General features: G+C 55.6%; 1 protein-coding gene across 2 annotated transcripts; it reads left to right on the top strand.

Moving 5' to 3' along the window:
- The first annotated feature begins 8,956 nt into the window (after positions 1 to 8,956).
- MINAR1 (membrane integral NOTCH2 associated receptor 1) lies at positions 8,957 to 34,884 on the top strand. Of its 2 annotated transcripts, XM_039858353.1 has the most exons (5): positions 8,957 to 9,679; positions 10,370 to 10,510; positions 25,896 to 28,228; positions 31,873 to 32,124; positions 34,533 to 34,884. In XM_039858353.1, the coding sequence occupies exons 3-5, from the start codon at positions 25,946 to 25,948 to the stop codon at positions 34,728 to 34,730; spliced, it is 2,733 nt and encodes a 910-aa protein (XP_039714287.1). In that variant the 5' UTR covers positions 8,957 to 9,679; positions 10,370 to 10,510; positions 25,896 to 25,945; the 3' UTR covers positions 34,731 to 34,884. The 2 variants fall into 2 exon arrangements, with proteins under 2 accessions (XP_039714287.1, XP_039714286.1); XM_039858352.1 differs by lacking the exons at positions 8,957 to 9,679; positions 10,370 to 10,510 and adding an exon at positions 17,062 to 17,166.
- Positions 34,885 to 69,062: the final 34,178 nt, after the last annotated feature.

Below are 69,062 nucleotides of genomic sequence, written 5' to 3'. Positions count from 1 at the left end.
TCCAAGAAAAAGACCCCAGAAGCCCCAGAGACACCAGAAACCACAGTCCAGACAAGAAACAGACCTCAGAAGCCCCAAAAGCCCTGGAGACCCAAGAGACGCAGACTAGAGAAAGACCCCAGAGGCCTTAGAGGCCCTGGAAACCTCATCCGGCCAAGAGAGAGACTCCAGAGGCCCCAGAGAACCCAGCCTGGCCCAGAGACAGACCTCAGAGACACCAGAGAAGCCAGCATGGCCCAGAGAGAGACCCCAGATGTCCCAGAGACCCTAATACTTTTTTATAGAGACCCCAGGACACTAGAGAAGACCATGCCTTGTCCACAGAGAGACCCCAATGGTCCTAGAGACCCCAGTAGGTACTTATAGAGATGCCAGAGGCCCCAGAAACTTCGACCTGGCTCAGTAAGACCACAGAAAACCCAGGACCCCACTTCACCCCAGAGAGAGACCCCAGTGGTCCCAGAGACCCCAGCTTGGCCCAGAGAGTGAGCCGAGAGACTCCAGAGGCCCCGGAGACCTCAGCTTGGCCTAGAGACAAAACCCAGAGGTCGCAGAGACCCTGTCCAGCCCAGAGAGAGACCCCAGAGCCCCAAAGACCACACCCTGGCTGCGAGAGATACCCAAGGCCAGGTCAGAAAGACACCCCAGAGGACCCAGAGATCCCAGCCCGGCCTAGAGAGACTCCAGAGAACTGAGAGGACACAGACTCCCCAGGAGAGCTAACAGAAAAACTCTAGAGGACCCAGAGAACCCAGACCTGCCCAGAGAGTGACCCCAGAGGTCCCAGAGACCCCAGTCGTCCTTATAAAGACCCCAGAGGCCTCAGAAATCCTGGACTGGCACAAAAAGAGACGATAGAGGACCCAAAACCCCTAGTCTGCCCCAGAGAAAGACGCGAGAGGTCCCAGAGACCCCAGCAAGGCCCATAGAGAGACCCGAGAGACGCCAGAGGCCCCAGAGGCCACAGCCTGGCCTAGTAAGAAAGCCCAGAGGCCCCAGAGAAGCCAGCGCAGGTGAAGAGAGAGACCCCAATATGTCATTATAGAGACCTCAGATGCCCATAGACCCCGGCCTGGCCAAGAGACAGACCAAGAGAGGCACCAGAGACCCCACCCTGGTCTAGAGAGAGACCCTAGAAACACCAGAGAAGCCAGTGCAGCCCAGAGGATACCCAGAGGTCCCAGAGACCCAATCGGTCCTTGGAGACCCCAGGGACCAGAGACCACAGAAGTCTGGCTCCAGAGAGAGACCCCCAGAGGCCACAGAGATCCCAGCCTGTTCAAGAGAAGACCTAGAGGCCCCAGAGAAGCCAGGCCACAACCCAGACAAGAGACAGACCTCAGAAGCCCCAAAAGCCACAGAGACCCAAGAGACCCCAGACCAGAGAAAGACCCCAGAGGCCCTAGGGCCCCCAGAGACCCCTGTTCCAGCCCAGAGAGAGACCCCGAGGCCCTCCCATAGAGAAACCAGCCCGGGTCCAGAGAGAGACCAGAGAACCGAGAGCTACATTGCACATCCCAGGCCAGCTCACAGAGAAAGCCCAGAGGAACCAGAGACCCCAGTCTGGCCCAGAAAGAGACGCAAGAGACCCCAGAGGCCCTAGAAACCCCAGTGCAGCCCACAGAGTGACCACAGAGGCCCCAGAAACCCCAGGACAAACAAGAGAGACCCCAGAGTTCCCAGTGACGACTGGTCGTCCCAGAGCGAGACACCAGAGGTCCCAGAGACCCCAGCGTGTCCTAGAAAAAGATCCCAGAAGCCCTAGAGACACCAGTAACCACAGCCCAGACAAGAGATAGACCTCAGAAGCCCCAAAGAACCCAAGAGACCCCAGGACAGAGAAAGACCCCAGAGGCACTAGAGGCCCCAGAAACCTCATCCGGCCGAGAGAGAGACTCCAGAGGCCCCAGAGAAGCCAGCACGGCCCAGAGAGAGACCCAACACATCCCAGAGACCCGAATATTTTTTTATAGAGACCCAGAACACCAGAGACCATATCCTGGCTTAGAGATCCCAGAGGCTGTGGTCACAAAGAAACCCCAGAGGACCCAGAGGACCAGAGACCCCAGCCTGACCAGAGAGACCCCAGATGCACCACAGCTAGTGATCCTGTCTGCCCTAGAGAGTGACCCCAGAGGGCCCAGAGACCCCAGTCGTCCTTATAGAGACTCTACAGAGGCCCAAGAGACCCCAGCCTGGCACACAGAATGAGACCACAGGGGACTCAGAGAGACCCCAGTTCGCCAGAGATGCAATTCCCAGAGGTCACAGAGACCCCAGCCCGGCCCAGGGAAAGACCTGAGAGACTCCAAGAGGACCTAGAGACCCCAGTGCGCCCAGAGAGAGACCCCAGAAAACCAAAGAACACAGACACACGAGGCCAGCTCATAGAGCAACCCAAAGGAACCAGAAACCCAACACTGGCCCAGAGAGAGACCCCAGAGGTCCCTCGAGCACTGCCCACCCAGAGAGAGACCCCAGAGGCCCAAGAGACCCCAGTATGTCCCATAGAGACCCTCCAGAGAGACCTAGGGACCCAGGAGACCCAGTTCTGCCCAAAGGTCGAGACCCCAGCCCGCCTAGAGAGAGAGACCCAAGAGGCCCCAGAGTCCGGACCCCAGATCACCCACAGAGCTTGCACCCCATGCAAACCCTAGTCTGCTCCCCAGAGAAGATGCGAGGCCCCAGAGACCCCAGCAAGGCTCATAGAGAGACCCGAGAGACCCCAGAGGCACCAGAGGCCCCACCCTGGCCTAGAGAGAGACCAAGAGACACCAGAAAAGCCAGCGTGGCCCTGAGAGAGACCCCAGAGACCCAAGAAGACACAGACACCCCAGGCCATATCACAGAGAAACCCCAGAAACCCGGAGACGGATAAATGGATAAGAAAATCGATGATCCACGCACACGCACTCACACGACGGAACAGTAGCCATAAAAAGGATGAAATCTTGCCACATGTGGCAACATGGGTGGGCCCAGCGGGTCTTACGCTATGTGAAATAAGTCAGAGAAAGACAAATACCATATGATCTCTCTTCTGGGCAGAATTAAACCAAAAACAAAAGTCGTGGATACAGAGGACAGATCTGCTGTTGCTGGAGGAGGGGGTGGGTGGCAGGAGGAGGGGGGATCGCAGGTTAAAAAACGCAGTGGATGTAAAACAGGAATTCTGAATGAGGTTCGAAGTACTGACTACATACAAAATATGTATTTGTCCACTCACGTATATGACGTTGTATTGTACATATAAAAACGGTTACGTACCCACTTAACCACAAGTCTATAACAATATGACTTCTGAGTATTCTGCAATAATTAATCGCTACAGTTAAAATCTGTGAATCTGTGTTTTCTATCGTCCGCTTATAAATCTGTTATCACAATTTAATTAAGTGCCATGATAAACACTAAGGCAGAGCGGGAGAGAGAGAAATTGATGACGACTGCGGTGACGGGGAGACTAGAAAGTGACCGACCGATGACGTGATATTTGAGCGGGTAGCTGAACAAAAGGAAAGGACCCAGCCCATTCTGGAGAACGTTTTCCAAAGAGGGGGAAAGTTTGAACGGCTCAGGACAAAAAGGACTCCTTCCTCCTGCTGGTGGCGTTCCTTAGAAAAACTCAACGCCTGCCTATCGTCCCAGGAAGACGTCATTTACCAGAAAGCATGACACTTCGCATATCACCCAACAAAGACTTCCACCTCAGAGTTAACTTTTCAAAAGATGTTGTCTTATTTTGAGAGAGCAGTCGGCTAACTTCGAGAGATTTTACAGAAGGAACAAGGTACACTCTTTCGTCGAGATGGATTCTGTACTCACCGGAGGGGGCTGGCTCCGAATCCAGGCAGAGGCAGGTGTCCCGGGCTGCAGACTGCCTGTCGCCTCGGCTGGACATTCCCCTACGATGTGGGAGAGCAGAAGAAACGGCCAGTGTCACCTCGAGATTCGAGAGATTCCGGAATCCCTACACGAAAACACAACGAATGGGGTTATTCATACCGTCAGATCCTGCTGGTGGCAAAAAACCTTAAGACATTTTTGTGTGAGATGTGGTATTGCTGTCTCTCTCAACATTTTAAATGTTTCCTTTCTCTCCCGCTATTTTGACATGCGTATGTTCTCTAGAAACTTTACACCTTTCCGTGTGCCAAATTTTCAAGCATCATTCTGTTTAATGTTCATCGATAGAAGAACGACTGGGGTCTCTGGGTCCAAAACGTCAGTATAGAATTCATCACCCGGCCTTAAAAAGTCAGTGTTTCGTGCATTGACTTTTCAGGTAGTTATCAGTAAATTTTGGGTTATTTCAACCACCTTCTCATTTCCCTACGCTTTGTCCTAACTTCTTAACGGACATCTGCACTCTTTACTGAGCTGCCGTGGACCCCTCCCCTGAATTCTCCAGTGGTGTCCTGCTGAGCTTTTGTTGGGACACTTACTCTCCGACCTCCTAATTTCCTAACCCAGCCTCTAGCTGCACTCAATCTCATCTTAAGTTCTTATGTCCTTAATTTGAGTTCTCGACTTTAAAAACACAATGATCAGCTTTTAGAAAAATTTACCAGAGCAGCTTCCCAACTACTAGAAAACGTCGCCCCCCAAGAGACAGCAACACTCACAACAGGAGAAAATCACTCTGGCTCGTATCAAGATCTGTCAGCAGCTACTGTTTACCAAAATGCACCAGTGAGAGAGACAGGCCCGAAAACCAGAGAGGGCGATGAGATTTGCATTATACCCCTGGTAAAGGACATCGAGCTGGAAGACGTAAAGCACCTCGTCAAATAAAATGTATGTACTGAAAACCCATTAGAAAAACGGGTAAAAAACAACAAACAACAAAAAACAAAAAACCACCCTGAATAGACACTACGCAAAAAGGGATAAACACATGGTCGATGGGAATGTGAGAGAACGTTTAACCTCTTCGGCTTCAGGGAAACGCTGATAAAGTCACGAGACCAGAGCGACGCCAGCTGCCGCTGTGGCCGTGGGGCCATCGGACCATCCGGGGCCACAGCTGGGAGTGTCGATTACAGCGCCGGTGCGGTCACAGACTAGTCACCGGCTCACTGTGGGACGGCTTCGGCAGCAGGTACGATGCGCATGCTCTCAGCCCGTCATCTGACGCCAACCACCCTAACACGATGTGCGCCTCCACCACAGACGCGCCCCAGAGTGGCCACAGCACCTCGACTGGACAGAGCTCCACGCTAGAAACTGACCCAGTTCTCATCAGCGGGAGAGGGGACACATCCCGTGCTCGGGGCACCCAAGGGACCCCACACAGAGGTCGGAATTCACGAATGAAAATAGGCGCAAGACTAAGGAGTCGCCCCGCAAACCTGACCGTCCCCCCTCCCACGCGTGCACATCACAGACATTGGCAAAACTTCTCTGTGGCCCCGCCGGGCGCTTCGGGCAGTCGGAGCAGGATGGTGGCCGGACGCACCGTGAGAGGAAGCCACGTGCTGTCCTTTGCCTTCGGAGGTGGCACACGCATGTGTTTAGTTCGCGAGAGTTCAGCGTGCTGTGTCCTACCTGTGCTTTTCCCTAGGGAAGTCAAACTCAGTACTGATTTGGACACGAGGCGGAGGCGTAAACACAGGATGCTCTGACGCACGTCAGTCTGCAGACAGTGTCGTGAAGCGTAGAGGAAGAGCAGAATCATCCCCGCGATAGAATCACATCTTTGTTAAAAACGTGCGATTATGCACATTCGAATTAGGGATACGAATAGGACTTTTAGATGGCTCCGTGCCGAAAAACAGGAACGACTGGAAGGGAGAAATGAGGTAGGAGGACTGCAAGATGGACTTGACTTTGATTACAGTACTGGGCTTTCTGAAACCTAATGGACTGTGGACCTCTACGCAGGAAACCGTGTTACCGAGTATAGTCAAAAAAAAAAAAAGGGTGCACTGCACGAAAATATTGCATTTTTAAAAGAGATTCACTTCTGCCAATAGCTTACAGCAATTTTAAAGCTGATTTTCAACACTTTCACTTTTTAGGGTGACGTCGTAACTCCGAGTGACATTTTTTATATTGTATACCTTTTTTCATATTTCGAAAGTAAATGCAGAGATTCCGCATAGAAGAAGAACAAAACAAGAGAGACTCGTGGATACAGAGAAGCTGAGAGTCGCCGGATGTGAGGGGGTGGGGGCTGGGTGAAAAAGGGGACGGGGATTAAGAAGCACAAATGGGCAGTTCCAAAACAACACGGGGACGAGAAGGACGGCACAGGGAACACAGTCGGTGACACGGCAACGACTGAGGTGCCAGGTGGCTGCGGGGCTCCTCGGGGACCACGCTGGAGACGGCACGGACGTCAGACCACCGTGCGGCACACCTGGGGCTGCAGAATGTTAAACATCGACGCACTGGAAAAAGGTAAACTACGTGAACTTCAAAGCCAGCGATGCACAGATTCAGCCACGAAGATCTCAGAGAAGCCGCTCTCTGATGCTTCCAGCCCCTGAGAGTCAGTGCACGAGCAGCCCCGGCCTGCGGCTCACGGACCGATTCCGGAAGGTTCCGCCATCGCTGGATGTGGGCGGTCTCTCCCACACGTGCCGCTAATATCTCGGGCTCTGCGTTCGCAGCCAGTATTAATCACGCTGCCAAACGCAAACATTCTCCACGAAGGGTACAAGCAAAACACAGATGGAATCATTCCCTCTCAACTGCAGGTGCGCCGACGCCTGCGTACCGCGTAAGGCACAGGCGAACCCCCTCTTTCTTACACCCACACGTCTGCTCAGCATTCGTCTGTTCCTGCACCGCAGTAAGACGTAGCTCTTCACGGAGAAACCCCAAGAAACAAGGGGTGCGAAGAGAGGGTGGAGGTGGAGAGACTTCCTCTCTGTCACCCCAGGCAGTTAAAGGGGGGGTAGGGGACACAGGGCAAGCCTGCAAGAGATGCCCCCACCCGACCTGAGCACATGGAGGAGAGCGGGTAGGGGGTGGGGGGCATTTTTTATCCACGTTCTGATGACCCAGGGAACTCGGTGTGCTGCCCACAGCATCACTAGACACGGGGGACCCCACGAGCCCACGAGCCCACGCGCCCGGGGGGTTTGCTCAGCTCTCCCTTTGCCTCCCTCTCTAGTGGGAAAATATACCAACTTTGCTCAGAATTCACAGTCTCCCCAAGTTTCCTCTTCCTTCCAAACGCGGCCCCCGAACCTGCACGTCTGGCCTTTCACCCAGAGGCAAAGGTGCCCGTGGCCGTTGTCGACAAGCACCCGAAGCGAAATGGCGGAGTCAGCGGTCTCACGCAGCGTCAGGTGATCTCAATCGGAACGGAGCCTGGCCATCTACTCTAATTGTTCTCAGCTCTGGCTTTGGCTGGCGTGGGCTGTTTGCCCGCTCTGAGGCCGGTCCTGCCTGGGGCAAGATGACCTCTTTGGAGCTGCTGGGCAGCTGGAAACTGCCGGAGGGTTAGACGGATTCAGGGAAACAGTCCCACGTGGAAAACTGAATAAAGCCAAGATGGAAACAGACGAATGCAAAGCCCTTCTCCCCCATCGTCAGGCTCTCTGCCACACGCCCGCCCAACCGCCTGCCTGACGGGCAAGGATCTGGGGCTCAGGGATACTTCTGGAAGAAGCATGGCCGGTTTTGCGGGCCTTCCCGTCCAGGCAGGCTTGCAAACCGACTAGGGCGGCGGGTGGGCCCCGGCCACCGTGCCCTGGGCCTCGTTCCTCTAGCCCGTTCCCCGCTGAATGCTGAGCCCGCCCAGCACCGTGCCCAAGGCTGCCGCAGAGACGCCTGCGGTGCGGTGATCACTTGTCACAGGACTCGTCCCCAGACAGTATTCTCGGTGTCTGGGTTTGGTGCCGCGCAGTGCCTTACAGCTCTGAGTGAGGTACAGCGGCCAGGTCGGGGGGAGGGCGGGCACGCCTCTTCGTTAGTCAGAAAGAGCCACTGTGGAAGGGGAGGTGGGAGAGGGGCATCTCTGGGTCATTCTGACCTGTCCTCAGGCAGATCGGGGAGTGACAGCAGGCATCTGGACGTGGATTCCCTTTCGACCCTGTGCCTGGGTGTCCTCGCAAAGTCTCCTGCTCCCTGTACCCCTCCTGCCTACAGGACACGAGAAAAACCTCATGTGAACTTCAAGGTCAACGGCAGAGGCCGAGGGTGAAGGCGGCACGCGGAAGGAGACGTGAGCCTCAGAAATCGCTTCTGAAGGACCTGAGCGTGATTTCCTCACACATGGAGTCGACCTCCCTGAGGTGTCCCCGCTTAGCAAACATGTTAAAACCAGCAAAAACCATTTCCCAGAAAGACAACTTCTAAACTCCTGTAGCACATGGACGAGGACACGGTTCCTTTTGAACCAAGTAGAGATTTAGCAGCAGGAGGAGAGAGAGATCTGCAGCAAATCCCCAGCTCTTGCTTTGATTAGCCAAGCAAGCTCGGGGGTGGGGGGAATGTGCGTTTACCGCCCGTGCTTCCTTGCGGTCAGCATCAGCGCCCTCTCTCGCGGCCTCTTCCCGCTCTCTGGTTGAGATTCCCACGCAAGGCAATTCGCAGCGCCACCACTGGGTGGCAGCACCCCCCAGTCGTTGCTGAGCTTCCAGGCCCGGGGCCGAGCCCGGTGGCTCTGTAACCTTAGCAGCCTTGAACATATGAGGCGCACGATCCCCGGGAACCGGAGGGAGAAACACCCACAATGGACAGGAGGCCAGCGAGCGCCTGTCTCGTTTCTGCTCACGTCAGCACAGCGGCTCGGGAGCAGTGCACTTAGCAGAGAGCAGGGAGGCTGAAATTTCGCCGGGCGGTGAGGAGGCAGCGGGTGACCCGTGGGGACGGTCCTCACCTCCCCCGGGGCAGGCTCTGCTCCGGTAGCCCCCGGCCGGCTCACCAGCACAGCTTCTGTCTAAAGCCGTCGCTGAGGTCTGCTCTCCGCACGGGGCACCCTGTCCCGAGGGGGCACTCACTCCAAAGTGTATGTGACTGTGTTCTTGAAATCTTCAGTGCCAGGGAGGGCTGGTCAGTCAGGACGATCCAGAGGAACAGTACCAAGAGGATGTCCGTATGTATGATCGAATGATCGACTGATTGGCGGTGGCTTGATTGGTGGCTCGCTCAGTCACGGAGACTGAGAAGTCCCATGATCCGCCGCCTGCCAGCTGGAGCCCCGGGCACGCCGGTGGTGGAGTGCAGGCCGGGTTTGCAGGCCTGCGGACCCTGGGGGCCAATGCTGAAGGTCGCAGTCTGAGGGCAGGAGAGGCCCGATGTCTTGGCTCAAGCCATCCGGCACAGAAGTCCCACAGATTCTGCCTTCCTCCATTCTGGGCTGGTCCAGCCTTCAACTGATTGGACGAGGCCCGCCCACGCTGGGAGGGCCGTCTGCGGATCCAGTCGGACCGACACAAAATTAACGACGATGTTGTGTGGGCGGCCAGGGGCTCATGGCGGAGGGGGGACCAGGGCACACTTAGACCCGAGGACATTTCATACTATATATTAACAAGGCCGCCGCGAGTCTCTAAAAAGCGGATTGAAAAAAGCGTACTTTAAAAGTTCATTTCCCCCAGAGATCGTCATCGGATTGGCTCGTGGGCCCTCACAGAACGCCCACGTCCCCGTGTGTTGACTGTGACACGCTTCTCCTGGCTCTGGCTGCGTCAGTGGCGAGGAAGGCTGAGAGACTGACTCATCTGTCAGTTGGCAACAACACCACGCCCGGGGAGGGGAGTCTGCAAACAGACGGGGCGTGCGGAGTCGGGCGGAGGCCGGGGCAGCGTCTCGGACCCAGGGGCCGCGTTCCGTCTCGCAGGCTCGCAGGCTGCAGCGCTGGGTCCGGCTTCTCAGAGTCGGACTCGCTTCTCCCCAGCGGCCCACTCTGCTTCTCTCCTCGGCTTCTCCCTTCTTTCTTTTGGCTTCGATAACACTTTCTGTTTACATTTCTTTTCCAGTCGATTTTGATGGAGAAACTATAGATAGTATTTCCGTGTGTTCAGTGCCTACTCCTCATTTTTAAAAAAGTGCACATTTAACTATACTTAAAGAAGAATAAAGGCTATATATTTCCATTCCTGGCCTAATCACGGATAAGGGATTCGTGTGGTTACGCATCCGCCGAACACCCACCACGTTTTGTTATTATCTATAATTTTAGTTTTACCTTTAACACAATAATATCAGATTTTCAAGTAGATGTTTCGTTGAATTTACCGTATATTTTATCAATGTGTTTCACCGTCATTTCTTCCATTTCACGCTTTCTGTTTGTGTTCATGATAAAATAATAATAGGCTTTAAATAATAATAGGCTTTTTAATGAACTGTGAGTGATAAACTCGGTCTTTATGTGTTTTAAAATGTCTTTGTTTTTCCATTTCTCCTAAAGGAAGCTGTGGCAAGGAAGACCATCCTGGGCAGACACTTGGAATGGATCACTCGGTTTTCTTCTGGCTCAGTTATTGTTGACAAGACGTCTGTGGTCGATCTAAATGTCGGTCTAACCGGGAAATATGTCACCTATGTTTCTGTAAGTAATTCTTCAATTCAGGCAATTCTTCAAGTAGGCAAAAGTAAGTCGCTTCTTCATTTTCTGATTTCATATCTACCACCTTTTTTGTTGCTTTCTCTCTTTGTCCTTTTCCTCCACATTCCAGAATGGACGCTAAAGTTCGTTCCCCATAACGATGATTTTACCTCTGGCTCCATCAGTCTCACTCCTCATGTCCTGCTTCGACTGACCGGATGAGGCCCACCCGCACGGGGGCGGCCGTCTGCTTTACTCAGACTGCTGAGTTAGATGTTAACCTCATCCGAACACCCTCAGGGACACACGAAGAAGAACGTTTGACCAGATATCTGGGCACCCTGTAGCCCAGTCAAGCTGACACATAAAATTCACGGTCACACTCGGTGTGCAGGAAAAAAGGTTTCCCAGAGGTTACCGTGGGGCGTCCTGGCATGAGCTGCTCGCCGTATCTTGCACGAACCTAAGAGGCGAGGATGGAGGGAAGAGAGAGAGACTCGGGTGTGGAGCCCACGCCGTGAGTCTGGGAGACAGGAGCTGAGGGTCTGCGGAAGAGGGACGGGGAGGGGTGGCGGCTAAAGCAGGAACAGCAGCCAGGGCTGCGGGGACGAGGCCTCACGTTCCATGCTGGACAACGTGTCCTTTACCCAGCATGCAGTGAAGGGCTTACGCGAGGGAGGGACACGATTGGATCTGCATTGTAGAGAGGTCCCCGCCTGCCCCCTGTGCTGGGCGGACCGTCCGGGTAGTCCCTATTCACATGCCAACCGTAATGGGCTCTGGAGAGGCCACGGGACACTCGCGTCTGTGAGAACCGTCGAACGCAATCCAGCTCTTATCTGCAGTGACAGCTGGAATCGGGCCGTGGGTCCAAGTCAGCTAGGTTGGGGTCTGCTTCGGTCCCCATGGGGGCAGGGCCCCCTCCTCTTCTACTGTAAATGCCTTCAAGGTCAGACAGTCTTGGAGTTGTGCACAGTGTCCTCCATTCTGCCTCCTCCTAGGTGATGACAGCTTGGTTCTATAAGCCAAGGTATACACCAGCGTTTCAGGTAACAAAAGCCAGGCTGCATGTTTGTGGGCCTAGGTCCTGAGACTGGATATTGCTACCAATTGGATGGTCCTGCCGTTGTGGGCCTGGGCTTTAACGAAGTCCTTTTAGAAGGTCCGGGTGTGGCTCAGATTTCTACAGTCTCCATTTTTGTGTTTTTTCCTTCAGTAAAGAAGGCTTTTTGCTTTGGTACAGGGACTTTAGGCAACATTTGTTCACAGCGAACAGGCCCCGAACAGTGGGCTTACGGCACCATTCCAGTCTCTGGTGGAGAAAGATGGAAGACGTGCTGTGGGCTCATTTCTCAGATCTGCTTCCTGGAAAGAGGGGTTGGGAGCGGAACGGGAAAACCAAGGTCAGCGCCCCGGTTCCTCACAGGAAACAGAGGCTGCAGACAAGGGCCTAGGTTTCTAGATAAGACTGAAGTTCCACGAGGACGGCCTCGCCCTTTGGATGAAGTCCTCCTAGCGACTCGTTTTCAGAGTAGAGAGACTTAGCGTTTTGGGTCCCGGGCTCCCTTCCACTTTTTCTCATGAAAAGACAGTCCTTGTGCCTCGGGCCCGTACCGGCGACCCGGACCCTCGCAAGGGTGATGACGCAGCGCTCCCCTCGCAGCGACAAGTGCACGTCACTGAGGAAATCCACGTCAGCGCTGAGAAGCCATTAGTGTGCGTGGAGCAGAAGGTGGCCGTACGGCCTCCCACCTCTCCTGCGAACGAACGTCGTGTCCACGTCACAAACCTCGCCTGCAGTGAACTGTATGTGCGGGCAGTGAGTGATCTTTACTTCGCCTGCAGTTTCGTGCATTTGTCAGGAAAGCTGCCTGGTGTCCGTGGAGGCCGCGGTCGCACGCTGACGGCGCTGACGACTGCGAGACTGTGCTGCGAGGCGGCGACGGGACGGCGGTGTGGACGGCAGCGCCCCTGCTCGGAATCGCAGGCGGGTCCCCTCGTCTCCCTCTTAAAGACGCGTCCTCCTTGGCGCAACAGTTCTCAACGAGGGCCGAGCGTGGACCGCGCCTGCGGCACCTGCGAAGCGGCTGGGCCCCAAGGGCAGGTTCCTCTTCCGAGGCCGCAGGCTTCCGACTGCAGTGCCTGGCTCGCGTCCAGCTTCGCATGGGGGCTGCCACCCGAAGGGCTTCTCGTCCGTTCGAGACCCCTCTCTGGCGCTCCCCCGCACCCTTTCGTTCGGCTGCAGTGGGTGAGGCTAGAATTCTCCGTTTCCTGCCGTAGGCCCAGGGGCTCCCTGTCTGCCCGCGTCGTTTCTCTGCAAGACGGGTCCCTCAGTCTTCTCTGCATGGCATGGATTTTTTCCCCCCGTTTTCAAAAGTAAGGAGCAAGCACGCTCAGCAGGGCCGACGGGACACAGGCCAGGCTGCGAGCAGACGGGAGCCCTGCCCCTCAGGCCACTAGGTGTGACGCTCTGGGTTAAAAACTGGTTCTCAGTAGATATGTGTGCATTATCGAAAACACTCGCAGGAACTCGAAAAATAGCTGCTTCGTAAGGATTTCGAACACGGCTCGGCAGCACCGCTGACGTGGCTGATCTGCATTTTCTAGGAAGTCATGTTTTACTACACGAACATAAACTTCGGCCCAGTCCCGGAATTATCATACACTCTAAATGAGTGTCGTCCAAGTTAATGAGGTTTTACTGCTGTGCTGAGTGCAAAAGCAGGAACTGGGAAGAGTAGAATCAATCACGTGGTTGTCCTTGGAGATAAAGCACGGGAAAACTAGGAGCTGCTTATGGGAATGGGCGGCGGTGGGGAGCCTGACTGCGTTGCTAACACACAGCTGCATCTGAAGTATAAATGTAGGATTTCAGATGTAAAAGAGCTTAAAGATCATCCTACCTGCATTTTTCATTTTGCCAGTGAAAAATGGCATCGAGGAGGCGAAATGATTTGTCCAAAGCCACACCGAAAAGCTAAGAGCCCAGACCAGATGTGACTCAAATAAGACGCTCAGGTGTAAACCGGCTTTTGAAAACATCCCGGTGAAGGCTGCCTTTCCTGGCTTCAGCATGGCGTGCCAGTGACTCCGCCCCGCCCGGCCCCACGCTCCCCAACCGCCAGCTCCATAGAAATGACGGAAAAGGCGTTTTAAAAAGTGGTCACCCTTCTAGACAACGCTGGATGCCTTCAGTCTAGAATCTGTGAAGGTCCCTGAACAAGGAGTGCGGCCGGGAAGCCAGCAGGGAGGAGAGGGCGCAGGACGCCAGGCACAGAGAGCCGGGGACAGGCCAAGGCTGCTGCTCGCTGCGCACGGGGGGAGGAGCAGAGGCAGGAGGGAGCACTGGGCGGTGGCAGCAGGAACCGTGTTGTCCCCCGTGAGAGCAGTGAGTGCGGCACTTGGTCTACAAAGGACAGGCAGAGCCCTGGGGTGGCCGGCGGCCGCTGGCAGGGCAGGGGACGCGTGGCCCCGATGCATGCCCCGAGCACGGTGCGACTGCGGGAGGTTCCCTCACCTCCCCTCAGGCCAGCGGCGGGCCGGCTCACTGGGAGTCTCGGCTAACAAGATGCGAGCACAACCGAGAGTCCACAAACATTTAAGAGGTCTAGATGGCCGTGTCCAGGGGGACGCTGGACTCACCCCTCCCACAAGCAGACCCCAGCACGCACGCACACACGCACACCGCGGCCCTGCGGGAACCCTCAGGGCCTGAGGAGCCACTGGCACCGTGGTTCACGCACGGCCCCTCCACCCCGTTGGGCAGGGAGGGTTCTGTTGGGGGGGCGGGCTTTGGTCAGCCTGCGAGGTGGCTGCCTGCAGTCTTTTGCTTCTGGACAAAAGGAGCAAGAAGGGACAACATGGCGTCACCACATGCACCCGGCCTCCCCCCGCCAGAGCTGCTCTGGTCTCAAAACCGCCTGCCACACAGCCTGTGCAGAGCCCGCTTCTACATCGGGCCACTTTTCCAAGACTGGGAGAGACCGCTACTTTGTCTAATTCATGTAAACAAATGTAGAAAGTCAAACAAAATGAAAAGACAGAGGAATATCTCTCAAATGAAGGAACAAGAAAGATCCACCAGAAAATAAAACCCTAAGGAAACAGAAATCGGTAACTTGCCTGATACAAAATTCAAGGAAATGGTCATGAGGGTGCTCACTAAACTTGGGGAGAACTTTGATAAAATATATAAGAACCAACCATCAACAAAGTGAACGGACCACCTACCAAATGGGAGAAGATGTTCACAGATGATATACCCAATGAGGGGTTACTATCCAAAAACATATAAAGAATTCATATACCTTAATGTCCACCCCCCCAAAAAAAACTCCAAACAATCTGATTAAGAAATGGGCAGAGGACCTGAACAGACATTTCTCCAAAGAAGACACACAGATGGACAACCGACATAAAAAGATGCTCAACATCACTAATCATCAGGGAAATGCAAATTGAAACCACCATGAGATGTCTCCTCACACCTGTCAGAACGGCCGTCATCAATAAATCAATAAATCACAGTGCTGGTGAGGCTGTGGCGGAAAGGGACCCCTTGTGCACTGTTGGCGGGATTACAGATTGGTGCAGCCACGATGGAAAAGAAGATGGAGGTTCCTCAAAAAATTAAAAATAGAACTACCTTATGACCCAGCGATTGCACTTCTGGGTATTTATCCTAAGAAATCCAAAATACCAATTCAAAAAGTTATATGCACCCCATGTTCATCACATTATTATTTACCACAGCCAAGATATGGAAGCCACCTGAACGCCCACGTGTGGAAGATTAAAGACGCCGTATACGTATACAACGGAATATTACTCGGCCATAAAAAAGGATGGAATCCTGCCATTTGCAACAACGAGGATGGACCTGGAGGGTATGATGCTCAGTGGAAAAAGTCAGAGAAAGACAAATACTGTATTACTTCACTTATATGTGGCATCTAAAAAAAAAAAAACCACCAAAACAAATGAATTAACAAAACAGAGACAGACCCACAGACGCAGAGAACAAGCTGATGGCTGCCAAAGCAGGAGTGGAAGGAAAAAGAAGTTCAAAAAAAATAAGTAAATAAAATCCCGGGCAAGGTAGGATGCATCCAATTTTATTCCCATCCTGCCCTCTCCAGAGAGGGGCTGGAGCCTGCCTCACAGCAAGGTACTGAAGACGAATGAATTTAGGAACTGGGGCTGCGGCCTCTGGGAAGACAGAGCTGTCAACGCATGGCCCTGATCAGGCGGTATTTAAAGTATCCATTTATTCGCAGGTTCACTTTTAGAGGTTGTCGCCAGCCACATCCCGGCAGGGTGGCTGGGACTGAGATCTCGTCCCCTGGGGCCTGCTCAGACCACAGGTAGGAAGCACCACCAGGGACTGGAATCTGGGCTGCGCCGGAGGAAAGCCACGCACCCAGCCCAGGGATGCTGCTCCGCAGTTCCGCTCCGGGCTGCGGTGCGGGTTTTTCTTTTGAAATGGGACCCCGCGGTTGTGAAACTGCATTGTTCTTAACGAGGCGACCCACGGTGCGGTTCCCGCGATCTCCTCCGGCCGCGGGGACCGGATCTGTGGAGACAGTGGCGCGCAGGCAGCTGCTGCGTTCCAGCCCCACTGCAGCGCGCAGGGTGACTGGCAAAGGCCGCCAGCTCTGATGGATGTATCCAATCTGACTTTCGGAAACCCAGCCCAGTTGGCCTTGGTGTGTGTGTATTTGTGCGTGTTTGGGGAGGGAGTGGTCACGTGACCACCAGTCTCTCCAATCTGGGTGCCAATTAAGCCGAGTCCAGCCAAGAGGGAACATCAGCGAGCTAAGTGACCACCTTGTCCCCCCACCCTCCCTTGCAAAGGGCTGCGGAGTCCGAGGCTCGGGAGGACGAGCCCAGCGCACGCGGAGAGAGGCGAGGGCACCGCGCGCCCCTGCTCGGCCACTGGGGGCCGCAGTCACCTTCAGCGTAGAGAGTGGGGAGCCGAGCCCGGCTGGCTGCTCTGGCCGCCGCTCTCTCCAGCGCGCAGCCTCCGCTGGCTCTGCCCCCGGCGCTGCGGCCGCGACCCGGGACCGCGCGGACGTAGCCTTCTCGGAGCTCTGGCGGCGCCCGGCTCGCGCTCCGCTGGCGGCAGCCTCCGGCGGGGCACCCCCTTGGCGCGCCCGCCGCGCCCCTCCCGGGGCCCGCCCCTCGGCGCCCAGGGCGCGCGCAGTCGCCGCCTGTGCGCCCTGCCAGCCTGCGCGCCCCGGCAGGCGACGATGGGGAGGCCGAGCCCGGCTCTCTCTCGCCGGTTCCCCGGCCCGCGCTGCTCACCGCCCCGAAGCCTGTGACGTGGCGGCGCCGGCGGAGACACAAAGCCCGAGGCTGTGGGCGCCCGGGGGGCCGGGGCCACGTCCCGGGGTCGCCGCGCGCCCCGGCGCCATGCGAGCGGGTGCTGGCTGCCCGCTGCCCGGGGGGAGACTGCGCGCCCGCCCCGGCCGCGGTGCGTCCGCCCCGGCCCCGGGCGCGGCCAGGTGGGCGTCACGCAGGTGAGGGCAGACCCTGAACCGGGCACGGCTGCAGGCGCCCCGGCACGGAACCGCGGCCCGGGAGGCGGGGACCGGCGGGCATCGGAGGCCGTGCGGGCCACGGCGGGCCGGCGCGCACCCTGCTCCGCGGGAGCCTCGGAGGTAACTTCGGAGAGCCGGGCCGGGCAGGGGGCGGGAGCGCACGCGCGCGACTGCCAGTGCACGGTGTGGGCGCCGGCGGAGCCCCCCGGCCCTCTCGGCTTGGGGACGCTGCGGGCCGCGGGCCCATTCTGCTGCGCTCTGGGTGGCGGTGGAAGAGGTGTGTGTGTGGGGGGGCGGTGGCGGGCTCCACCGAACACGGAGGAGGGATCAGGGGTTCGGACAGAGAAACAACGGAAAAGGACCATGCACTTGGGGCAAGTTTTCATGGCTGCAAATCCACTTCTAGAAAACGGCATTTTGAGGGTTAAACGTGCCAGCTGTGCGTGCGGGGCCTGGCACGTCAGAGGCGCGGAGTGAGATGGAGAGCGGGACAAACCCCAGGCGGACGGCCGGTGCATCCGGTTCTTCACCCGAGCTTTCCAGCCGGAGCGTGGTTCTTCCCGAGGAGAAGGCATGTTCAACTTCGCTCTCCAGAAAACACGGAGGCCGGGCGCGGGCGTGTCACTCACATTCCGTGGGGCTCCGGCGCAGGCAGCATTCTCCACCTGCCCGCCACGCTCCCCGGGGCTGCCAGACCCAGCCAGAGCGTCCCTCGTCTGCTCTCCGCGGCGCCAGGGCTTCCGGTGGCATCTGAGCAGCTTCACTGTGCAGTGCGCGCCCCGCCTGGCTGGCAGGGTGGCGGTGCTCTTGGCGTCTTCTCCGTGAGATTCGGCGAAGACCTAGGGGAGTCTCTTCCATACACAACAGAGGTCTGTCTTAAAGGCTTCAGACTATTTCTCTTGAGCATGGGCGTCGTCACTGGGAGGTGGCAGAGTCCATGCTGCCGCCCTCATGGCTGTGACCCGGAGCTTCAGGGCTGGCCTGGGCTGGGATTCCACGCTCCCGCGTAGAGCCGCCAGGAGGACTCCGCAGCAGTGGAGGTGGCCGGCTATGCACCCCCGCTTTCTCCAGCAAGCGAGCTGCTGCCACCCCCCACACCCCCAGGTGAACTGATGGGTAAATGCCCCTCCCATCTCCATGACCACCAGCATGGATGGAGTCTGCCCTGCAGGTAGGAGCCAGTAGACTGCTGTGGTCACACGCAGACTTTTACAGTGAGCTCGGGGCCACCGGCTCACTGAGCGCCTGGCAGCTGTCTTTGGGGCTCTGTCGAAACGAGAAGGAGGTCGGAGCTAGGCGGCCTGGTGCTGTGGGCACGCTGGTACAGCTCCCTTTCATGGGCTTGCTTCTTGCTGCTCAGAGGGAGGCAGGCGGGAGGAGGAGGGCAGTCCGCAGAAAGAACAAGTCTAGAGATTTTCTCAGGTTGCTGGTGCCTGGAGGGAAAACCTTAAACGTCTGGTAAATAGTCTGATTTTTATCACGTGTGTCTGAGAGGTCTGTATAGATCTGCGGCCATGTGACAGTAAGCGTCGGTGGCCAGGGAAAGAATACGTCAGTTTATTTGCATTCCGATGAGTCTGGCGAGGAAGTGTCCAGTGGTACTTAGTACTTGGAAGACAGACGAAGGCTTCTTTGCCGGTGGGGTCCTTTTTGAATTTCACGTATGTATAATGCCATCTTTCCCGGCCAATGCTAGATGCAAAACTGGTGTGACTTTGCAGCTTCTAAAAGCCTTCGCATTTAGTAACTCCAGTACTCCCCGAACACATCCACGCCCCTGTGACGTTCAGACACCTGCACACCCCCGTCCACGGCGCACACAACCAGCTGGGGCTTTCTCCCTCAGGATCCCCCAAATAAGCTGTCTCTGGAACCTTGACAAATGTGAAGCAGAAACCAGTTTTGCAGCTGCGGCTTTGTGCCTGCCGGGTGGGGACCTGACACCGGGGAGGAAAAGAAAGGCCCTGCGAGGCTCCAGCCACGGTGTGGGGTGACGTGTCTCCTCACACTCGCTGGGACGGGGTCCCAAGTTCCGCTGTCTCTACGTTGCTAAAGCTCACTGCCACGTGAATCTAGCTTGTGGAGCTCACCTGCAGGCTCGGGGTAAACGAAAGGAAAAAAAGAGAAAGAGGGTGCGGAGTTGGGAGACGGGCGGAGGCAGCGGGCGCCGGCCTCGGCAGCGCCCCGAACTCGCCACCTGAGCCCAGGTTACTAACTTCGCTGCGTGTTTATTTTCACCTGTACAGTGAGAGGGCATCAGAACAGAGCATTAAATTCCCCTGCTCTCCCTCTTTCGAGAATAGGACCTTTGCATTTCCTATGGCAGCGCAGTGTATGGAGCGGCTGGAAGAGGGCGGGGCACGCGGCCCGCTCAGCTCGCGCCCAGCGGGGGTCCCGAAGCCCCTCGGCGCGGGGAGTCGCTGGAAGGCTTCTCCGAAGCATGCGGCACATCCCGTTTGTGTCCGAGGGCGAATCCTGCGGTTACCTAGCTCTGTGTCGCAGGCTGTCACACACCTCTCACTGGCCTGCCGTCCCCCCTGGTGGCCAGCCAAGGCCTGCATGGGGGCTCCTGGAGGACAGCGACCGTTCCGGCCCCAAATCCCCCACATCCCGCGAAGGGCCGCACGTCAGTGGTGCTGGGCAGAGCTTGCTGAGTGGGTGAGGGAGGGAGGGGGGAGGAGTCACGAAGGACCCAGTGCAGGAAGGGTGGGGGCTTTGACCTGTTTGTCGCTCTGTCGCCGGCGCCCACAACACTGCCTGGCAAAGGCGGATTTTGGTTCACCGTAAAAAACCCTTTAAACTCGTTAAAGTTCTTGACCGGAAACTGGTTTGCTGTGAGAAGGCCTAAGCAACACAGGTGTGCCACATAACACGGCCCGCCCTGACCGAAGCAGCACTCCAGAGCTCGGGGTGACGCTGGCTTTGCGTTGCTGCCTGTCAAAAGGGCAGCACCGCCTAGGAGGGCCAGCGGTTGCTCAGACTGGCGCTTCGTGGGGATCGGGACCCGAGTGTGAGCGCCACAGTGAGACACGTGGTTGTCAGTGTTGCTGGCTGCAGAGCGCATTCGGTAGTGTGTCCAGGTCAGTCTTTTAGAGAAGCAGCCATGCTAACCGAAAGCCTGACATGTAAGCCACAAACCACTGGTTTCAGCGTCTGGTGTTCACTGATAGAGGAGAAATGCCCATTAGAAGCCAGATAATAAAACGAAGGTGCTTGGTGAGCATGGACTTAAAGCCAGGGGAGTTAGTGGAATGAGCCGAAGGCCAGTGTCACAGGGCAGTGACGTGCCGACGTACCCGTCTCTAACGAGCTTAGAGAACTGCCCGCTGACTGGACTCCACGCTATGTGCACGCATCGTTCAATGCCCTCCGTGGAGTGTGTTTTGTGACCAAGCTTCGTGTGTGATTTCTCGGGCGCTTAGTTAAGCCAACGCGAGCCTCTCTGACAGCCTCTTCCCCTCGGCTGCCTGAGGACTGCACATCGCAAAAGCTGTGATGACCAGCCCTCCGCCGCCATCCCTACCTCACGTGTCCTCCTCAGCGTGGGCGCCGTCCATCCTTCCTTCCTGCCGTTCCTCTCGTTCCAATGGCTGACGTGCGGTGGCCGCCACACTGTGGCCTCGGTGGTGATACTGGCGTTTTGAGAAAGAAGTTTCATGCAGGATGCTGAACATGCACATTTCATGGTGACTTCAGGAACACAGCTGAGAAAATGAACCGGAAAAGGTCAGCAGACCAGTAGGGACCGGCAGGGACAAAGGGCTTTGGAAAATTGGAGAAGCCCGGTGGCTGACAGACAGTTGGGAGAAGGCCAGGCAAGAGAACAAGGGACGGGGCCTGTCTACAGAGTTAAGCCGAAGAAAACGGGAAGTCGCCTGTCAGTGGGACGCAGGACGGGGTGTGGGGAGTGAGGGGGGTCGGGGGGCTGCGGGCTCTCCCTCGGTGACCCGTTGCCATGGGAGCCCTTTCACGCTGTGCGATGTCGGGCCATTTGCTGGTCTGCCTCCCCCAGTAAACTGTACGCCCCTGGAGGAATGGGACGTGCCATGTGCCGTTTGTCCTGGTGACCAGCATAGTGCCCGGCACAGCTTGGGCGGTTCGATGAAGCTGTCGGGTGAAGGAGGGCGTGACCGTGCACTGGGACATTCAGAAGGCCCTGTGCAGGGCTGCGGGGTGTGGGGGGTGGCTCTCCAGCCGCCGCAGGAAGGAGACACATCTAATGATTTGGTCCCCACAGCCTCGGTTTGAGTCAACAGAGCCGTGTGACCACGACAAGACCGTGAGCTGAATGACGGTGTCTAGAATGAGGACAGACTTCTGGTCTTTCCAGCCTTCAGAACAAGGAAGCTCAGCTTGAGAAGCACGTGAGCCAACTGGAAATTACGTAAAGAAGGGCCGTGGGCACCAGCACCGAGGCAGCTGTCCTCGCGTCAGCCGTCGGCCTCGCTAGAGCCTCTTGGGGGTCTTTATGGATCCAGGTTCCGGGCCTGAGCCTCGGGCTGTCCCCGGCTGAGTCAACGAGTGTGCCTCGAAGCCACGTCCCCATCACAGGGAGGAGAGGGGGCCGGGTGGGGTCCTGAGCCGGGACTGGAGAACCGTCTTCAGTGCTGGAGAGCTGCCCGTCACAAGGGGCCGAGCCCTGTGTGTCCTGGGCAGCAGGGCTGGGCCTGGCGAGCAGAGAGTGGCTTCCTGGGGACGTGGACAGTGGCCACTGCTCCCTGCCTGGGCCGTCATGCCCGCCTGGCTCACGTCAGGGCTGCCGTGAGCTCTGGGAAGTGCAGGGGACAGGACAGGGTGGCCTTCCATGCTCCCAGGGTTCTGGGAGGTATTGCAGGGTCAGCACTGTGAGCGTCACCGCTTCCCATCATCCTCGGCTGCCAGTTAACAGAGGGCCTAAGTGACAGGCTGGGCGCACCAGACCCTGCGCTACCAAGTAGGGCAAAGCGTCTGTCGGCCGAGGGGGCCTGCGCGCCTTCCAGTGGGTCTACCTAAACATGAGAACGTGGACGGGGGGCGCCGTCCTTCCTTCTTCATGTGCACTGGGGTCGGGGCCCAGCCCTCTGGTAAAGGCCCCTGTGGTTGCCTGAAAGATGGGCCAAATATGTCCACGCCCAACCCTCGGAACCTGTGACTGTGTTACCTGACGTGGCAAAAGGGACTGTGCGGATGTGCCGAAGCATGCTGAGTGGGGGATCACGCCAGAGTATCTGCTGGGCCCCATGGACCCACACGTGTCTATAAAGTGGGACGAGGAGGCAGGAGCGTTGGAGAGGAACACGTGACTGTCGGCTCTGAAGACAGAAGAAGGGCCAGGCGCCCGCAGGAACCGGAAACGCCGGGAAACAGACTCTCCCCTCGCGCCCCTGGAAGGGAGGCGGCCGCTGGCACACGGGCAGTGGCCCAGAGAACCATCTTGGACTTCTGCCTCCGGAGCCCCGAGAGGGCAAACAAGGGCTGTGAGCGACTGTGTTTGCGGTCATTTCTCACAGCAGCAGCAGGACACTAAGGCAGTTCAACCTCTGTGATGACCAACATCTGCCACCCGAGTGTGGGGAGGCACCAGAACGGGGTGCCCGGGAGAATCTGGTCAGATCTCTACCTCGGTCAGTGCTCCCCGAACCCTGAAACTCTGCCCTCTCCACACTGAACCCACGGAGCCCAAGGGGTGTGTGCCCTCCAGTCTGGGAAACACGGCAGCGAAAGTTCGGCACTGTCCCGCACGAGGCACATCGTCACACCCAGTTCATACGGTGGCCGCACGCAGGATCTAGCATATGCGTTTGGGTTTTCACTGAAATGAAAACAGAACAAAACAGAAAAATTTACCTGCCGGTTGTCTTCCCTTTATCTCTATTAGGAAATCACATATTCGGAACGTTTAAGTAACATGGGTCTGAAAGGAAGAAAAGAATAGAGATGATTATTATTAACATTTCAGTACATAGAGGGGGTGTGTGTGTACACAATTGGATATATTACAATATGCCATTCGGTAGCATGCTTTTTCACTTAGGAACATGTCACTAAAGGTCAAACACGTCAGTAAACACATTTCTGCAACATGTTCGTTAATGCTACACATCGCTTCAGCATCTCGATGCACTATTTTATATAAACAATTAATAGAAAGGTTATTGCTGATTTTTTCTTAGCATGAGCAACATGGAAGAAAACGTATTTGTAGCACTTTTTTCTACAGACGTCTGATTATTTCCTTTACAGAAATACTTAGAAGTATGGATTCGTTTTATTTTTAAAATATGTGTATTTTAAGTTTTGCTGCTGATTACTTCTCGCAACAATCAAACTTGTACCTCTCCAACGACATGTATGTACACATGCTGTGCGCACACGCACACACATATGTGTTCCACGGTGGGTTCGCTCAGCCTCCAGAGGTTTCAGGCAGATACTTCTCCATTGTTCTCTTGAGCCTGGAATTTCTCCAGCCTCAGCTTCCTCATTTGTCCTGAACAGACTGAAGACCGCGGCGCCCTTCCTCTGTGCCGTTCAGGAACCCCCAAATTTCAGCTGTGACAAAAAAAGACTCAGGTTTGGCACATCACTTGTGTTCCCTTTATTCACTTCAGGAGATGCTGGGCCTCGGCTTTCCAGAGCTGTTTCCGGACCAGGGACTGGTGGCGCTGTAGCCATGCTAAGCAGAACAACGGGCCGGGGCAGCCTCGCGGGGGCGTCACGGGTCTCCAGGGAGGCTCGTGGCTGGGAGGCCCCCGTAGCTCCCAGGGCTGCTGGACGTCCCCGGGCCTGCCAGAGCGCAGCAGCGGGTGTGAGGCGGCCTGCGAGGCCGAGGTGAGGGATCAGGTGGAGCTCCGGTGAAAGCGCCTGTCGCCTGAGCGTGACGTCGGCGTGGCGACTCGGAGCAGCTTTCCCTCGGCCGCACTGGCTCACCCGCGCTGCCTTCTGTGCCCGTGTGTTCCCTTGACGTGCAAGTGTGACAGACTGTCCTGCCCATAGCAAAGCAGGTCACCTCGCACGGTGTCTTCCTCAGCCGGTGCGATGGCGGGGCGGCTCCCGGGGTGCGTTCCGGGCAGGATGGAGCCGCTTGGGGCTCCGTTGCCTTGTCCACACAAGACCCAGACTGTGGCGTCTGCGTGTCCCTGCAGCATCCGGGCAGAGCACGTGCCCGTGCATACGGCAGTCCCCTGGGACACTGCCCTCGGGGCGGAGAGGGGACCTGGCCGGCAGCGGCTGGCATCTGACCCAAAGGCAAGACGCTGTTGCCCACGGGAAGGGCCCGGGCCGCTGAGCAGCCAGTCAGCGAGAGGTCGGCTGTCGGCTGCCGTCTCTAAGCAGGTGGCCCGGGGGGGTGGAGTGGGGGCCACCTGTGGAATCTGGTATCTCCCTGGCCTCTCAGGACCTGGTCTGCGTTTGTCACCAGGGAGCTTTACTTCCCCTTATAAAATTCTGTTCACTTTTGCTTTGACGGTTTCGATTTTCCCATCCAAGAGTCATTTGTCCTTCCATTTCGAAGTGAGGTTTACTATCGTTTGGTGATTATAAAGTAACCTGTGTTCACTGTAGGGATTTTAGAAAAGATGAAGTATTACAAAGAAAAAATAAAAATTATCTATAAAAAATCAAATAACAATGACAGCTGAAGGGGTAGGGGCATGGAGAACTTACCGGGGAGGTGGGAACGTCCCGGCTCTTTATATGGTTTTGGTTTCTACCCATTTGCCAAAATGTCAGCAAATGCACTTAAGATTTGTGGACTTCACCGCACGTAACTCTCACATTAAAAGAAAAACTGTAAACAGTGACTGAAGTTGGGTTAATGATACGCATGATGAGATGTGTAGAGGAAAGATGCACGTATGCAATTTACTTTAAAAAATACGATGGCTCGCGGAAGGACAGAGGGGTAGAATGTGACGAAGCAGAGGAATGTTAACGGGAGAATCCGGACGGTGGTATGCGAGCGCCCTCCATAAAATTCTTTCCACTGTGCTGTATGTTTGAAAACTTGCATAATACAATATTGAGGTTCAGACTGCTAATTTGGAAAAAAAAAATCCATATTTACAATCCAAATGGAACCACCCTGGAATAATGTACATTTTAGTGTCCATTATTTTCCTGCATTTTCATTTCCCAGAATATATATTATAGAATTAAGATCTTACTCCATACGCAGATTATATTTTTTCGCTCAATATTGTATCACAGTTTTCTTTTGTCATAAAAAGTCTTCATTGTGTAGTTGTCAAACCGACATATAATTTACGTGCAGTAAAGTACATCCGTTTTAGCAGACGGTTTTATGAGTTTTGGCGAACGCGTACAGTCAGGTAATTACCACCCCAATGAAACGATTCTATCGTCCTGGAAAATCTCTGTGCCCCTTCATAGCCAGCCCCCGGCGGCTGCAAATCTGTTTTCCGGAATGTCGCTAAGACGCAACTGTGTAGTGTGCGGCCCGGACTCCGGTGCCCTGCGAGGAATCTGTCCCTCGTTGCTGCTGAGCAGTGTTCCGCGGTGGGGCTGTCCACTAACTTAATTTTAACGTTTGTGCGAAGTCACACATCTCCTAACGTGCTTCATTTCTGCGTTCCCCCATCGCTGAACTATCTCAGGTTTTATTTTTCGCTATATAGATACCGCTATGGTGAACATCTCTGTGCGTCAACCGTGGTCACTGACCATTTCTTCGAGGTAGAATTCTGGGAAAGAAACTGCAGGGTCGTACGTTACAAATATTTGTAAAGCTCTGACTACATTATTAAAGTTTCCCTTGCATTTCTTCATGGGGCCCACGACAGGCTTGCCTTCAAACTCCACTGCGGTCTATAACCTCTTCTCCCCGCTCTTTCTCGATATTGTCGCTGCAGACCTGGTTCAAAGTTCCAGTGGCCTCGGAGAGCCTTTGAAAGCCTAAAGCATGGAGGCCGGTCAGGACACCTCTGTCTTCCTGGTGAAGGTGCTGGAGGAACTGGACAGCAAGCAGAACACCGTTTCCTACCAGGACCTGTGCAAGTCCCTGTGCGCCCGCTTCGACCTGCCGCAGCTCGCCAAGCTGAGGAGCGTGCTCTTCTACACGGCCTGCCTCGACCCCGGGTTCCCCGCCACGCTGTTCAAAGACAAGATGAACTGCACCGTGAACCACCAGCAGTCAAAGAAAATCATGGTGGCGGCAGACATCGTGACCATATTCAACCTGCTGCAGATGAACGGCGGGGCCACCAGGGAGAAGCTGCCCGGTGGCCGGCCGAAGGCGCGCAAGGAGGCGTCCTGTGAATCGTGCCGGTCGGACGCCGAGGTCTGCGGCGCGGCCGAGTGCGAGCCCCTCGACTGCGGCCGGGGCGACAGGCCCTTCGGCCGGGGCCCCCCCGCCCGGCAGCCGTCCAGGGGCTGTGACGCGGGCTGCCGGGACTGCCCGCAGTTCGTGCCCGCCACGGAGCCCAACTTCCTGCTGGGCGTGGGCAGGGAGGCGAAGGCCCGTGCCGCGTCCCTGGACAGGCTGCAGGCCCTGGCCCCGTTCCCGGTGGGCAGCCCTCGGCCCTGCGAGATGCAGAGAACCTACTTCCCCATGAATCTCGACAGCGACTGCGCCTCGGACCAGTTCTCGCTGCCCAGCGCCCCGGGCGTCAAGGACACCTTCGTCTCCGGCGACGAGCCCTTCGTGGGCCAGTCCTGTGTCCAGAAAAGGAACATCTTCAAAGAGGACTTTCACAATTTGATGGCCGTGTCCCCTGGCTTGGCTGGCCGCGCTCACGAGGCAGAGGGGGCGCGTGGGGAGCCCCAGAGCCGGAAGGAGCCCCACAAGACACCCTTCTTTAATCACAGCTTCGAGATGCCCTACAGCAGCCAGTACCTGAATCCCGCGTGCTCCCCCGTCCCTGACAGAAGGCGGGCGAAGCATGAAAGCTTAGACGACCTTCAGGCCTCCACGTACTTTGGACCCACTCCCGTGACGGGGACCCAGGACGCCAGGCGCTGTCCGGGGAGGCCCAGCAAGCAGACGCCGTGGCCGGCCAAAAGCTGGAGCCTAAACGCGGAAGAAGTCCCTGACTTCGAACGGTCCTTTTTCAACAGGAACCCTTCCGAGGAGAAGCCGCGCTACCCAAGTCCCAGCGGCCAGTCGCCCAGCTTCCCAGCCCCGGACCGGCGCCCGGCTTACCTCACGCCACAGGATCCACAGCTGATGCGCCCCGTCGGCTATGTGGCAAAACCCGGCGGGCTCAAACCTAAAGAGATCTCGGCCCCCGCCGACCTGGAGAAGCACGAGCCGGTCAAAAAGTTCAAGGACAAGAGCATCGGCTGCACGGGTGGGCAGCTCAGCTCAGACACCAGCAGCGTGGGCACCCAGACCGAGCAGCACGTGCCGGAGCCCAAGAAACGCAGGGACCTGTGTGCCTCGGGGCAGGGCAAGTACGCGAAGCAGTCCGATGACGACTCGGAAATCGTCAGCGATGACATCAGTGACATTTTCCGATTTCTTGATGACATGAGTATCAGTGGCTCGACAGGAGTGATACAGTCATCCTGCTACAACAGCACGGGGTCCTTGTCCCAGCTTCACAAGTCGGACTGTGACAGTTCACCGGAGCACAACATAGTGAAAATCGCCAACGGGCTTCCTGGCAGCAAGGGAGAAAAGGGAAACCGGCCTGAAAGCAGCCACCACTCGGAAGAGGAGCTGAAGACCAGTGTGTGCAAACTGGTGCTCCGGATCGGCGAAATCGAACGGAAGCTCGAATCACTGTCGGGCGTCCGCGAGGAAATCTCCCAGGTGTTGGGCAAACTGAATAAGCTGGATCAGAAGATGCAGCAGCCTGAGAAGGTGAGCGTGCAGGCAGATCTGAACTCCTTGACCAGCGAGGCTCCATCCGACGAGAGCGCCTCACCCCGGGTGTTCCGTGCACACAGCGGCTCCCACGGGCCCAAACTGGAGAACAGCGCCGACTGGTGCTGCTCAGATGCCAGTGGGAGCAACAGCGAGAGCCTTCGCGTCAAGGCCTTGAAGAAAAGCCTCTTCGCCAGGCCGTCCTCGAGGTCGCTGACGGAGGAGAACAGTGCCACAGAATCCAAAATCGCCAGCATCTCCAACTCGCCCCGGGACTGGCGCACCATCACTTACGGCAACCGCGTGGGCCTCGGCGAGGACGAGGCCAAGGACGGGGGCCCTGGCGAGAGCAAGGACTGGCATCGGAAGCCCAAAGAGGTAACTTAAACTCGAGCCCACGTTCCCGGGCAGCGTGGCGCACTCCCGAGCGTCGACTGTGACAGCTGTCGTGCCCGGTCTGGCGGGCCTCTCGCGCTAGGCCGCTGGGACGGCGCGGGTAGGTGGTTGGGCGGGCGGCGGGGAGGAACACAGGACTGCGGGCTTGCCAACGGGAAAGGGTGGTTCGGGCGCCGGACGGGGGTGCGGGCCCAGGCCGTCAGAGTGGGGCGTGGGCAGAGCAGGACGCGGCAGCAAGGGCGTCGCTGTCCTTTCCGAAGCAGCAGGGCGCGGGTGAAGGACGGGGCGGGTGGCGTGAAGCGTGCGGGCTCACACGTCCCTCCACGGACTCCGCTGCGGGCATGGCGCTGCTTTTCAGCAGCCGGGGCGTTTGCACCGTGAGATCGATAGATGAGGCGTCGGGCAACTGTTCCCAGTCACACCGCCCACGGCCGCGGCTCTAAGACGCTGTCCTCCTCCGCTTCGTAGTTTTGTCCTGCACGGTCTCAGGACCCCGGGCGCTTGTGCATCTTTCTAGCTGACGTCCCCTGACTGTCCTGGAGGGAGCGCACACCCCCCCAATCCCTCTCGTCTCGTGTCCCCCGAAGCGAGGAGGGCTGTGTCGGGGGGCCGCGTGGCTGCTCTTCCTCATTCTGACTGGGTTCCACGTGAGCCCTTTCTGGCCGAAGCGGTACGATTTCAGTCTGTTGCTTATCTCGTTCCCTCCCCTGATTTCAAAGGCCGGGGGACAGACCAGGGGCCTCCGCGGTCTCAGAGGACCGAGCCGTCGGGAGGGAAGGTGGTGGGGGCTGCACGCACGCAAAGCCAGAAGAGGAAGCTGGCTGCTCCGGTGGATCCAAGAAGGAAAAGCTTGGGAAACTGGGCTCTAAGGATGTTTTCGGGGTCCCAAGTTGGGGAAAAGACTAAATTTAAAACCTGACTTTTTTTCTGATCCCAAGGAAACCTCTGCTGTCTGTGCTGGCCACCGCTCTGTCCTCTGTAGCCACTTTTTGAGAGAGAGCAGAGTGTAGTCTATGCCACTGCTCTGAGGAGAGGTCCGGCCCCGGTCCCTCTCCTCCGGTCACTGTCGCTGTCCCCGAGCTGCTGGCATCGGCCAGCTGTCTGGTGCCCTGAGTCTTGGTTAGCACTGAAAAGTAGCCATGTAGAGGACTCAAAAGGTTAGGGGCTTCGACGGAAATATCAAGTTCACTGAACTCGCCAGGACTCCAATCTATGCCATGCCAAATCCTCGTAGAACCAACAGAAACAGCCAGAAGCTTAGGAAAGATCTTGCAGTGCCGAGCCCAAAGTCGCTAATTTTTGGCCCGAGTCATTCTCACTTTGTCACCTCCTGTGACCTCATTTCTCCCTCCTGGTAGACAGTGCTCGTCAGCTCTGGGCGGGTGACCAGCCCCGCCTGCCGTCCAAGCTTTGGTCCCACATCCACGCTGCTCATGGCCAGTTCCCCAGATGTCCACCCACGTGTCAGAAGGTCCCGACCAGGCTTTTCTGTTCCTTCAGAGCCAGTGTCTCCTCCCGCTTTCCCCATTTTGGCACTTCCCTGAGCCGAAGAGGCTGCTCTGGTCTGTGACCGCTCACATCTGGTTCAGCACCAGACCCTGTGGGTCTGTCCTCTCTGTGGGTTGCACCTCTGCCTCCCTCTCCGTTTAAACTGCGCCCCCTCCACGCAGCCGAGGCCCTTAGCTCGTCCCAGCTGGGATCTGGGCACAGTTATGGGGTCTCCTCCCTCATGTCCCCAGCTTCCACGCCATCTCATGGACCTCTGCTGCACGCACGGCCCTAAACTTCCGCTCTGGGCATGCGGTGCCAGGCCTTTCAGACCCCGTGAAGTCCCTGTCCCCTCAGAAGGAACGCTCTGGTCCCCCAGACAGGGCCGTGCTCAGATCTGATGAGCCGTCAGAAATGCCACGCTCATGCGCCTGTGACCAGTGCTGAGCGTCCCGCAGGGCCAGGCCCCACGCCTCCGTCCGGCCTCTCCTCCCGGGTTCGTCCATCAAGACGTTTTGTCCCCTTCTCCGTGCTGACCTGGGTCCCAGGTTCCCATCGAGGCCTCTTAATTCATCGGCCTCTGAAATCCTTCCGAGGTTTTAGCGCTGCTCCGATGTCTGGCCCTCAGTCCCATCTGTTCAGACACAGGAGATACCTGTGAATTCTTCAGAGCCTGTCCGCGTGTGTCCTGACTGCCACGTTGGACACGGTGCCTCGGCAGAGGAGCAGGGGGCGGGCGTGTGTGCAGGGAGGTTCCCTGTCTTAGAAATGGGGACAGGCTCAGACCCTGACTCTGCTGCTTCCTGGCTGCGTGACGCCAGGTCAGTCTCTTACCCTCTCTGACCTGAGCTTCGCATACATAATAGGGACAACAGTGGCTACGTCCCAAGGCGTGGGACGTTGTGGGGAGGGTGAACCGAGATGAGGCCCGATCCGCACTGAGCACAGCCAGCCCTCGAGGGCCTGTAACTGCGGCGGTGGCTGCTCTGGTCCTTATCATTGGCGTCTGCCCTGCCCCCCAGATCTGGGTGGCGGGGCTCATGCCATGGGCAGCTCTGCGGGTTTTGGGGCACCGTGATGAGCAGGATGAACGGAATCGGTGCTGCCTCTCAGAAGGTACTTGGCTTTGATGAGTTAGAAAGTAGGAGGTGGTCTCGATTTTTCTTCGGGTCTGGCAGAGTTCACCCTGCTTTTTCTGCAGCCGTGGTGGTCTAGAAGCCTTAAAGGGTGTGCGGTCTGGGCCTACGCTTCTGTTCCCAGCCTGCGTGAGATGCACGTGCATGTGCACACACACACACACGCACTCATACACACTCACACGCATGCACACACGCACTCACGCGCACACATGCACGCACACGCATGCACGCACACCCTCGCGCGCGCGTGCACACACACACGCACATTTGCCCACACGAGACACCTTCACTCACTCTCCTCTCTTACTCGTCAGCACTCACCTGCGCTCATGTCTCGTGGTCACTCCCCCTGCACTGCTCACACACACACCCCCTTCTGCTCTGCCTTCCCTGCATGGCTTCATGTTGCTGCTGTCAGCCCCTCTGACAAATATTGGTGCAGTGCCTTCCACTTGGGGGAGCGATTTTTCCGGAGCGAGGGGTTAGGAGAACACCTTCCTACCTGCACACTGCACTCGATCTTGAAGGCCATGCACGTGTCTCTGGAGGCTCCCGACATGTGTTTTCTGGCTTGGCTTCTCCCTTGCAGAGAAGCAGCGTGTTTCCAGAGGGCTCTTGGAGAGAGAGTCCCACGTGTCACTCCTTGGTATCAGGTAGAAGCTAGAAAAAGGAAGAGAGGCAGAGATGGTGAGCAGAGATTGTCTGCAGCCAGGTGCTGAGGCTCCGGCTCCTGGTGGCTGTGTGCTCGGGGCAGGTCACTAACCCTCTCTGGGCCCCACCTCCCGGGAGGCTTGGTGACAGCGGTGCCAGTGTGAGGCTTGGACAGGACATGGGCTCCCGGCACGCGGGGCTTAGCTCATGTTTGCACTGTCACGGTCACAGGCTAGCCCTGGACACTGCGGCCAGCACAGGCGCGTGTCCTTGGTGCAGCGCTGCGGCTGCCGCCCCCGGGAACCCGGCGGGTCCGTGCACCTTTCTGCTCTTCTGTGCCCCCTGCAGGCGGACAGGCAGTACGACGTCCCCCCCCAGCACCGCCTGCCCAAGCAGCCCAAAGACGGCTTCCTGGTGGAGCAGGTGTTCAGCCCGCACCCACACCCCGCCTCCGTCAGGGCGCACGGGAACAACCCCCTGTACACCAACATGCGGCGGACTGAGCTGGCCGAGGTGAAGCGCGGCCCACCCTCCTGGACCGTTGAGGACTTCGCCCGGAATGCGGGCGACAAGGGCAAGCTGACTGCCCTGGACCTGCAGGTGAGCCTCTGGCGGTGCCGGGTGTGGTGGTGGTGGGGGAGCCCAGGGCACTGGGCGGATGCAGGAGGGGACCACGGTGGCCGAGACCGGCCTGTGCCCACACCACCGAGCTCCCTGGCCCCGCCGTGCAATTCTGAACTTGAATGAATCAGAACGGAGAGCCGGACGGGGGCGCCGCTGTCTTGTTATCAGCTCGTGCACGCCTCCGTGCTGCGTTGGCTTTGGCCGTCGTTTGCTGACGATATGTTTCAGACTCCGTACTGAGTGCAGGCTCTCGCGTCTGCGCACAAGACCTGCGCCGGACTGTTCCGTGAAGCACGAGCTGACTGCCCCTTCCACACGCAGCACGTGGGAGAAGCCCATGTGGGAGCCGAGCTACGGGCAGGTTTCCATAGGGAGCGGCCACAGGTGAGAGCCGCCCCGAGCTCCGCGAGTGCGGCTGTGCTGGGGGCGTGTGGTCTGCTCACCGCCGGGCTGGGCTGGGCTGTGCCCACACTTCCATCGTGGTGGCCGCTCTCCCTGGTCCCGTTCCTGCTGCCTCCATCTGTTTGTCACTGCTGGAGCACAGGAAGCACCTGTCCCCACCTGTGGCCTTAGTTTTGTGGGCGTCGAGGCCACAGTCCCCATGGGGCCAGACTGACCACGCTGGGTTCCAACCCTGGGCACCCCGGCCGTGCTCACCTGGACCCATCCCCTCACTGGCCTGAGCTTCGGGCTCCTCACCCGCTGAAGGGGCAGAATGACAACCACTCTGCAGGGTGGCTGTGAGAAGTGACAGGGCTCGCATTAAGCTAAGAGGCATTTAGGGGCCGATTAAAGGACGCAGAGATCAGTCAACTGGGCAGGGTGCTTTGGACGGCAGTCTCTCGCTGCCGGGCGTGGTGGTCTGGAGGCAGGAGCTGCCACGGTCCCCTTTGGTTTTCGGATGAGGACATCGAGGCCCCAAGAAGCTCAGTAGGTTGCCCCGCCCATGTCGGATGAGTCTGCATTCACCTTGGACCCCCCGAGCGAGTCTTCCACTGCCCTTCCACCCGCCCCCCGCTTCTTCTGTTGGTCAGAGTGTAGTGGAGTCACGTCCCCAAAATGACTGCAGTGACACGCGTTTACACTGGGCCCTGCGTGACGGCGAGCGTGGGCCAGGGCAGCTCTGGCCGGCCCCTGACAGGGAGCTTGTGGTGGCAGCCACTCCTCGCATGGTCTGATCCCGTGTGTACTGCATGTCACTTGTCCCTTTAGGCCACTTCCTCTCCTGTCACCGTCCAGCTGGCAAGGGTTGGATTCTCGTGCAGGTGGGTTCCTGTGCAGCTTTGCCGTGGTGTCTCACGGTGTCGCATGGAGCTCCGTGGGCGTTGGCATATCACGGAGGTGTGACTGCTGGAATAATCAACGTTTTGCCAGGCTCACGATGACCTCGGAAGGGTCGGGTTAGATGCCTGAGTCGGAGATGGAAAAACATCTTTTTAAAGTTTGGGGATTTAAAGTTCGGGGGAAGGAGGCTGGGACATTTGGCCCCTACAGATTCATGCCGCTTTAATGTGGCAATAGTTATAGATGTAAAAGCAAAATTATAAAAAATAAAGGTAGAGCCTCGGATTAGAGAGCTTCAGGTGACATCAGGTATAACTGCTTTTATGTGACACACATTATTAAATGCTCGTCACGGAATGAGCACGCTGCCTTCCTTTACGGAAACAGATGATAAACATCCCGGGGAATGGGCGTCACGGGCCGGGCAGGTTAAATGCGATGTTTCTCCTGCATGCAGTTCATTGATCCCGGGGAACCCGGGCGACAGATGTCATGGGGTCTCCCTCCGGGAACGGGCACCTGGTGTGGGGACAGTCGGCCGTGCAGCTGCAGACCTTGGCGTTAAGCAGTGGCCTGTGCTGCTCAGAAGGGTGTTTGAAATTGAAATATTTCATGTTTCGTTTGCACTGCTTATCCGGGAGGTGCCCTTTAATTTCCAGTAGATGCTTTTCTGAGGAACCGGGGACTGAATCAGAGCGATGAGATGGCCTTGCTTCAGACAGCTCCGTTCTCAGGGGCTGCCAGTGGGGAGCATTTTCCAGGGAGAGGGTTTTCCAGGGAGAGCGTTTCTCGGCGGGGCCATCCTGGTCTTGGTTGGCGCCCTTGCATTTCAGGCGTGTGAGCCTTGGCTCTGTTTTGCTTGCTCATCGACAGAAGACCCATGTCATGTTTTCTAGGTCAAAACATGACATCTGTCGTAGGGGAGGTGCTGCGTGGGGGCCGCGTCCCAGGCAGGGGCTTGTGGCCAGGGTGGGACGCGCGGCCAGCTCTCCCCGCCGGCTGCAGGCCGCCCTCGGCTGCTTCGGGGGTGACGACTGTCAAACTGTCTTTGACCCGGTTCCAAGTGTTCACCGCGTTGCTAACGCTCGTCTCCCTTTTAGACGCAAGAGTCTCTGAACCCGAACAACTTGGAATACTGGATGGAAGACATTTACACCCCGGGCTACGACTCACTCCTGAAGCGTAAGGAGGCCGAGTTCCGAAGAGCCAAGGTCTGCAAGATGGCGGCGCTGATCGCGGCCGCCGCGTGCACGGTCATCCTCGTCATCGTCGTGCCCATCTGCACGATGAAGTCATGAGCTGGGCGCCGCCGCCCCGCGGGCGCTGACGGTGTCGTCCTCTGCGGCCGCGGCCACTGGCAGAGACGGCGATGACGCCGCGGGGCTCGGCTGCGCACGCGGAAGGCGGGCCTGGAAGCTCGCGCGCCGCAGAGGGACCTACCTGCCTGAGACCCGGGGGCACCTCTAGAGGGCAGCAGCTTTCCCTGCCCCAAGGAGGCGGTGAACGTCCTGTGGTACAAACTGAACTCCAAGCAAAAACAAAACAAAACAAAACAAAACAAAACAAAACAAAACAAGAGTGGCGAACATCGATGAGAGTCTTTGCATTTCGATGACGTTTCCGGGCGGGGAACGTGTTACTCAGACGATGTTTCCCGCACAGCTTTTGGGGAGGAGCCGAGGGAGATGGCGAGCCGGGAAGGAAACAGGGCCAGTGCCATTTCCCTAACGTTCTTGGACCGCTGCAGGCAGAGTGACAGGGACAGTGGCCGTGAGGGGTCAGGTTACCAAAAAACGTTATGAGTGAAAAGATAAAAAAAAAATAAAGTAAAATAAAAAAAAAGCTTCTGGCTTTCCGCGCTGGCCCATCACTATGGTCTTTGTGGAAACACTCTGTCTTCCTTCTTGGTGCCCACGGTAGGAATGGGCCAGGGCTGGCGTGAAGTGAGGTCTCCCTGCTTGACGGGCCAAGGAAGTCAGGCCAGGAGGCCGTCCTGTCTTTGCCGCCAGGAGCGAGAGAGCTGCACGCTGCAGGGCGAGGTCAGTGTTGGGAAACCGTAGCCGCCCCAGAGCGTCCCCCGTTCTCGCGTGGCGCGTGGTTCCGTTCCCTGACCGTCCATCTCCTGGCGGGACCAGAATGCTCTGCTTCCCGCTCCTGAGCTGAAGAGTTTGGAACCTGTCCTTGTGCCTTGAAGAGTAGAGACAGCGGCTAAACTTTGACATTCTAACTGTGACCCACGGTTTGCGTGCACCACTGATAGAAGCCATTCCCAGTGGCTTTAAAGGCTCTGAAAGCTTGTCGCCAACGTGATAAAGGCACTGGGTGTTCTCGACTCCACCGACACCTACTCCAGAGTTCCGAATACTTGTCAGCAGTGCAAAAAAATCTATTTAACTGTTTCTCTATCTCATGTCTATCCAAATACCTGACTGTGGTGTATCGTCTTCTCTGTCCAATACCTTGAGAGCCGGGTTTCTCCAGAGTTGTGATCTCATCAGAATTGGTTCTCGGTTGCCACCTGTTGAATGGTGCTTTGACATAACTGGACAGAAAGAACCCTTTTCGGCAGCATTCGATTCTGATGTCGCGTTACAGGTGAAAAAAGTGATTGACTGAAACTAGTTACCTTAACTCTTCTGAGAACAAGGTGGGCTATAAACAAACGCTGGTAGTGAGAATCATCACTCTGGATGATACAACGCATTCCTGAAAGAGGTTTGGGAAGCATCTCAGATTTTAAAGCAATAGGAGCCCAGCGTCCATCCCCAACACTTGCAAATAATGCTTCGCTTGCAGTGTCTAATCCATTATCATTCTCCGTCAGGGGCTGTCGGAGCGTTTCGTGCTGTTAACAGACTACGGGGGGAGGCCTTTGTCTGTCGCGACCTTTATTTTTAGAGGTCTTCATGTTACCGACGTCATTTTCATGTTTATGTTTGCATTTTCAACTAGGTGACTGAAACTTAAGCCTTCACATGGAAAACTGAGGATTTATAACTGAAAATGAAAAAACACACATATATATTACTGTCTATTGTAAGAATTTTAGTCTTTTGGTGCTTGGTTTTGGGTTGGGCACATTAAATGAGGTTTGTTTGTTTTTTTTAACCCCCAAGGGGATACTAGATTACCACTCCTGGGAGATGGGGGCCGCCACCCCGTCTCCCCTCCTGACCAGCGAAGCTCTGTAACACCCTCTTCCCTGAGAGCATCGGAGATAGGTCGTTCCCAAGCTCTTGCCGTGCGATGTGCAGAGAAGTGGGGACGCCAGGTAGGATCGTGGAGGACGGACTAAGGCACTTTTGCCACTGCCCTTGGGTGACAGTTCCTGATAAGCCCTGTTGGGGCCATGTGCCTGGCTATCTAGGGAGGGTGTGACTCTGAGCCCTGCCCCACGCACGGACGTGAACGGGCCGTGTAAGATTTTCTTCGACCTTTTTCTTATCTGGGGAGGTATCTGGAAAAGTTTAGTTTTGCTCCAAGTCCGGCGTAGCTTTTAAATTAACTCAACACCATTGCCACATCAAGGAAATGCCCAGGCCAGGCGGTACCCCTGGAAAGCCGACGGCGATGGCCCCAGGGAAGGGTGGTCCTTCTGCCTGATGGCTCTGGCTCTGCTGCCAGCTTATGGGCCTTGGCCATGGCTACAACTCATGCATGCTTGGGGTCTTGGGATTTGGAGAAGGTGAAGCTCATGCTTGGGTTCTGGCTTTCCACTGACCCCGAGCCCGCCACAGCCTTCTTGCCCTGGACCCCAGACTCGCTCCAGCTTCCCATCCCACTGTTCACGGAACGGGCAAGACCAGAGTCTGGCTGGGAGACAGACAGCTAGCTGCCCTTCGCTCTGGACTTTGCCTCTCATCTCCGGCTGCTGTGAGCTCCCTGTGGGGACGTGGGAACTGCCCCCTCTGTCCTGGGTGCCATCGTCCGCCACGCTCAGGCATTTCCACATGAGGTGTAATTCCTGTGCACGAGCCTAAAATCACTACCCTATCAAAATCAGCCTCGTTTCTCTCGCATACGAAGAATGAACCATCGGATCTTATTATTTGAAATCAGGTACCCTTAGCCGATGATTAGATTCAGAATCGTAGCACCCTCTTTTCTAGTCTGAATTTGCTTTGAACCCAGCCTTGCAGAAAAGCCAAAAAATAAATAAATAAATAAAAATTCCCAGCTCACGGTTTTCAGATATTTTACACCAAGTACCCCTTTCTGGAAACTGCAAATACAGTTAATCAAATCACACTTATATCAGCCATTACTAGCATTACTACTAGCTGATCATAAATTGCTAGTGTTTTAGGGCATGCGGCTACGTGACTGATACCTGCAAGGCTAGTTTCCTAGATGCGCTGAAGCTCCCCATTCTGAACGGTCCATGAGTTCTGGTGCCCGTGCTGGATCAAGGCCGTGCTGTTGTGTTTACGGTTTATCAGTACTAGAGCAACGGCACCTCATTTAAAAAAAATAGCTCTGCCAATAGTGAATGATTCTAAGTGGTAAAAAAAATTTGTGAATGTTGAAATTCAACATGCTTCATGTTATAACCAACCTGCAAAAATACTGTGGTCAGTTGTGTGAATACCAAATTAGTATATCCTATACACTGTACTACAGAAATGTGTATCTAAAGGCAAAGATGTTAGTAATTGTTGGGATAGTTGGGAAAAGGGGTATTAGATACTTATGAATTAAGTAACAATAGGAAACGCAACAAACTTCCTTATTTATGCCTTACGAGTAAAAGGGTGTGAGATGGAAGGCGAAGTTTACGCGCCAGACTCTGAACGAACGGGCGTCCGTGAAGGCGAGGCCTCGTCTTCTCTCCGCGTGTCCTGTACAGCTCAGCACACTCCTGGTGCTTGATCGATGTTATATACTACCAATAACTAAGCACATTTTTAGATCTTTTTTTTAAATGGTTCGTGTAAAATTTGGTCAGTGTACAACGGTTGGTTTGAAGCTATCATGTAAAATCTGCCTCTCCAAATATAATCAAAAATAAACTCAAAAATTATGGTATCTTGCAGTGAGGTTTTATTCTACGTGTAAATGATAAGTGTTCAGTTCCAGCTTGTCGATTTTTCACATATCGCACACATCATGTGATCAGCACCCACACCGCAAACCAAGGTGTTTGAGCGCCCAAAAGCCCCCTCGGGCCCCTTCGAGTTAGAACCTTGCAAAGAAACGCGCCCCTCCTGACTTCTAAGCGCACATGTGAGTTCCGCCTGTTTGTAAGCGCGAATGCGTTTGTGCGGCATGTCCTCTGCGTGTCTCTCTTCCGGCCCTCGACGTGCCGATGTGTGTGGTCGTAGTGATCTCATTCCGCGGCTGTGGGCATCCGAGTAGCTTCCGGTCTGGGGCTATGAATACTGCGGTGGCTCTTGGTGAACACAGGCGTGTATTTCTGTCATGGGTGCGCCCAGGAGTAAAACCGCTGCATCAGGGGATAAGCTTATGCTCCACTTGGCTAGATACTCCCCAAAAGTTTTCTCACGTGGTCCTTCCGACTTACACTCCCACGAGCAGTTCATGTGGGAGTCCTGGAGGCTCTGCTCCCGCCTCCACAATCGCTATGTCTGCCTCCCACGTCGGCCATTCTGCTGGGTGTGCTGGTAGCTCACCGTGTACTTAACTTGCATGTTCCTGATGACTGATGCGACTTGCCACCTTTTCGTGTGTTTATTGACCAGTTGGATATCCTATTTGTGAAGTGCTTGTTCACATTTTTGCCAGTTTTCCCTTAGGTTGTTTGTCTTTTTTTATTGATTTGTAGAAATTCTTTATATATTCTGGAAATGAGTTATTTGTCTGATACACACTACAAATACTATTTTCCATTCTGGAGGATGCCTTTCTATTCTCTTAATAGTGTCCTTCTGATCAATGGAAGTTATTTATTTTAATATAGAAATGTATCGTTTTCTTCCATTTGAATCCTGTTTAAGAAATCTTGACAGGCTCCAAGGTCATGAAGATGCTCTGTTTTTGTTCTAGAAGCTTTGTTGTTTTACTTTCCATGGTTAGATCTATACTCCTGGAACCGATATGCATACCTGGTGTGAAGTCAGGGTGAAGATATGTTTCTTCCCATCTGGCTATCCATTAATCGGCGTCATCTATTACAAAGATCATCGTTCTCCTTTGAAATAAGTCTGTTGAACGTAGATATGGTTTCCTGGACCTTTTATTCTCCATTTGTTGATTCATCTGCTCTCATGTAAGTACGACATCAAGGTAATTTTTTCATCCCAGAGACATGAAGTCATTTCTCGCTATGGAGTAAATGACTAATAGATGATTTGGGCAGAAGCCTTAGCACGTTTCTCGCTCGTGAAATCATATTACGGAGCATGTTGAAGAGAGAATTCACCTAGCTTCTTTTATCTCAATCTGCCATTCACAGATGTCACTGAGTTCCCTTCTCGAATCATTAGAGAAAAGCGATTAAACATGAGTCATAGCACACTGCAAAAAGCAACGAATATCTTGACACCTCAACACAGAAAGAAGCCTCTGACGAGATCGCAGAGTGTTAGGGCAACTATACAATGCTGGGTATAGAAATGCTTTTTAGTTTTACGATAAAATATTAATCCAGACCCACGAATCCAAAGTTTGCGTATAGATTGACTGGACTTGGATTGAATTTTGCCTAAGTGCTCTAAAAAAGTGAATTAAGAAAATAATATATATAAGTAATCTTGTAAGGAGAAATGTTTTTCCTTTCTAAGAGGACGAATCAATATGCAATATGCTATTGTAAGGCATTTTAATGTCATTAATTTAGATTCCTCCCCCCAGGTACCAGCAAAAGTCGATACTTGGTTAACTTTACATTATTGAATGCACTTTTCCAAAAAGCACACACCATTCCTCGTGTTCGAGAATTCAGACTTTGTGATGACTCCCAGTGGCTTTCTCCATGGGGAGCTTGAATTATTCAGATTTTGCTGTACCTGGATTCGGTTTCTGTCCTGACCGGTCCTTGCGATGGGAAGGAGGGGGAGCGGGTTCACGCACCTTTACACAGAAGCGATGCTGTGCTGTCTGAAACATACCCAGTGTCCGAAGAGAACGTGGGCGCCTCTGGCCGGCGCCGGGAACTGCGCTTCGACCCAGGCAAACACCGTCTCTTTGCTGTCTCAGCGTTGACGTCAACTCACGGCAGTTTTCGAAATTTCCTGAAAGATGCAATAAATTCTGGATGTGAAATTATTGTACGAAACCAGCAGTGCGAGTGTGCTTGACTGCAAACAGTTTCCTTTCATTTGTCAAGGAGAGCACGTAATAAATGATGCCTAGTACGTTACCGAGCGGTCACCTGCTAACGGAAGAAATGTGCATGGTGTTTTATGCTGGTCGCTCACAGTCACATTCCACACTGTAAAGATCCTTGTGTAATTTCAGGAGTCCCGGTGAGGGAGCCTTTTGGAGCTCACTTTCTCCGGGACCATTGCTGTTGGATCCGAGGTCTCAGCCGGTCTAAATTAGCATCTGCTGCTTTATTCTCGAAGTTCAGTTTTATCATTAGCGATGTGACCTGTATTCTTCCCTCTGACCCAATCTCTTTCCTACCCTTTGGTTTATTCATTTATTTATTTAGTCAACTGATATTTATTGAGCAACTGGAATGTGCAAGGCAGTGGCTGGTGGCTGAAATACTGTCTCCAGAGCCAACACTGTCTTGTACGTGTTAGATGTTTAATCAGTAATTGTTGAGTGAATGAGTGAATGAGTGAATGAGTAAAGGTCTTAGATCCGATGTCTTGGAAATCCCATTCTGACGAATGTGCAGGTAGCACTCAAGTCATGAAAGTATTTTAAACAACCATAGGTGTAAGGAAGGAAGTCTTCCAACTCCGAGGAGCCGGGGTGCTGACTGAGTAAGGGCAGCCGGGAAAGGCTTCCTGGAGGGCGTGCTGTGTGGACCAGTGAGGAAGAGCGTTTCCGGCAGAGGGAGCATACGGTGCACAGGTCCTGAGGTGGGAATGAAGACTAGGGCGAGGGCCGGCGTGGTGCGAACCTAGTGAACTGAGCTGTAGGGAATGCGGTGTGAAGGGAGGTCAGTGAAGCAGGCAGTGGTTACATGATGCAGGGTCTTACAGGTGACAGTGAGGAGGTTACGTTTTATTTTCCATACAATGGGAAGCCTTTAAAAGGTTGCAAGTGGGGAGACGACAAAATCCATAATCCGATTTATATTTTTATGCGAGCACGCTGGCTGCGCTGTGGAGACTGCACTGAAGGGAAGCACGTGGGAGTGTGCAGGGCATGGATTCCTGAGGTGTGCATGAGCGAAGGATGGGTCTGTCGGGAAGACATGGTGGGGATTCCCTGCTGCCTCTAGGTGGCACTGTTGACGCAAGACAGTTTTGTTGTGCAGCGTCAGAGCAGAGGGACAGCATCCCTTGCATGTGAAGTGTATTTGCTAATTAGTCATTTATGGCTCAGGTAGTGTTTAGATTAAATTTAAGGAAATTTGGAATATGTAGCGTGTAGTTTCAGTGCACTATTTTTTAATTAAGGCATTCAAGCTGCACTATACTAAAGTCTTCTATTTTCCTCGCCAAACTGTAAGAAAAATTAACTTAATCTTCCTAATTACCATTTCGCATTATTAAAATAACATTTAAAAATGATAGCAGCAATTCCTTGCATTTGTGTGCCACTGGAAAGTTCTGACAGTCACACTGTGAGGCGAACAAAGCCAGGTGCAGAAACTGTGTCTAGTGTGCTACTATCTGTATACACGAAGGGGTTGGACAGCTCACACCCTCGTGTCGCTACCTACGCACACAAGACATCCTTAGAACGGTAACTGATGACAGTGATGTTCCTTCGCAGAGGGGTGGGAACTGCAGGACGGGAAGCAGGTGGAAGAAGAGGGTCCCTATGTTTCTTTCTACATTATTTGAAGCACAAACTATGTAAGTGTACTCCTATTCAAAAATATTTTTTAAGGAAAATTTAGAGTGTTTTCCTGTGTCCTCAGGAACCACGAGAAATACGTATTGCCATTCTCTCTTTACAAAGGGTCACGCACTCAGCGGATAGGCGAGACGGGGCTTCACAGGTTGGCTTCGCACTTGATTTTAATTCTACCTCAGTCTGAAATTTCTGGGTGCAACGTCATATCTTGGAAGCCATTCATGCTTCCCAGAAGCAAACCCAGGCACACTTAAGTCAACTGGTGCATTGTTTACACTATTCTTATGAAACTAAAATCTGTTGCCTCAGAGAAAGTAAAGTAACAACTGATTCATCAGCAAAGAACCATTTCCTTGTAATTATCTTTTGTTATCTGTGCCCTGGTCGGTCAGCTCCCCTGTTCAAAGACCGAAGGTGGCGGCTCGGCCCAGCCGGGGGCGCCCCTTGTCCAGGTGGAGATGTGCAGAAGTCCATGACGCCCACACCCGGGCCACCTGCACCCCACTCCCAGCCCGGACTGAGGAGGACCGTGGCAGCCTGGAGGTGCGCCGGGCACTGAGGATACCCCGGAAGCCACGTGTGGGCATGGTTTAAAGTGGCCGGCGGTGGGGTGGCTAGCAGGCTCGCTGCAGTGGCCAGGAGAGGAGGACGTGGAAGGAGATGGAGATCAATGCAGCACACGCTGCACCGTGCTCTGGACGCAGGGGAGGGGTGGGCGAGGGAGAGGGGTGCTGGCGGCGGGCGCTTTCTTTCAGAAGCCCGGCTACGGGTACAGAGAGAGGCAAGTGGTTTGAAGGAGGGGGACCCGGGCCGGGCGGCCGGATGAGCTGGGTGGGAAGAAGGGGAAGCGAGAAGCGGACATGCACCGAGTGCCCAGCACGTCCCAGGCTCCAGCCCTGTCACCCTTCCACTGCTTATCTCGTTCACTTGTTTGCCCAAGATGTGGGGGACCTCATCTTACAGGCGAGGAGATTCAAGGTCGGGAAGGGTGAGGGCTGGTCCAAACCCGCACGGCCAGACAGGGAGCAGGCTGGGACCAGACCCCAGAGCCCGTGTGCTTTCTGCCCACTTACTGCTGGGCACGTGGGAGGGTGGGAGAGAGGGTGGTGACACGGGGACATTGGGAGTAGATGGGACAGGGACGTGAAGAGTTTGTCATAGGCTCAGAGAGACAGAGAGGGACGCAAGGGGGCGTCCAGACAACCGGTGGGGGGTTCAGCAGCAGCGAGGCGGGACAGGCCCGCCAGGGACGCTCAGGCCCCGCCAGCGCCGTGTCGGCCCACGCAGAGCGGTCAGGGCCCTCCGGGAACGAGGCCGCAGGCCTGGGACACTGTCTCCCTGGGGAATTACAGGGTCTCGTTTCCCCCTCTCCTGCTCTGGCCTGGATGGTCATGTGCGTGTTCGCGTGCACGAGTAAGCACGAGTGTGGCTGTGTGCGCACGGGCTCGGCCAGTGCACCGGGAGAGGCTCCCGCATATGCGGCTGGAACACCACCGCCACTGCCCCCTCTGAAGCAAATCGCTGTCTGCGGAGCTGGCTGCACGAGTCAGGCTGGCTGCAAGCTACGTGACGGGCTTCCTGGAGCCCCAGGCCCCAGCTGCCCACGGCCTGGCCCCCGACCCCCGTGGGGTGGCCCAGAGCTCTGGGCAAAGGGATGGGCCTGTGCAGGGCTGAGGGGCCCCATCAGGGCCCACGAACACCTGCAGTCACGTTGGGGTCTTCCACAGGGCGCCTGGGCCTGAAGTGCGCCCACCCCCTCAAATCTGAGTCTACACGAGAAAACCGGCTGCACAGAGCGACACCTTCGCTTCCTTACGGAAGTGCAAGCAGCGGGACCAGATGAGACACGCAGACGGAGGAGCGGTGCACGTCTGTGCACAGGAGTGCAGTGCGGGCCGGCACGCTGCATGCTCAGACTCCTCCTGTCTGCCTGCACGACTGAGGAGTGCATTCATTCATTCACCCGCCCGCCCATCACGCTCGCATCACACAGACTTCTGATGAACCCGTACGACGCCAGGGACCGTGCGAGCTGCTGGGGACACAGCCAGGCACACCAAGACACGGGCCCAGCCTCACGGTGTATGTCCATCAGGACAGACACACAGGGAGCACACATGTGTGGGAGAGGCTCAGACGGGGTCATGGGTTGGGCATGGTGAGGCAGGTGACAAGGACTTTCAAAGAAGCACTTCCCGGGAGTGAGAACCAGCTTTGTGCTCTCCACGTGCCCACCCCAGTGTAAGACATGGTGCCCTTAAGGAGGCTCCGCCCACAGAGGAAAGACCCTGACTGCCCCCCGCCCCATGAGCCTCAGTCCCAGATGGACATGCAGGCCTGATGCCAACCCAGGCCCCAGGGATATAACTCCAGTGGGCAGGCGGTGACCTTCCAGTCACGTTAGAGACCCCTGGGATTTGATGATTCCACCTGTGTGACGCCCCTCCCTCCAGCCAACCCACCGGGTCCACGGCCAACTGCTAACAGCAGACTCTTACAAGGAGCCAAGCACAGGCTCAAGCATCTCCCTTATGCTCACAGAGGCAGAGAGGGGTCAGGTGACTCACGGGAGGTTACACAGTGAGAGGTCTGGGAGCTAAACCCAGGCATTCAGGGGCCAGAGCCCACATTCACGTCGACTCTGCTATGTTGCCTTTCAAGGCAAAATCTAAGCCGGCTTCCTGCATCAAGATTAAGACTTCCTCACCTGCTCACGGAACTTCTGAAAGACATCACACCTTGAGATCTTGCTACGTAATGATGCTGCGCTATAAACCCTTCATATACTATCATTTGTCCCACCCATTTTTATAAACTGTCAACTATGTCCTGGACAGGGTCCTAGATGCTGAGAACACAGCATCTACTCCTACGCCAATCACAATTTAGTGGGAGATTCACGCTCACCAATGAATGTACACTGTGAGATGGTGATGAAAGATATTTGTCTCTCTTGATTCCCCATCTTCGAGAAGTGCATATTGTTATAATCACGTTGTAGCTGTACAAGCTGAGGCTGAGAGACATTGGTAATGATATAGAAAGTCACATTTAGCAAGTTAGAGCTTGGACTTGCTTTTGGATTTAAATCCAGATCTCTCCAACTCGACCATCACACACACAGGCCTTTGTCGGAGCATGACGCAATGCTTTTATTTATTCTTCTCTTCCCTCCGTTTTCTGTCCATCGCCCGTGCTAAAAGGGGACAGAGGGAAGGCACAGGCCACGGGCTGGAGGGCAGGTGCCCTGGCGTCCCCTCCTGAGGTCCCTGGCCGTTCCCTCGCTGTGCTCACACTCCGGCAGGACCTGGCACGTCCCGTTCCGCATGAGGATGGCAGCAGAGCCCAGTCAGTAAGACATCCTCCCTGACGCTCAAACGTCTTTACGTTTTCTCTCCTACTTGTATGTTTGTGTGAATAAGGGAAGGTCGAGCCACGTGTCATGGTAACACCGTCCTTGCTGGCCTCATGATGAGTGAGCGTTAGAGCTCAGCGGTCACCCCCAGGACCCCTCCTGCGGGGGCTTCCTCGTTCGGGGGCCCACGTGACCACTTCCACGGCCCGTGTGCACACGGGCACACTGAGCGCTCCGGCCCCGGGGGGGGCGGGGCGCTTATGGAATATCAGTGTCCGGCGTTAGGCTGCTGCTGCGGATGCACTTCCTCATCTTGTCCCAGCGACCCCACATCCTGGGAGATGTGGGTTCTTCCTTCTACAGGTGATCTTACTGGGGTGCAAACAGGTGAGGTCCGTAGGCCGTGGGGACACAGCCCGTGCGGAGCAGAGCTGCGACATGGACCTGAGCGTCCCGTTCATCTTCGGTGTGCTGGTTAATGTGATAATCCCGGCCCCTAAAGATTCAGTCCAGGTCCTTAGCCGATGTTCATACACTTGTCCCCAGGGTATAAAAATGCCTTGCTGTCCTCTGAGTCCCCAAACCCTAATTCCTGTCATATGGCTTTGTCTTTACCAAGAAGAGCGTAACGGGCCATCTGATCACAGATTCTGTGAGCTCTGGGGGGCCGAGGCCCTTCCCATGCTCCCTGGAACCCTCACACTGCAAGATGTGGTAAAGACTGGAAAAAATTCGGCCATGTGACACAAATTAATTGACCGTGATGCTGTGCTACAGAAAGCAGCAAGTGTTTCAGAGAATCAATGGAATTATTCGTGGTCAGCATTTTCATGACTCGTCCTCAGTAACGCAGGTGCCGGAGCGTTTGGAAGGGGACTGTCTGCGTCGTCAGTGGGTTCACACTCAGCCAGGCTGTGCTGCCTCGTACCCGCTGCCAATTTGCAGAGCCAGCCAAAGCGAAGGAAGCCAGGTGAACTGCACGTCCCCAATTAACGTGGGTTTCATTCCGAGGTAAATAGGATCACAGCGAATTCAACGAACTATCCAAATTCTTTTATTTGAGTGTGCTGGGATGACCGGCGTGTGGAATTAGCGGGCCGTGGGCTGAAGCCTGGCCATCGGGTCATCAGGCAAACATTCTGGTTGCCGTGGTGCTTGCTGGAACAGGGTCTGGACTGCAGGTCGCACTGTCTGCGCCGGCTGTGGACGGGGTCCAGGCTCCCTTGGGGCCTGTGGTTTATCAGTCTCCATCTCCACTCATCTAAACCTTACCAGAAACGACGCGCTCTGAATTCTGCGCGGCACCTCTGCACGCAGGAGCTCTTACTGGCTTTGACGCTTACTCACGGCATGACGGCGACCGTGGGAACCCTGCAGAAGGCCTTGATGTTGTCAATCCCAAAACTCTGGGTCGGTCTAGGATCTCGATAGTCCAGGCAGGAGGATACGCCCCTGGTTCTCGCATGAGTACTGAGTCGCCTACATTTACTTCTTCTGGGACCCTGAAGGTACCGAGACGGAAGCACCGGGATGGCCCCTGCCCTGCAGGAGGTCTCCATGGCGCCCCCAGTGGGGTGAGTCATCGTGGCCATCGCTGTTCCACGCTGCCTCCTGGAACACAGGCCCCCTGAGAGGTGCGGTTATGTCCTCTTGCCAGATCGACACCCCCAAGCCCAGGAGCGGGTTTGGCACCTGCCGACCTTCACACACTGTCAACGGGGCGAATGGATGACAGGACGGATGGCATCGTGGGGACACGACTAAAGGACTGTGTGGGAGAAGATCCCGGAGGGAAGGGCGTCGAGTCGTGACACGTGAGACCATTACCTGTGCTCAGGCGCCCGCACCCCGCCCTCCAGGGGCCCTCAGCTCGCCATGTGGCGGACACGGGGAAGCAGATGACAGCAGCAGGGTGTGGCCGAGGGGACCCGTAGGAGGATGCCCAAGCCCAGTCTCGAGGGATCCGGAATGATGTCCTCCCGTGAAGGACAGAACGCAGAGACCTGGAGAACCCGAGGCCTGTCCTGGGCTGGGTGGGAGGGACGCAGGGGGCCCGGTTGCGACGATGGGTCTGGATCGCTAGGGGAAGACCTAGCACGCTGGGCCAGTGAGTGTGCGTGTTAATCACTAGGTGATGGGCAGACTGACGGTCGTTGAGTGACGTCGTCATGTGAGCCCCTGTGGGTGGCATAGAGAATGCTGCTTCCATTTCCAAGAGCTGTGTTTAGAATTTGTCTTGCTTGGCGTGAGACATGCAATGCATGTCAGACAGAGGCCTTCGTGCAACAAGCCATTCGACTTGAAATTCTGTAATTATGGAATGTCGCCCACGCAGTCGAAGACCCACTAATCCCTCAGAGGCAGGCAAAGTCCACAAGACTGAATAGACACCAACTCTTACGCGCAACTGAAAATTAACTACAATGAGCAAAGAGAAAGCACGGATTTTTAAAAACGTCCACGTGGTTAAAACGTAGGAAGGGCTTGGGAAAGGGTGTCTAGGAGCCGCCCTTGGGGGTCGCGGGCACTAATGACGGAAGGTCAGGAAGCATCGTCCCCATCCTCCCTCTGCTTCTCGCCCCACCCTCCACCCTGGCTCCCCCTCCCGCCCACTGTGGAACGGAGAGTGGGGGCGGGACAAGAGCCTGGCAGCTAGAAGTTCCAGATTCACATCTTCATGGCCCAGGGATACGGAAGGAAAGGGGCTTCTCTTCTCCCAGCTCCAGCCGGAAAAATCTCAAGGAAGGACTGTGATTGGCTTACCCCGAGCCACATGCCCGCCTACGGGACCATCATCTATTCAGGGAGTGAGGAATGTGATCGGCTCCCTTGGGTCATGTGCCCCCTCATCCCCCCAAAGGCATGAGCGGGGCTCTGCTACTGCGGGACGTGGAGCGGCACCCAGGAGGCCCCTGCGTGGGATGCAGTTTCCTGGGGAAACACACATGTTGTCAAACTTTCACTAGGTTACACAATATTTTCTAAGAAAGGCATCGTGAGAATGATGTTTTTTAAGCCTGTACAAGGGGGGGAAAAAAGGAGCTTCGTGTAGACAAAGTGAGGTGTCAGGACTGAAATAAGCAGTTACTGAGAGTTGAGGAGAGGACCACGTGCAAATTAAAACAAATCTCGACCATTTTATACCTATTAAATTAGGTGAAGCTTTTTAAAAAAAATGATAATATCCAGTTTTGGCAAGCTGCCAGTGAAACGGCGAAGCAAACTGCACATCTGCTGGAGGGACGAGAATGGGAAATGACCGGACAACATGCACTCACAGCCATTAAAGTGCTTGGCTCTTCCACTCAGTAATCTCCCTTCAAGAAACTTCCCCGTAGGAACGAAATTACGAGCAGGCAATTGAAGATGCTCGCTGAGCTCTGACTTCCATCGAAGCACTCCGAGGGCCTTTGTGCCCCACCGCGGTCTCCGGCAGGCACGGCACAGAGCGGGCACCTTAGAGTTTGTTAAAATAATAAATGCAAAAGCACGTCCACAAAGGGGTGATTTTAAAACCAACCCCATCGGACCGTTTCAACGTGAGAGAATGTTGCGGGGTAGGAGAAGGCTTAGCTTGCGCGCTCAGGAGGAAGAGAGACCGGAGGGTACGTATCACTGCCCCTGTGTTCTGATTACAGGTGTGTAAAATTTCTGTGCGCGTTCGGACATGGAGCGGAAGGGGCACAGAGGAAAGGGAGCGGTTACTAGTTGGGGCGAGTTCTTATCATAGAGCCCCTACGTCTATGCGAGCACCTGTTTTAAATAATGGACATGTCTGCGGACTGCGTCACGGGAGAACGGCAATGGGGCCCAGGGGAGGAGGCGGCAGAGCCCTACGAGCCTGCCCAGAGGGAACGCTCTGCTCGTCTCCTCGTCCTGGGCCTCGGAGGACCTTAGCAGCAGAAGCCCCGAAGCAACTGTGCCGCTCCCGTGACTGTGCTCACATGAGGCGCGAGCGCGCAGACCCGCAGACACGAACCTGACGCTCGGCAGACGGGCATGGAGAAGTGCGCAACACGGTATTAATCAGAGATAAACGTTTTCTTGTTGTGACACTGTGACTTACAATAAGAAGTACGTTTTTGGTCTTTGTCCCCATTCCTGACACCGAGCTCTTACACCTGAGTAAATTCCTAAGTGACAAGGGCACAGGAGCACCTTGTTCTAATGCGGTGACCCTAGGTGGACGCCTGGATGGGGGCTGCCTGCCAGAAAGACCAGGCCAAGATCAGAAGCTCGTATCTTCCACCCCCGGCCCCCTTCTCCACAGCGGAGCTGATGATGGATCATGCCCTCGTGAGGAAGCCTCCATAAGAACCCCAAAAGCAGGGGTTCGGATTGCTTCTGGGCTGGTGGCATGGGAAGGGTCTGGGAGCGAGGCACGCCCCTTCCCCATGCGCGCCTGTTCCTCGCCTCGCTCCTATCTGGGTGGTCACACGCATCCTTTGTCATGTGCTTTAATAAACCAGTAAACAGTGAGCAGACTGTTGAGTTCTGGGACTCTCTCTGGCAAACTGCTCGAACCCGAGGAGGGCGTGGGTAGTAGGAACGTCTGGCTGACAGCTGAGCAGTCAGAAGCACAGGGGCCAACGGGCGTCTGAAGTGGACTGAGCCCCCTTAACCTGGGGGACCTGATGCTCTCTCTGCGTAGAAAGTGTCAGAACCGGGTTCAGCGGCAGGACACAGAACTGGCCGCTGTGAGAACGCCCACGCCGCCGGCGGCCGGGAGTGTCAGAAGCGAAGCGTTCCGAACTGGCTTTTTCCGATGCACTTGTACACGCGCGGCCACAGGCAGGACTGGCTACATCATTCGCCAGGCCTGCTGCGCAATGAGAATTTGGGGCCCTCGTGAGAAACTATGAGGAGTTTCAGGACGGCAGCAGCAGAACAGTGCAGCCAGTGGGGCCCTTTGGGTGCGGGCCTCTGCGCCACTGACCGGTCAGCACCCACGCAGCCAGCACTGGCCCGAGGCGGCAGCGTGGCCCAAGGGTCTGGTTCTCTCTCCCTCCAGGGGCGACCCTGGACCAGCGAAGCGCTCGGTCTGCTGCCAGCCCCTGCCCGCCTCCCACACAGCATCCACTGCACGGCGCCTCCCTTTCACCCCGCAAGGCCTGCCCCGAACAGCACGGCCCCTCCAGGGAGCAGTCCTCAAAATCACCACTTCGGCCTGGGCCTCACGCACCCTCCTCCAGCTGCCCACTAAGATCCTCATAAAAAAGATGGAAAGGGGAAAATTCACAGCAGCGGGGACATTATGGGTAATAAGCAACCACGTGACGGACTCTGGGGGTGATCACGCGCTGAGGGGCTCCGTCCACCTGGGCCGCAGCCTTTCCAGACCCTGCATTTGCTCAGAAACACACTCATTTCCAGCGGGGCTCCCGCCCCCGGGCCTCCCTTCCCTGACACCCCCCTCCGCCCGCACATCAGGGGGAGGCCGCAGCCCAGTTTATCCTTCTAGCCTGCCCGTCTCCCTCTCTCCTCGATCACTTTCCTAACGTCGTCGTCCCCACCCGTCTGTCCCCTCCTCTCACTGCTGCGGGCTGCCGCCCTCTGGCCCAGTGTCCCAGCGCCCCCCGCATCCTTCAGGATTGCAAGTCCGATGCTCTCCAAGCCTCCCCCCAGCCCCAGGTGGACTGGGGGCTTCCCGCTCTCTCCCCACACAGGACAGAAGGGGGCGGCAGGGTTGTGCTCACCCCTGGCTGTGCTAAGACCACCAGGGTCCCGCAGGGAAGCCACTCAGGAGAGAGAACACCCGCCAGCAGCACCTTCAGTACCCCAGGCCACGGCAGCAGGTGACACATGAAGCCGAGCCTGACGCCCAGTGCCCACCGCTGTGCGGTGACTACCCCTGTCCATTGGCAGAGACGGAATCTCGCCGTGAGAACCGGTGACCTCCGTCTTTAGTACTCCGAGGTGACTATATTTCCCTGGGGAGCCCTTGGCATTTTATGACCAAGGGTCGCTCACAGACACTGAAGGAGCCGGCCTGTGCCCCATGCCTCTAAGCCGCAGATGTCTACTCAGCCAGGTCCAGATGGCCCTGGGCGCCTTCGCAGCTGCTGCTCTCCTGGGCACGGATTTGTGTGACGGGAGCATTCTGGCTCGGCTGCAGCCCCGCCAGGCCGTGTGGCCAACGCACTGGTTTTGCTGGTCTGCACTGAGAGGCGGGGGGAGACTCAAGGCTGGCGGGCTGGCAGCCACACAGCTCATTAGGATCAAGACCGATACTGTCGACGTTAACACGATTTTATCATTTCAGAACGTTTCACCCAAAAAGATAAACCCGCAAACGCCTTTATTATGTCTTTCAGGAACTGCCTCTAAATTCACGTATTCGAACGATGGCTTGTTCCTCAACTAGACTGGGGGTGTCCAGGCATGACTGACGCGTGAGGGACACCCGAACGTGCCCTTCCTCTCCCGGGCCTCTCCCCGGCCCTCCTCCCATGGGCAGGCTGACCCGAAAGCGCTTTGACTACCAAGAAAGCGTGTACTGCTGGGAGCAAACGCTCAGCTCTATCGCTGCCTTTGGTTGGCTTCTTCGGGAGCAGACCCCAAGGCAAAGGTTTGTCTGCCTAGACTATTAAGCCAGTGCTAGCCCAGCTTACCGGGAACTGGGGAACTGGGGACTAGTCACCCTAGTCCCAGGAGACGTTGCTAAGGGGATGGGGCAGCGGGACAGGTGTGGTGCTTCTTGGCTAAGCAGAGCTGCGGCCGCATGCATCAGCAGGGTCGAACACTTCCTTGGATCTGAGGGTGGTCCCGGTCAGGAAGACAGACGGCTGTCACCTGAAGGGGTTTCCTGTGGGGCAGGCAGCCAGCCACTGAAGTGGGCGCAGAGCTGGGCTCTGGTTCAAGGACGGTGGGCAACGTGGTACTCAGCTCGGGCAGCTGTAACGAAGGCTCCCGTCTGGGCAGCTCAGACAAGACGAACGGATTTTTCTCAAAGCCCCAGCGGCTGGAGATCCAAGAGGAAGGTGTCGGCAGCTTTGGTTTCTCCCGACGCCTCTCTCTGTAGCTTGCAGGTGGCCACCGTGCTCCTTTGTCCCCTCACAGCCTTCTCTCTGTGTGTGCGTCCGAGTGTCTCTGCCTCTGTGTCCTGAACATCTCCCCCTGTGAGGGCACCGGTCAGACCGGGTTATGGCCCACACTGACGGCCCCCGCTAACGGCCCCATTTGTCCTTAATGACCACGTACAGTCACATTCCGAGGTTCTGGAGGGTGGGACTTGAACGTGAGCTGTGAGAGGACACAGCTTAGTCTCTAGCAGGCAGTCAAAACATCCTCCTCCTCCCGCAGGAGGATGGGGGCCTCCGAGCAGGACTTCGGCGGTGCTCAGGTGCAGGCACTGAACTGTCTGGGGGTGAAAGGGGAGGCGGCGGCTGAGGGGCCATCAGAGGGCTGAGCCTACAGTGTGGCCACAGGTCCCCGGCCCGGCTGGCTAGAAAGCAAGCTTGGAAGGTGGCGTGACGGGGAAGGGGGCAGCGCCAGGCGCAGCGGTCGGAGCCTGGCCGCTTGCAGCTGGATGTGGCCAGGCGTGCTGATCCCACGTCCTCTGACCTCAGGCGGCCCGGGTGCTGCGCAGCCTGTGTGCAGGGGGAGGGGGGCGGTCTCCTGGGCTGGACGGTAGGGAAGCGGGGGGAGAGGCGGGGCACGAGGTGGGACAGGCGGGGGTTGGCAGCTCAGTGGGGGCTTGTGCGACGTGTCACTGGCTGCTGTTCACACCGATGACACTTCCCGCCCATCACGCGTTCTCCACACGGCTTCATAGCAAGTAGGTTATTAAAACAATCTCACCTGTCCCTCTGTGCTTTTTAAAATATAACTAGAAAAGTTAGACTCACAACGTGGCTCACACGTGTGTCTGTGAGACAGCGCGGACTTTCTGACGGAGACAGAGGGAGGCGGAAGGAGAGAAAAGGACCTTTTCTAAGTCTTTGATACAAACCTAGCATTCACCGAACATGCACTACGTTCCGAGCACCGAGCGAAGGACTTTCACTTATGCTGTGGCGTTTCGTCTTCACAGCGACCCCGGACGGTCCTGTCACCGATGAGGAATACTAGCAGGGCGTAAGTCGCTGCCCCAAGGGCCTAGGGACAGTGACCGGGAGAGCCGAGCGGCGCACAGAAGCAGCCCATCCCACTGACGCTCTGAGCCCTGTAAGCCGTATCCTACACGCAGCCCCGCGGGGCGCTCCGCGCGCGTGTGCTCATGCCGACGGCCACGGAGGCTCTGCGCAGAGGCCGCGCTGTGCCATTTGTTTTTTGGTAGAGAGCTCAATGTTTTGTTCCTCGAGCAAACATATGAGGACTCCCAAGGGATTCAGTGGTTCTGGCTGTGAGACCTCAAACCCAGCCTTGCCAGGTCGGTCCCCACCCTCCGCCTCTCCTGTGGCAGTGATGGAAGAAGCCAGGCCCTCTGAGACCCTGGCTCAAGAAAATTGGATGGGACCTCATCAGCTGAAAAAACAAGGCTGCAAATTGATCCTGACATGGGAAGTCATCAAGAATCTGCAACGAAATTTTCAAGCTGTCAAAACAGTTCAATACGCATTCACTTAGGGCTGGGGGATGAGAACTCCGATTATTCTGCAGACATCGGTGACAGGCGGAGGGAATGAATGAGCCATTATGCATCTAACGTTCTGACGCCAACTGTCCCAGAAACAGCCCAGGACACAAACAGCACTCTCTCCTGCAGCAGGCTCTTCCAGACCCTACCATGGTGGCTCTGACGGACAGCAGCCCTACTGGCATCAGAGGCTGACGCCTGTCCCCTTGGGTCCCGTCTGAACTCAGAAGTCCTGCTGCCTTCATTCCAACTCAGCCCTCTCTGGGCTGCACGTCCACTGAGTTTGAGCTGTGATGCTCAGCCAGCTCGTGGCCACGGCTGCAGCATCCGAGGACACCTCCAGCAATGCTACCAGCCTCTGCGATCTCGTCGGGGGACCAGGAAACACTAGACACCGTGTCGCTCCCCAGGAGTTGAGGAAGCCTCTGGGGCCTCAGCTGGGGGTGGGGGGGCGGGGTGGTCAGGACACACCTTTCCCCTACCTGCTTGCTTGCCCCCGATGGCCCGCTCCCTCCCACAACCTCTTCCTGTCTGATGGAGCACCCCTACATCTGTCCTTCCACAGAGGCACATGCCCCCACTTCCTGGAGCACGGGTGGCGGAACGGCTGCCAGGAAACCTAATATATGGATGAGAGAGACGAAAACACATCAGTCCAGTACTTCCAAAAGATGACCTCATTGCACGAGAATACCAGCTCCTCTGGCCACGCCGGCAGACTGGGCAGAAGACCGTCCTGCCGGCCACTGCCGCTCTGAACGCCTCCAAGACAGGGAAGCGGAGGGGAATGGGGATGACTTGGACCCCAAGAGGATGGATGTTTTATAGCAAGGTGCACATTTGTCCCAACACGGAGCAGAGCGCTATACTTTCAAATTTGTCAAGAGAGCCTTGTGGCTGAAGTCTGAGCATCGAGCCGGTAAAGATACAGACTGACCTTGAAAGATGTTCCCTTTTCAGGAACATTTTGCTGGCAGCATTCCGGGCAAAATGCTCACAAAAGGCAATATTCAAGGTGTCCAGCCCAAGTGTCTGACATGGCAGGCTCGTCTGCCAAGGTCATGCCTGTGGTTCCCATATGGGATGAGAAGGCTCTGTCTCCAGGACCACAGGCTGGCTCCCTGGGGCGGGCCAGCTGGAGCAGAAGTCTGAGCTTTCGGTGTCAACAGGAACAATATACATTGATGAAGCACGTCCTGACTCTGAAATCTTTTGCCTAGGTGTGCTTCGTATTACCTGCAGTCACATGTCATTGGCCAAAGCATGTCATACGGCCAGTCCTGAGTCCGACAGGGCGGGATGCGTCACCCTGCAGGGCAGGGCAGGGCAGGGCGCAGTGGGCGCTGACAGTACAGCCCGTCATGAGCGAAGGGGCCGATGTCCAGGACTGAGAAGGAAGCGGGAGAGACAGGCGCGATGGCAGGGGACGGGGGCCCAGGGCTCTGGAGAGAGGTGGCCCGTGACGGCTTCTGGGGCGGAGTCTCCGGAGGAGAGGCACGCCCCCTGCCCGTTTTAACCGTGCTTGCTTTGCTGCGACGTGAGCTCCTGTTGCCCGAACATCCGAGGAGTCCATCGCACGCACAGCGCTCCGTGTGAGTTTTGAGGGAAATGAGGGAGAGGAGGTGAATTTCGCATCTGAGTCTGCGCAGAACGGGGAAGAGACCAGCCCGGCCGCGGGCGGGAGGACGCAGCCGAGAAGGAACGTTCAGCCAGAGCGGGAAACCGGAGCCGGCCGCGGCTGAGGACGGATGCCCCAGGCATGCTCAGAATCCTGGAAAGGCTCACTGGGATTCTCACAGACGCAGCAGGAGCGGCTTGGACCGCTTTCGTCCACGTGTCGGCCTTCTCAGCAAAGATCTAGGTTACATCTATGACGGGCAGGCGTTTTTAAATCAGAAGCTACTTAGCAAATATTATGGTTGTTTTAAAAACTCCAAGCATCTCTGTCAGTGATGAGTGAGGTTGATAAGCTGAGGCTTCTTTTAGGCTTCGGCCCCAAGCTACTCAAGGGGGTCCTTAGAGACCCTTAACCCTTGTGTGTTGCAAAAGGTGTGTCATAAGGTTTGCTTCTCAGCTAATAAAAGCAAAAAGAGCTAACAGTTGTTACCCGAAGCTTTAAAAATGACCTAAAATCATTAAGATGTAAATGTAAGTGTTCTGGCATTAAATACGAGCAACTTTTTTTTTTTTTTTTTTAAAAAAGGGATCTAGAGTCTACATATATATGAAACCATGAGCATTCGTCTTTCTCTGACTTATTTCACGTAACAAAACAAGACAAAAACCGACTCATAGAGGTCGAACGGATGGGTGGGGGACAGCTGGAGAAGGTGCAGGGGAATATGATCAGTCACGCTGTGATACCTCTCACGGTGGCAGATGGTTACTACACTCAGTATGGTCACACTGCAAGGTATGTAACAGTCGAACCACTGTACAGTCTATATAAAATAAATGATAAATTGTAGAGGGGAAATACCCATAATAAATGAATGAAGACAGGAAATAAAACAGAAGACAGCATATGATCACAAGTTTAGAAGGAAAAAAATATACATATATGCATTGAGAAAACAACAGAATAAATAAACAATTATTATTTCCTTTTTAAAAAGGGACCTAGATAAAGATTCGACCCAGAGTCGACCTTGCTGCCGCGTCCCCCTAAAACGCGGCTCATCTCCCTGCACTGCAGCAGTGGGAATTACGTGCCAGATGAACCAAAGTGGGAGCGCTGAACGTGCTCAAACGCGAACGGCCGTGGCAGACGCGAATGCGTGCAGCCCGCGAAGCCCTCGTGTCAGAGCTCACACTCGCGTCAGCTCTGCGGAATCCGGCCAACCCACGTCGACAGGAAACCTGAGGAAACCGAAATTTCCACGTGGCCGGCCGGTAAGGGCACCGTCCCACGATTCGGTCGCTGAGCACGGGCTGCCTGAGAGCAACGCACTCGACGCTGCGTGTGAGTCGACGTGTAGACACAGCCTTGGAGCGAGTAAACACCAGACCCTTATCTACCGGCCTTCAGTCTGTGTGTTGGTTTGGGTTTCCTCGGGAGCAGGCCTTAGATCGGGGGTGCGAGCGCACACCGTCTATCTAGGAGGTGACCCCAGAGAGAGAGGGGCAGTGACACGAGGACGTGTTGTCGAGCAGGAAACCTCTAGGGTAGGAGATGACTGCAGCTTCACCCCGGGGGAGAGCCGTGGCCGCACGCGGCGCTCCCACGGGAGCTGTCGGCGGGGGCAGGGGCCCAGGCACTGGTACCCCAACCACCTTCGCTGTCGGGGAGGGGCTCCTGGAGGCAGGGCGCCCGCCCTCTGGTGCTTCTGCCTGCCCCAGGCTCTGCGGACACGGGCAGGTGGAAGTCACATGAGAGACCAGGATGGCAAGAGCTGAGGAGGGGCCAGTGGCTCCGCCTCCACCTCTCCCCTGTCTGCCACCCTGAAAGCTCTAGGATTTCTTGCTGAATTTCAGAGATTTGGATGAGGAGTACGCGCCCCTAGCTATGGGGTCTCACTCCCGCCCCCCCCTCAGTTTATCTTTTCCTTCTGTCCTGCAACATCCTGTTTCAACAACTGACATCTAGTGCCCGAAGGAGACGCAACAAAACCAGCAGACCGCTGGCCGAAGGTCATCGGATTTGCATCCTGACCCAAAAGGAAGAAGGCGCCTGTGGCAACCAGCCCCATGTGTGGGCACGCAACCGGGAGCCGGGCAGCTGCTTGATTCTGCCAACGCCGTCGCCAACCTGGTGCCGAGACACAGGCCCCCCCGAGGAGAGGAGCCCACATGCTCTCTGGAAAAGCCTCCCCAGGGACCTCCGAGGTAAATACAGCCTTGGCTGAACCAGCCCTGCTGGGACAGGCGGGCACCGAAGCAGATCTGCCGGGCACAGTCTTCTCGGCGGCCATCTGCCGCGGGGTGCCCACCGGGCGGCGCCCTCATCAACCTGGTGCAGCACAGAAGCCAGACAGCCCCCGATCGTTACCCTCCACGAGGACATTCTCCACGAGGCTGCCAGGTCCCCTACACTTCAGAGCCGGCAACGATTCGCCCAGAGCTTGCTAAGCGTCTGAAAGCTGAAGGTGGGCACGATCAAGCTAAGACAGTGATTCTCACGGGGCAGGGGAGAGGGGAGTGGATTTTGCCCCCAGGGGACGTTTGGCAAAGTCTGGACACACATAGGGCCATCAGAACTGGTGTGCGGGTGCGGATGGGCATCTAGCGAGCAGAGGACACAAGGCACGGCACAGCCCCCACAACGAAAAGTACCCCCGCCCCCAATACCGACATGCTGCTCCGAGAACACCCGGTCCGGGAGATGGTTCTGCTGGGAACGGAGCGAGATGGACCCGTAGACACCCCTCTGGCAAGTAATTCTTATTTCGTCCCTTCGACCTTGACTCTGCGCCCCGCGGACAACCTGATTCGGCAGTTAGTTCCTCTCGTGGTTCCGTTCTTAGACTGCGCCCCTCCATGTCCCCTCCCCAAATCTGTTCATTTCAAATTCCTCTTGCAACTTTCGTCTGCGGCTCTTCATTCCATGCCCGGAATTTACCTACTCTGTGGTCCCCTGGCCCCCACCTCTGACGTCTGTGGCCCTCGCGTCCAGGGCCCATGCTGCTGTGTCCCAGCAGACAGGGCGTCCCCGTGTGCGGCTGGCACGGCAGCTGGACCCCAACAGGGTCGTCTTTGGGCCAGGCTTAGGGTGGACAGTTCGTCCCGACTGGCACTGACTTTGGGCACTGAGTCCAGGACAGCTGGCTTGGGGCTGTCCTGATTTACAGCTGAAAGTCTTGTAGACCAGGACTGCCCCTAGGACACTGTCGCCCGCCCAAGGGACCTCAGGGGGTAGCACGTGATGGAGAGCAGAGCACAGCTGCTGTCTCTGTGGGTGCCCCCCAGGACAGCACGGCTCCCCTGAATCAGTGCTGAGTCAGCTTCCTGGGGCTGGGAGTCTGTCCCAGGGACACAGACTTGATGGCCTCATGCCGTGTGGCTCAGCCCAACAGATGTCCCCGGAGCACTGCAATGCGTGCCCCACACCTTCCTGGGGCAGGACCTCTGGGCGTAGTTATGTGTGAAAAGATAGGGACAATACAGTGCACAAGTGCCAGGGCAGAGGCCAGGGCCAGGAAGGAGAGGGAAGAGGCAATCAGGGAAGGCTTCCTGAAGGAGGCAGTGCCTGAGAGAGCAGGCTGAAAGAACGAAGGTTTGCCGGGCAAAAAGGGATGCTCAGGAGAAATTTCCCAGGTCAAGGAAACAATAAGAAAACACACTGAAGAGCCTGGCAGTGCTCACGGGCGTAGACGGAGTGGAGACACGGGAGACCCTCCGATGGTTAGGTGAACGCACATCTCCATACTTACGATGGGGACTTAGAACTTCTCAAAACGCACCTCCCTCTACCTCCCCATTTTTCATTTGCATAACCCCCAACAGAGGGTGCGACAAGACCCGGACTGTTATTTCAATGTACACTTTGGAAAACGGGCCCCAAAGGGTTAAGCGGCTGGTGCCCATCGCACGTCTGGGTGGCCTCGGGCTTCGGCCCCGTGGCAGGCTGCTGACCCAGGGGAGGTGGCTGGGCCCCGCGACCGGGCAGACCTGGCAGGGTCCCCGACTCTACTTGCCGATGCCAGGACCTTGAGCAGATCGCTTAGTCCCAGTTTTCTCCTGTGGGGAAACGGGGAAATAGTGTCTCGGCGTGAGGGCGGCTGTGAGGGTGACGTGCAGTCATCGGTGTCAAGGGCCTCGTAAGGGCTGCTGGTTTGGGCCACCGGGGAGCACGGGTTCCCTGAAACCGGGAAGGTTCCCCTGCTTAGATCTGTCTTCCGTGGCCTCGCTCCCCTGCATTCCGTCAGCTGGTTCTCAGCGTGCCAGGATTAACTGAACAACGGCTCTTCAAGGATGAGAAGGCCGATGCGCTTTTGAGAGGATGCTAATTACACTTGACGTCTCCTCTGACAACGAGAGATTAAAAGAGCTGGAGGCGCGGTTTTTAGATGTTTAAGGACCGCGGTGATGGCAAGCTGGTCCAGGTTGCGTCTGGAGCTTGTTTACTTGGATCCTTTTCATCGGGTAGTGTTTTGTACACACACACACACACATATAATTATATGTATGTTGAAATCAAGGAGCAGAAGATATTGTCATTGAGTCATTGATAAGCCACCACTTTAAAGGGTGGCAAGTTCCAACTTTGTACCTCATCTCCCCAGCAGAGGAGGAGAAGAGCCCCGGCAGCCCCCCGACCCTGTCCTTATGGGAGCGGCTCAGGGCTCGTCCTCCCTGAGCACCCGCCGCTGGCCTCGCTGCCACTGCTGCCTCCAGTTTCGGGTCCTGAAGCAGGACAGCCACCAGCGTCCCGGACGAGGTGCCCCACATGAATAGTAGCACACACAGGCGCACAGGGCGAGGTGCTGGACCCGTCCAGGAGGGCCTGCACCAACGCGGAGGGAGGGGACAGACGCTGCTGCCCTCGGCCTCTGCCCCGTCCCTCCCAGAGCCCGCGTCTGCCGCTGGGCAGCGAGGGCAGGCAGGCCTGGGAGCCACGCTGACGGACGCGCTCCGGCCATGGTCCACCGGCTCAGCCTGGCTGGCTGAGCCTGCACCGGGTCACCTCCTTCAGCTGCCTGGTCCTGTCCCCTCCCCTGCTTTCTGTTAGGCCCTAGGAAACAACCTGCACCCCGAACTTCATTTCAGAGTCTGCCTCTGCAGAACGCAGGCTGTGACTGAGCTTATCCTGAACGTTGAGTTGGGGGCGGGGAGGCCCTGGGCACTGGATGACCCCACTGTGAAGGGCGAAGGATGGACCGAGGACACCCCACGAGACGGTGCCCCTCCACTGTCGCCCTCACAGGAGGTTGGGGCGGGAGCGCGGGCGGGCGCTCTGGAGCGTGTGTTCCCTGCTGGAGCGGGAGGCCCTTCAGGACAGTGGGCGGAGCATGTCACTTATTCAAGGTTGTGGCAGTGGTCAGGAGTGACGGGGGAGTGCCTGGAGGATGAGGTGCCTGTGAGCCGATGGCGCTGGTGGCCACCCTTCTGCAGGAGCCGAAACTGGAGGTGGCAGCAGCCGTGAGGCCAGTGGCAGGCGCTCAGGGAGGACGAGCCCTGAGCCGCTCCGATGAGGGCGGGGTCGGGGGGCTGCCCGGCCCCTCTCCCCGTCTGCTGGGGAGCAAGAACGTGCTTATTCTCCTGCCACCTGCCAGTGCTGGCTTCTCGCCGCCTCGGCTCCGTCTGCCCCTCGGGCTGGGGTAAGAGAACAGCACACAGCACGGGCCTCGGCCCACTGTGCCCGGAGCTCCCGCCCCCGCCTATGAAACAGAAACATTTGTGGAAAAAAATTTGTCTCGCTTTGGACGGTGAATCAGTCAATTCAAGGAACCCAAAATCAACTAATTTCAATCTTTTGAGTTTGTTTTAAAACCCACTTAATAGCTGTTGTTTGGCTATAACTGTGAAGCAGCCTAAGCGTCTTGTGTTTTTTAGCTAAAGTGGCCATGACTTTCTGGAAATAATTCATGAAAAATTAACTCTATCAGCCCCACATAAGCTTTCACGTTCAATATTCTGAAAACGCCAGAATATGAATAACATTAATAATAGTAGTAGCTTGCTTCTGGACGCAACTTCGCAATTCACCAAAATTTTCACAAACACTTTCTTCATCTTTGCAACTCTCACACGACGGGAGAAAACTACCGCCCTTTAAAGATGTGGACTCGGGGCTTCTGTGACTTCCTCGAGACCACGCAGCTAAGAACGACGCAGCACAGCTACCTTCGCTGTGGCCAGGCCACGCGGCAGAGATGGAACCGCCACGATCCCGGGCACCGGCCGCGCTCCCTGATCTTGCACAAAGAGAAGCGCTATCCGCACAGCATCATCATCTTGGCAAACAATCCAGAATAACAACGCCCGTGCTGGGTTGCACGCACGCCGACTCTCTCATCCGTTACTCGCTAGGCCCACGGATCACTGAGCCACCGTCGCGGGGTGCCGCGCCCGCACGTGGGAGCCTCCTCGTCCCGCACGCACGCTTCAGCATGAGGCACTGGCTCTTGGCATCGCAACCCACCGCTGCCTTTAGCGGCTAAAAAGCAGCTTCTCCGTGGTCCTGCCCCACGCTGGCGGCTGAGCCACCGGCCCGTTTGGCACTTTCCCGGGAGCGCGGAGAGGGGAGGGAGAGGGACGAGGTTTCCTGAGCAGCTACTAGGTGCGGGTGCCGGGCACCCTACGGCATGCGTGACACACGCCGCCAAAGGCCTATGGCTCCCGTGACGGGAGCTGAACCTCAGAGGCGAGGCAGGCACCGGCAGGCACTGTCCCAGTTCCCCGAGATTCACCTCGAACGCGTCGCCCGGCCCCCAGCCTGAGGAGCCGTGGGCATCAGTGGACACCCCTGGTTTCAGGGCACAGGTGCCGACTTCCCGTAGCCGCTGAGATTCCAGGCTTCCTGAGGATCTCGTGCTCCCCCTTCCCGGGGGGCCTAACCTGAGGGCTGCTCTCCCGAGGCCTCCGTCCCCACCATGCTCGCCTGTCCTGGGGCGGCCTTCCCCCTGCAGAGCTGCCCTGAGCGGCGCGTGTGCCCCGGCGTCAGAACACAAGCCGTGTCCAGCCCCTGCTGCGGCCTCATTGCAGTGCATGGGCTCTTGCTCCCTGTCCCCGACGGCCTCGTCCGTGTGCTCAGCGAGAGCTAAGAAGATGAGCGTGTGGCTTCACGGCAAAAGACACAGATTCAACCAACACCGGTATTGTGTGGGAGTGACCTCTACAGAGAAACAGACTTTTGGACAAATTAAAATAAAATGTGAGTAAAATGAAAAACCCATTACATTCCTGGATGGTTATATCCAGGTTATGTTATAAACATATTGGTTTACCTAAATAAAGCCACAGATTGAATACCATTTCAAAAACATTTTGCTGGATGTTTTCTGGGAACTGAAAAAAAATACCTGCTATTCAAAGGAAGAGTAAATAAGATAACTAAAAGGAAATTCTAGGGCATGCTAGCTCTGCTAGATATCGAAATGCATGGTAAACCAACAATGATGAAGAGTCTAGCATCACCACAAGAAAATCCGACCACCGGCACAAAAATACAGTGTGTGTGTGTGTGTGTGTGCGCGCACGTGCACACGTGAATTTTATACATATACATAAAAAAGAGCTGCGAAAACCACAGAGAAGGTGGTTTTGTTTAATGTTTGCAAAATCAAAGTAATTTAGAAAGAGAAAGGTGACCTATAAGTCCTTCGCATCTCACGGTGAAATATAATTCAGCTGGATTTGAGATTTTTAAAATATTCTGAGCATAGAAAATTAAAATGCAAATATTTAGCAAATGACAGGAAAACTACAAAAGAAAAGATAAACAAAAAAATGGAAATACCTCTATATTCTCCCCAAATAAAAAAATTCCACTAGTGGTTACCTGAGGGTAGGGGGAGGTAGACAGGGTAAAAGGGGTCAAATATGTGGTGACGGAAAGAAATCTAACTGGGAGGTGAACACACGGTGTAAATATGTATGTGCCTTACTGTTAAAGTGTACAGATGAAACTTATTGGATTTCGTAAACCGATGTCACCATAAAAAATTAATTAATTAAAAAAAATTAAAAATTTTAAAAATTAAAAAATTAAAAAATTCAACCAAACCAGGGAACATGTTCTCGGAGTATCCTGATAAGCTTTATTGCGCTGAAGTAATATTTCCTTCTCTTTTCTTCTCTGTCTCTGTCTCTGTCTCTCTCCATTATATTAGGAAATAAAACATACGCATATCTCCTATCTAGCAGCGAATGTGCCGAGCACACAGTAGGCCCACAGTGAATGTGCAGCTGCTGACCTGAACCATTAATTACATTAGGCGCACAAGGAACATGGCTATGCGTAAAGATGGAACTCTGACTAGAAGCTGACATACGGTACCAGCTTTAGGCTCCCCAGTGGTCAAAGAACTGCAAATTAAAACAGCCCGGCACTGCCATCTTTCACCGACTCCATTAACTAAAAGTCAAACAAGATCACAGCCTAGTGGCCTGAGGCGACAGGGCGGCCCAGCGGAGCCCCCCAAGCCCCCGGAAGAGGCTGGCCGAAGACCGGCTGGAATGGCTTTGGCGCTGCTGCTGCTTTGATCCCCTTATCGAAAATGCAGTGAAGACCGAGCGCAAGCAACCTGGCGGCCAGACACCGGGAGTGCCCACCCCGTCTCTCCCTCCGAGCAGTAACTGAAAATCTCGGAAGGCGAAAGGCGGTTTTAATTTCCTCTCCCTGCTCATCGGAGATCTGGTTTCCCAGGCAGCGAGGTGCTGGGTGAAGCCGGAAAAGCCATCCATCAATTTTGCGGCTGTCACAGCATGGCGACTTTGAATCGCACAGTAAAACGAGATTAATGGGCTTGACGCCGGTGGGCCTGACATCTCCGCCGTGAGGGTGTATCTGCCGGGCTCGGCACCCCTCTCCTGTTTCGCTGCCGTTCCATAAGCACGAGCCAGGTCCCTCTGCTCCCTTGGACTTCTGAATCCGAGCATCCTGGCGGGCAGCGTGGGTTGTGGGCTCTGAAGCCTCGCTCGGCTTTGTTCTCATCCCTGACGACTGACAGAGATTTGGGGAGCACGAGGCTCTCTTGGCCGCAGGGGCGGGCGCAGGCCTTGACTGTTTAATGGTTTTTATGATCGTTCCATCCAGCACGGTGCACCTGCTGTGCATCCGGCACTGTGTGGCCCTTGGGGGAAGGGAGAGGGGACATAAAAAGAATTAGGAGGTGTCTACGCTGAAGGACACCAAGGCTGTCGGCGTGGTCAAGCTCAGGCACGTGGCTCTAAACAAGTGCCAGGGAGGACGAGTGAGTCAGCGGCTGGGATGGGCTTCTTGGGGAGGGTGGGACTTGAGCTGGAGTTTAGAGGAAGCAGGTGCATTTCTACAGGGCGGCACACAGCATGGGGAGACGCCCGGCCGCGGGGGGCAGGAGGCGGGCTTGGAAGGGCCTCTCTGGCTTCTCGTCTACGGCCTTCCTGCCCACGGACCCAGCGCAGAGCAGCCGGGGGCCGTCCACGTCCCGTCCCTGCTCTCCAAAGGAAGCGGCTGCCCTTGCTCTGTGCCCCCTCCAGCCCCCGCCGTGTCCTCACTGTCACGTCTGCCACGCTGCTTCCCGAGGCGTGTGTTTTGCGTATCATCTACGCCGCCTTACGGTGCTGATGTTTACGCGTCCGTCTTCCGTAGACACTGAGCTTCGTACATGTGGTAGTACGGTATCTGGAGCACGGCACTCAGAAAACGTCTCTTGGGCTTCACTGAATTAATCGAGATTGGTTTGTGGCTGAGGCGGCAGGGGCCTGGACAGGTGCTGAGGGGGAGGGGGAGGAAGCTCACCTTTACCTGGCACTTGCCACCCGCCTGCATGCACCGCTCCATCTCATGTTCGCGACACACCTACGAGGGAGGTGCTGTGATAGCCCCACCTCGCATGCGAGGGCGTGGAGGTGGCGGTGAAGGCACTGGTCTGTGCTCCCTCGCCCAGCGTGCGGAGGCCTGGGCTGTGCAGGAGGAGGCTGGCTGCCCGGCGCCGTCCCAGCTGCGATGCCAGGACACTTGTCACTGCGGGGCCCTCACTGATGGCTTGCAGCCGTAAAGTCTGAGAGGGAAATGGATCCCCACGCCTGTCCTGGTGCATCTGGGCTGCTGTGACAACACCATGGGCTGGGTGGCTTCTACCAACACACGCTTCTCACAGTTCAGGAGGCCAGTGTCTGGGGGACACTTCCTGGTCCACAGCCAGCCGTCTCCTCGCTGTGTCCTCCCCTGGCGAGCTCTCTGGGGTCTCCTGCATGAGGCACGAACCCTGTTTAGGAGCCTCCGCCGTCATGACTTGACCACCTGTCAGAGGCCCCGCATCCAAACACCATCGCCTTGGATGAACTTTGGGGGGACACAAACATTCAGTCTGCAGCAATCCGCTACTCGGCATAGGAACTCTCATAAGTAACCTTGACAAATAGTTGTGTGTTTTCTCCTTGTTTAAATTCAAACTTTATTAGTTGACGAGTCAACCCGTGGTTTCAAGTGTAGCGTGGGAAAACTTAATTTGAAAGAAAACTATGAAATTCGTGATTTCTATGGTTTTGGGATACGTAGTAATAACAATAAGACTATATAACAATAAGACTGTGCTAAACATTTGCTGTGCGTGATCTTATTTAATTCTGCCAACCACCCTGTGAAGCAGATACTGTCATGATTATTATTCCCATGAAGAAATGAGAAGACTGAGCGTTGGTTACTCGAACAACAGTCCAGGGAAACCCCCAGGAGCCAGGGAAGCGTGATCATTTTTAAAAGAACTGCTAGGACGCTAAAGTTCAGGTTAGGCGAAGATACATCAGAAAAACGGGAAGAAAAATAGGGATTGCAATCTCGATACAGGACCAGGGGAAGTTCGAGCACAGAACGTCACGGAGACTGAGCGAAGGATAATTTTTCGTTGGAAACCCCCATTCATAAAGGCACGAACCTTCGGCACGTCGCACTGTCAACGCGTCGCATCTAAATATGCTTGAGAAAGAAGGAAAAAACGGCGGCGGAGCGGTGAGACCGATACACGTGTCTCAGCGCTACAGATGAGGAAGGCATACAATAAACACGAAGAGAAGGACCCGAGTAATACAGTTAGTAATGGAGATTTATCAACTTTACATTACACTCAGGGTCTTATACACCGGACACCATTTTCTTCTGATGCCCGAAGACATGTTCCGCGTTGGACTACGAAGAAAATTTTGATAAGAAACTCGCCAAAGTAGCAACTACATATGGATTCATTTTCCTAGCCTCGTGAAATATTTATTTTTAAAACCCAATCACTTAAAATATTTAGAAAGCTGTATCCTAAGTGACTCTAGGATAAAAGAAAAATTTAAATAGCAATTATAGAATGAATGCTTAGAAAACGAAATGGGAATGTCACATATCCACACCTCAGCAATAACTAAAACAAAGTTATAGCACGAAATGTACTTCTTACTAAAGAAGAAGAAATGTAAATTAAATGTTAACTCCATATATTAGAGACAGAGGAGAAAATGAGGAAAAGAGAAGCGAAAAGGGATATGAACAAATATTAATAATTAGTAAAAAAAATAGTAAAGCCGGTAAGTTCATCCAGAGGCTGCTTTTTCCATTAATCTCTTAAACTAGGCGAAACCAGTCTAATCAGTAAAAACGTGTGACCATTCAAAATTAGAACTAAAGATGGATATTTAGTTGTAGATAAGAAAGAAATTAAAGAGTAACACTCTAAACTCTATCCTTATAGATTTGAAATAGATTTGAAAATCTGGATTAAAAACACTCCGAAGTCGTACCCCCAAGGCCACCCAACGCTCTGCTACTGCACCCCCACGGACACCCTATGGCCTATCCATAGAATCACGGGGCTCCCCAGACCATAATTTTGAAGCCATCGGTCAGTGAAACATCGGCTACCAAAAGTGACCCCAAAAGAAACAGAAACAATAAGCACCAGAGCAAATACTGAGGAAACAAACAAATAGTCTCCTTTCCCCCTAGACCAGGAGCCAAGCCGGGGCAAGGACCGCGTCTCATTCACGGCCGTGGGACACGCGAGAAAGGGTTAGACGTGCCAGCTCTGAGGTCCTATCTTGTCGCCATGTCCTAGACTCCGGGACACTGGACGAGCTCGTTAAAAGTCTATGAGCTTCGGTCAAATGGTGATACTAACGGTTCCCTCCTCAAAGGCTCGTTGTGAGGAATAAACAAATTAATTCTCACTAAAACAATAAAAAGAAACTATTGCAAAGAAAAAACAAACACTCTAAATAGGAAGTAAATTGGGCAAATGACAAGACCGAACGATTCACTCAAGAAGGATGGCCAGTCATCTCTGGTTCCGTTTCACAGAGGAACAGTGGAAGGCCACCGCCTCCCCCCGACCCCCACCCAACGCGTACGCCAGAGCTGCTCAGCCTGAAGTACAGGGTGGGCCAGGAGGCTGCCTAGATTCGGGACCAGGGGTCCCTAGAGGGAGGGAGGGAGGATGGGGAGGAGGGGAGGGATGTGGGGATGACGGAGACCTCTGTCCTCGGGTAGGGTAGAGAAGGGGCAGCAGGCCGGAGACTATGACCGCTTCCTTCTGGAGCAGGATACAGGACCCCAGGCTGCACGCTCAATTGTCAAGCCCCCTGAGCCACCGCCCCTTATAGCATTTACCATCACGCCCCATGGGTCTCCTGCCTCCTCTGCGTTTTAAACTAAAAACCTTAATGAGTCGATGACCAGACCAAGGGAGAGTCTCGGAATGAGCTCCAGCGCCTCCTGGAGAAGTTCACTTTCTGGAACTGTAAAGGCATAATGACGACGATGAGCAACGATGCGGAAGGCGCACGGCGGCGGGGCGAGCGGCGGCCCTGCTCTGGCTCTCCGCTCGTTTCATCCCCGCAACGGCCCTTGGAGTTGGAATTTACCTCCGTTTTATCAGTGAAGACATGGAGGTTCAGAGCACTGAAATAACTGGCCAAATACCCCATGTGCCAGCGGCAGGGGTGGCCAGCGTTTAGAACCAGACTGCCCTGCCCTCTTAGATGATGTCCAGATGGAGGCCATAAACGGCCTAGACGGGATGGCCAGCTTCCCTTGGGGGATGGACATGTGTGACCCCACCTTCCACTCCCATGGGTTGGGGCCAGAGTGAGGACACGGCCAGAACTGGTCACTTGCTGACATCGGCACGAAGCAAA

The sequence above is a fragment of the Pteropus medius genome, unplaced genomic scaffold (assembly GCF_902729225.1).
Source record: "Pteropus medius unplaced genomic scaffold, Ma_sr-lr_union100, whole genome shotgun sequence".
In the NCBI taxonomy this organism is placed as follows: domain Eukaryota; kingdom Metazoa; phylum Chordata; class Mammalia; order Chiroptera; family Pteropodidae; genus Pteropus; species Pteropus medius.
Note: the sequence above shows the minus strand (reverse complement) of the source record. Positions and strands in the feature narration are given on the sequence as shown.

Coding starts and splice junctions, on each gene's coding strand:
- MINAR1 (XM_039858353.1), top strand. CDS start 25,946: ATGGAGGCCGGTCAGGACACCTCTGTCTTCCTGGTGAAGGTGCTGGAG. Junction 28,229..31,872: donor GGCATCGGAAGCCCAAAGAG/GTAACTTAAACT, acceptor TGCCCCCTGCAG/GCGGACAGGCAGTACGACGT. Junction 32,125..34,532: donor TGACTGCCCTGGACCTGCAG/GTGAGCCTCTGG, acceptor TCTCCCTTTTAG/ACGCAAGAGTCTCTGAACCC.